At 38.4% G+C, this 72,089-nt stretch overlaps 1 protein-coding gene across 2 annotated transcripts; it reads right to left on the bottom strand.

Annotated features, from left to right (window-relative positions):
• Positions 1 to 21,960: 21,960 nt before the first annotated feature.
• LOC149802810 (Fanconi anemia core complex-associated protein 24-like) lies at positions 21,961 to 44,690 on the bottom strand. 2 transcript variants are annotated; one of them, XM_089952248.1, is made up of 6 exons: positions 44,557 to 44,690; positions 42,188 to 42,327; positions 38,901 to 39,053; positions 35,012 to 35,156; positions 30,885 to 30,916; positions 21,961 to 22,807 (listed from the first exon to the last, which is right to left on the bottom strand). In XM_089952248.1, the coding sequence occupies exons 1-6, from the start codon at positions 44,681 to 44,683 to the stop codon at positions 22,733 to 22,735; spliced, it is 672 nt and encodes a 223-aa protein (XP_089808374.1). In that variant the 5' UTR covers positions 44,684 to 44,690; the 3' UTR covers positions 21,961 to 22,732. The 2 variants fall into 2 exon arrangements, with proteins under 2 accessions (XP_089808374.1, XP_089808376.1); XM_089952250.1 differs by lacking the exon at positions 44,557 to 44,690 and adding an exon at positions 42,711 to 42,859.
• Positions 44,691 to 72,089: the final 27,399 nt, after the last annotated feature.

Below are 72,089 nucleotides of genomic sequence, written 5' to 3'. Positions count from 1 at the left end.
CCTAATTCTCAGGAACTACAAGGATTTTACGCATAATTCTCTTATTAAAATAAAGTGCTCGGTTTCAACATGTGCTGTTGGATTTGGAAGTGCTGAAATAAAGATGCATGAAAATGGGCATAACAAGAGTTTTTACAACAGTTACCTTACCAACTACTGAAAAATGTATTTGACTCCTTCTTGCCAGCATTATTTGTGCATTCGTTAAATTCTTCCTATAACTACTTTCCACCATTTGCTGTAAAGCAAAGGAAAATTGAAACTAAGGGGTAAAAAGTTAGACAAATATACCAAGTTATCGGAATGATTTTTTCATAGTAAAATGTCTTGTTTCCAGTTGCAATAGCCTTTATTTTTGTTATGTTATATTCAAGTCCTGATAGCAGAAAAAAGGGACAAAAATAAAATATTCATAGTTGCTTTGAGAGAGCGTTGTGATCCATCAAGAAGAACGATGACATGTGTCTATTATTTATATCACAACGTTTAGTCCTTGCACAAAAACTTTTTAAACCACCAACGAACAGATTTACTAATGTTAAAAGATTGTAAAGCTTTTCCAACAATGCTACAGTTAAATAAATCAACAGAATTTACAAAGTCATTTAGCAATAATAAATCAGATCTATTCCAATTTTAGTGTTGGTCTATCATATTGTATATTAGCCTGGTATTTCTCTAATGAATTTATGATTCAAAAATACTTTTTGAGTATCTCTGATTAGTGATGGAAGTACATTCTTATATGTCATTGGAATAGCTTCGGAAATTACCCTGTTGACAAGATTTAAAAGAGATGCAGGTCTTCAGTTTGTAATGCATCTGTCATTTGCTTCCTGTTATACATGCGATGTTCCTTAAGTCTACAAATCTGAATTTTACTGCCATAACATGTAAGCTCATAATTTATTGATCTGCATAGAAATCAACCAAGATTCTTACAAAATACTGTTTAGAATTTTCCAGTGAATCTATCTGAAAGTGGACTTATTCTAAATTCCATCCTTTTAAAAGACTTACTGTATTCATTAATTGTGAGCAGACATACACATAATTATCATTTCTTTTGATGAAGTTTACTTTTGTGACTGAAAAGTCTATTTTGATTTTCTTGAATATCCTTAACATCAAGAGGTGCAATTCAACTTAAAATTGTTTCAAGCCTATCTACTTAGTATGATATATTTCTTAAATCCTCAAAAATAATTTGTTCAAGATTAAAAAAGTATTTTGCATGTTTTTGTCTCCAAGTTCATACCATCTAACCTTGTATTGTAATATAACACCTATGGAATTCTCTATATTCCTCTAAATTTGCTTTCTTTTTTCTTCTAATTTATTCCAGGGTCTCCCCATCCATGTTGTCAGACAATCATTATGAAATTCTAAACTTTTCTATTAAATTTTCTTTAGTCTGTCCTGATTTTCTTTTGTTTTACAAATGTCCTCTATTTTCAGCATAAAGGTTAGATCAGAAAGTTTACTCACCTGTAGTTTCATATCTTATTTTCATTTTCAAACATTCAAAGAAAATGTTATAATTGCAGGAAAGAGGAACATGTACAGTGTCTTTTACATCTCCCCCTAAGTACTATTCTTCTATATCATCAGTTACAGGCTGCTTATTGAAATCAATACATTTAATGTGTGTCAATAGTTAGGCATTCAGTTCCAATACCCTTTTTCCCTGTGGACACTCTGAAATAGAAATACTCAAAACAACAGCTGAATGTTCAGTCATGTAACCTTGATATAATGCATGCCTCAGTTGTATTCATGTGAATACTATCCAATAAATGAAAAATTCTAATCTACTTTGTTCAAATGAGCCCTTGTCTGCAAGTTACATCTTTCAGTATTGATTATAATTCCTTATTTGAATACATTCCCCAAAGCACATTACCGTCAAGAATATAAGCCTACCACTTCCAGAATCCAGCAGTACTAAAAGTAGAAAATTCATCTTTCCTGATTTTCATATAAACAATGGGCTATAACTCTTATCCATTACCTCCCTTGAGGCAACTAGGTGTGTCCTGTTTTTAAGCTTCACTTATGTACACCACATAATACATAATAAGCTTCTAGTTAATTCAAAGTCGTTTTGTCCACAATTCATTCCATCCATCTGGATTTATTTTGGATTACTGCTGGGGTATATTACTTGCAAATTTGGCAGATATTATTTTTGATGCATGTTGACTTTCAAGCGGTGTTACGAAACACCCAAATTCACACCATTCTGTCTGCCCTCTCATCTCCAAACTGAAAACCCATGAACGTTTTATAATGGGTGTAATATAGTGAATTATTTAGAGAATTATTAACATACTGACAAGTTATCTATGGTTTTTATTATGTTATCGTTTTAGAAAAATGCAGTAAATGCAAGAAGTACAAAACAAGAGAAGACACGAGAGGGTTCCACCCAATGTGTGCCAAATGTTCCTCTTCTTACCTTACAGTGAGTCCAATTTGTGGTCCAAGGACAAATGTCAGCTGTTCTGCAAAATGCAGCCTAAGACAACAAAAACAGGAGAAAATCATGCAAGACAGCATGGATGTACAAAGTATTCATCGGAATACATAATGCAGATATGCTGCAGTCACTTTTGGGTACACCAGCCAATCACCATTGACCACTGACCAGCACAGGAGATGGCAAATTAATTGCTTGCTTCAGGCCAAAGCTGACCTCTCTTTGCATTCAAACACGTTTCAATCCGAGATGTAGAAGCTGTTGTCTGGCATGCAGAGTCAACGTTCTTGAGTTTCTTAGGGATTTAGCTTCACCTGGAGATTTCAGGTACACAAGTTCTTTTGTTTACTATATTGTTGGTTAAGTTGTAATGGCTGTGATAAAGCAAGCAGCAACATTTTTAGTAGTTTCTTTTCTAACATCTCACATAGGTGGTAACATACTAAACCCTCCCATTATTACACATTTGTGCACGTTGCCCACAAAGATACATGCATAATTTTTACTAGTAATGATGCTAGTATACTTCTACAGATGCTTGCGACTTCATTGTATTCTGTAATTAGAAAGAAAACTGTCACATCCCTTGCAGTGGGAATATCTGGAAATGTTGGTGGTAACCTTTGACAATAATTTTCATGTTCATTGCAAGCACATTTTTTAAACAAATAAACTGGTTTAAAATGGAGTGAAGACTTCGAATAAATTTTACAGTTATCACCTATCAAGGAATCCGCTAAATAGTCTATTGTATGCACCCTTTTTTTGAATGACAGAACTTGCAGCTAGACTTATCATTTTTTTAATGACAGACTGTTATTTTTTCAAGTGTCTCAGCGATTCTGTGTTCCCACTGTGACAGTGACACAGAGCCAGACTGTTTTGATTATCGGCCAATCTCCACACACCCAGTGTATAAAATTCTCCATAAGCACCTAGCCTTCTGAATCACAGAAAAAAGATAGGTAACACTACTGGAAATTTTGATGTGTACTTAGGACTTATGTGATTTTTTAAATCTATTTGTATGAAAAGTTTTTAACTTTTTCCCCGCAATCATGCATGTCTGTATAGAGTCTGTGCATTTTTTAATTTGTTTCATGTATTATTTGTTGGCGAAGAGCAGTGGACTATTTACATTTGTATGTGCATCAAACTCTAGTATTGAACCAGAGATCACATAGGTTCAAAGTGAGTGCTCTACAGCTGCTATAAATATTAGGTGATGAGTCTCAGAAATAGAACTCGTGGGGATAGTTACAACCCCCACATCGAAAAAAAAAAAAGAAAAAAAAAAAAGAAAAGAAAAACTGCATCAAAACAAAAGGACACCAGAATCCATAAATTCTTTGCAAAAACAATTTTAGTTAGACCTGTAAATGTGATTTACCAGAGTTCAGATAACCTTGACTTCAATAAATATACTGAGTTGTTAAGATGGTGTCTGGATCAAGCTAATTATGAATTTTATTTGAATGCTAAATTATGACATTTTTGATGCGTTGTTTTTCGTGGGTATAGTAATGGTCCAGTTTGTTCATGTGTGAAGTGTTCTCTTCACCAGTTTGTGTACACGCTGTGTATTTCTTTTACATTAAGGCACTTGTTTGTCAGTTTCATTTCGATCTTTTTTTAGTTCTCCATGTGGTCACAGTGCAAGTGAGACAATATTTAACATTTGTATAAGCAAAATGATACATGTAAACACTCCTGACATATTCCAGATACTAAAAGAGTCTATGTGTATTTGTACAGGCCTTACTCCTGACATATTCCAGATACTAAAAGAGTCTATGTGTATTTTGTATAGGCCTTACTCCTGACATATTCCAGATACTACAAGTCTATGTGTATTTGTATAGGCCTTACTCCTGACTTATTCCAGATACTAAAAGTCTATGTGTATTTGTATAGGCCTTACAGATTTTCAATGAAGAGCTTCTAGGTGGATGTCAGCTCAGAATCATTTTCATTCAAGACCAACTAGACAGCTCTGGTGGCCTAGTGGTTAGAGCATCCGCCTCGGATACGGCAGTTCGTGGGTTCGATCCCTTGGTGCTCAGCATTAAGAGGTTAGTGTTAGGACTGGTCGGCCAGGTGTCAGGATAATGTGACTGGGTGGGACATGGATTTTTAACGTAGCTTTAACAATTTTTCAGTCAAACCACTAAGATGTCTGCAGTGTGAGTTTATAATGATGTCTAGCACTGGGGCATCATGCCGCAGACATGTAGCGTGATGTCCCACCCAATCACATTATCCTGACACTAGGCCGACCAGTACTAACACTAACCTTTTAATACTGAGCGCCTAACGAGGCAGTTGTTAATATCATTTTGATAAGTCTTTGGCATGACTTGGCTTGGGTTCATACTGGCAATCTCTGCATCCGATGTGGAAGCTCTAACCACTAAACCAAAGAGTGGTCGTCCTGAAACTGGCAAAACTGAAAAGTGGAACTGACATTGCAGTGAAGGAGAATTAAAGGGGCATTAAGTGTCATTTTAAGGAGAGAGAGAGAGAGAGAGAGTATTGTAATAGTAAATAAGATCGTGCTCTCAAATCCTTTTGTCTGATGTTATTCTGCACACATGCATGTGCCATCAGTTGAGCTTTTACAACTGATCATGAAATATCCAGTTGATAAATGCATATGGGTTTTCATTCACTGAGAGAGAGAGAGAATTGTAATTAACATGATGGGGCAAAATCCTTTGAATGTGTAATTAGATTAATATTGCAATTTTTAGGAATCTGTTATAAAACTGAAAATAAAGTAAAGATTAGTATTCCAAATATTCTTCATTAAGGCTTGGACTCTAATATAAATGCCTGAATGCCTTGTTGTTGTACCTAGCCTTTTGTCCATTTTGTTATACCCAGCCTTTTGTACATTTTTTTATACCTAGCCTTTTGTACATTTTGTTATACCCAGCCTTTTGTCCATTTTGTTGTACCTAGCCTTTTGTCCATACTGTTGTACCTAGCATTTTGTCCATACTGTTGTACCTAGCCTTTTGTACATTTTGTTATACCAAGCCTTTTGTCCATTTTCTTGTACCTAGCCTTTTGTCCATTTTGTTATACCTAGCCTTTTGTCCATTTTCTTGTACCTAGCCTTTTGTCCATTTTGTTATACCTAGCCTTTTATACATTTTGTTATACCTAGCCTTTTGTCCATTTTCTTGTACCTAGCCTTTTGTCCATTTTGTTATACCTAGCCTTTTGTACATTTTGTTATACCTAGCCTTTTGTCCATTTTCTTGTACCTAGCCTTTTGTCCATTTTGTTATACCTAGCCTTTTGTTCATTTTCTTGTACCTAGCCTTGTGTCCATTTTTTTGTACCTAGCCTTTTGTCCATTTTCTTGTACCTAGCCTTTTGTCCATTTTCTTGTACCTAGCCATTTGTCCATTTTGTTATACCTAGCCTTTTGTCCATTTTCTTGTACCTAGCCTTTTGTACATTTTGTTATACCTAGCCTTTTGTCCATTTTGTTGTACCTAGTCTTTTGTCCATTTTGTTATACCTAGCCTTTTGTCCATTTGCTTGTACCTAGCCTTTTGTCCATTTTGTTATACCTAGCCTTTTGTCCATTTTGTTATACCTAGCCTTTTGTCCATTTTCTTGTACCTAGTCTTTTGTACATTTTGTTGTACCCAGCCTTTTGTCCATTTTCTTGTACCTAGCCTTTTGTCCATTTTCTTGTACCTAGCCTTTTGTCCATTTTCTTGTACCTAGCCTTTTGTCCATTTTGTTGTACCTAGCCTTTTGTACATTTTGTTATACCTAGCCTTTTGTACATTTTGTTGTACCTGCCTTTTGTCCATTTTCTTGTACCTAGCCTTTTGTCCATTTTGTTGTACCTAGCCTTTTGTCCATTTTCTTGTACCTAGCCTTTTGTCCATTTTGTTGTACCTAGCCTTAGCCTTCTGTCCATTTTGTTGTACCTAGTCTTTTGTCCATTTTGTTGTACCTAGCCTTTTGTCCATTTTGTTGTACCTAGTCTTTTGTCCATTTTGTTGTACCTAGTCTTTTGTACATTTTGTTATACCTAGCCTTTTGTCCATTTTCTTGTACCTAGCCTTTTGTCCATTTTGTTATACCTAGCCTTTTGTCCATTTTCATGTACCTAGCCTTTTGTCCATTTTCTTATACCTAGCCTTTTGTCCATTTTCTTGTACCTAGCCTTTTGTCCATTTTCTTGTACCTAACCTTTTGTCCATTTTGTTGTACCTAGCCTTTTGTCAATTTTCTTGTACCTAGCCTTTTGTCCATTTTCTTGTATCTAGTCTTTTGTCCATTTTGTTGTACCTAGCCTTTTGTACATTTTGTTGTACCTAGCCTTTTGTCCATTTTCTTGTACCTAGCCTTTTGTCCATTTTGTTATACCTAGCCTTTTGTCCATTTTGTTGTACCTAGTCTTTTGTCCATTTTCTTGTACCTAGCCTTTTGTCCATTTCGTTATACCTAGCCTTTTGTCCATTTTCTTGTACCTAGCCTTTTGTCCATTTTCTTGTACCTAGTCTTTTGTACATTTTGTTGTACCTAGCCTTTTGTCCATTTTCTTGTACCTAGCCTTTTGTCCATTTTGTTATACATAGCCTTTTGTCCATTTTCTTGTACCTAGCCTTTTGTCCATTTTGTTATACCTAGCCTTTTGTCCATTTTGTTGTACCTAGTCTTTTGTACATTTTATTGTACCTAGCCTTTTGTACATTTTGTTGTACCTAGCCTTTTGTCCATTTTGTTATACCTAGCCTTTTGTCCATTGTTGTACCTAGTCTTTTGTACATTTTGTTATACCCAGCCTTTTGTCCATTTTCTTGTACCTAGCCTTTTGACCATTTTGTTGTACCTAGCCTTTTGTACATTTTGTTATACCCAGCCTTTTGTCCATTTTGTTGTACCTAGCCTTTTGTCCATTTTGTTGTACCTAGCCTTTTGTACATTTTGTTATACCTAGCCTTTTGTAAATTTTGTTGTACCTAGCCTTTTGTCCATTTTGTTGTACCTAGCCTTTTGTACATTTTGTTATACCCAGCCTTTTGTCCATTTTGTTGTACCTAGCCTTTTGTCCATTTTGTTGTACCTAGCCTTTTGTACATTTTGTTATACCTAGCCTTTTATCCATTTTGTTGTACCTAGCCTTTTGTACATTTTGTTATACCCAGCCTTTTGTTCATTTTGTTGTACCTAGCCTTTTGTACATTTTGGTATATCTAGCCTTTTGTCCATTTTCTTGTACCTAGCCTTTTGTCCATTTTGTTATACCTGGCCTTTTGTCAATTTTGTTGTACCTAGTCTTTTGTCCATTTTGTTGTACCTAGCCTTTTGTCCATTTTGTTGTACCTAGCCTTTTGTACATTTTGTTGTACCTAGCCTTTTGTCCATTTTCTTGTACCTAGCCTTTTGTACATTTTGTTGTACCTAGCCTTTTGTCCATTTTCTTGTACCTAGCCTTTTGTACATTTTGTTGTACCTAGTCTTTTGTCCATTTTCTTGCACCTAGCTGTTTGTTCATTTTCTTGTACCTAGCCTTTTGTCCATTTTGTTGTACCTAGCCTTTTGTCCATTTTGTTGTACCTAGCCTTTTGTCCATTTTGTTGTACCTAGCCTTTTGTCCATTTTCTTGTACCTAGCTGTTTGTACATTTTGTTGTACCTAGGATATTTGACCTTATTTTAATATAAAGCTGGGACACTTAGCCTTTCTGTTATATAAACCTGGGACACTTAGCCTTTCTGTTATATAAACCTGTGATACATTATGTGTATGATGCTCTGAAGTTAAACCAGCAAAGCTTTTACAACTCAAACTACCAGTAATAAATTAAAGGCACAATTACAAAACTGTTATCGTTTCAAAATAATTACTATTGCATTTTTGTCTTACAAGCTTTGAGAACATTATATGGTTGTCACATAAAGTTGGTTTCTTTCATCTGCTGCCTATTTAAATACCATATATACCTGCTTATTAGTTAAATCCAACTTCAAACTTCATAGACCCATATTTGCAATCACATGATATGCTGAACAGTCTGAGTCTATGCATTTTGCTAGCAGTAATTAGCAGAAAAACAAACAAAACAGGCACCAATCAGCTGATGCATTATGTGATGGCAGGTCAGGGTCTATGTTGTGTGCAGTTAGACCCAACTTATATGTGAATATATTACAGCATGTTTTTGTTATTCACTACAATCTGTTAGCATTCAACTAGTGTAATTAATGTGATAAAGGACTTGTCAGGTTATAATTTATACTCAAAACATCATATTTGCTTTAATACCATAGTTGAAAAAGTTATAAACTTATTATATGCTCATTTTTGTCTCCATTAACTTTACAGTCAGAATTGTGTATTATTTTATGATACTGAACACTTTTATATTGCACTCATGTGTGCCTAAATATAGTATAGTATATTAAGAGCTACAGTGTGATCGCAATTTATGTCTGGGTTAGGTTTTTGAAGCACGAGCATAATTTGAGATTCGCGTAAATTGAGATAATTTTCTCTGTATAAATTCAGTATGATAAAGTAAAGTAGATTAAAATAAAATAAAAAATAATAAAAGCTTTCATAAAAAGCATAGGAAAACAAACTTGAAACAGGAAAGATAAAATAAAAACATGGAATTATGAATTTTAACCAATAAAACATATGTACATGTAATTAAAAAATGAAAACTGCATTGAACAGAAGTGTTGTTAACATCTTTGAAACTGTCTGTAGAGAAAACAATGTTTACATATCCTGTTCGGAGCTGTCAGTAGAGAAAACAACAGGAGATAGGCTTGGGCGTGCAGGCATGCCACTTGAAGTGGAAGGCTCATCTGGAGATGACACTCTGAAGAAAGAGTCCAGTGTAGTCTGAGTCTTTTGTTCTCTTTTTTCTTGTAAAAAGCTCTTCATAACAAGAAAGTGTATCGATAACTTTGTGTTGAATAAGTGAACTTTGATTCGTATCGGGATCATTATCCTCCATTGAAGTGCAAGCAGCACTGACATTACGATGTCAGACACAACTTTCAATTTCAATGTCCAAGCATGTTGCTGCTCACAAGCCTCTTGTTGGCTGGCAAATGCTTTTTATTCTTCATCCAAATGCTCTTGTTCCAAATCCAACAGGTCTTCATTTGTCAACTGTTCAGCGTCAGATTCCTAAAGCTGCTCGATGTCAATCGCTTGTAATGTCTCTTCTGCCAGTCTGACTTTGTTTGCAGCCTTTACACTGGTCTTAGTTGCTAATGCAATGGCCTATTTGATATCTAAGCCATCAGAAGAATGATACAAACTGAGGACAAAGTTTTTTCCAAATGCTATTCAAGCAATATGGTGAAAACTCCTGCCATGACATTTTTACAAATTGCAAGGCATCTTTGATATTAAATGTATCCCGTAATCTTTCACTGTGATGTTCCATTCGTTCATTTGTTTGCTTCACCAAATCATTTAAAACTGCAGATAATAGGATTTGAAAGCCTTTATGACACCCTGATCCATTGGTTGCAAAGGGCATGTGATGTTTAGTGGCAAATATACGACTTTAATGTTTTCAGAATAGTCTTCAATAGTTCTAGGATGGCTGGGGGCATTGTCTAAAAGTAATAAGATTTTAAATGGAATGTCTTCTCTCTGGCAATAGGTTTTCAACTCACAATGTAGGTCCTTCTCAAAGTATTGCTTGAACACTGCATTGGTCATTCATCCTTTCTTATCAGCATACCAGTAGATGGGCAACTCCGATCATTCATACCATCAAGGCCATGGGATTTTCAGAACAATAAATCAAGACAGGCTTCAACTTGCAGTCACCTTCTGCGTTGCCTCCCAGGAGAAGTGTTAAGTGGTCTTTAGCACCTTTAAAACCAGGCGCAATCTTCTCTTCCACCAAATTGTATGTGCAGTCAGGCATTTTCTTCTAGTATAGGCTGGTTTTGTCGACATTAAAAATCTGCTTTGCTGAGTAATCACTGCATTCAATAATTTTCTGCAGTCTGGTGGGAAAACCTCTTGTTGCTTCTTCACACTTTAAATATTTGCAACCACCCAGTACTGGCATGAAAATCTTTTTTATCACCGTCTTCAGATACCTTGAGAACTTCGTATGATCTAGAGACTTTAGCAGACACAATCGCTTGGCTAAGAGGAATTTTCTTCTTATGCTGATCATCAAGCCACGTTGCCAACATCCTTTCCATCCTGTCCATTATGCTGGGGCGGGTACAGCAACTTTACTGGTTCGAAAGTGAGTTTCCTGTTTTCACACTTGGTTTTATTTTCTTCCACACTGTCACGTATTGTTCTACATGTACTTTCACTAAGGTTCAATGCATGCTTTATCATGGCAGTACTCTGACCAGCTTCATACCTTTTCACTACTTCAAGTTTAACCTCTAAGGAAATAGCCTTCTTTGATCTCTTTGGATTATCACTTGCTCATCTTTCAGATGCCATCACTAATAACATTCCAAAATTGTACTGTAACAAACAATTTGTACATGTACATACATATGCAAAACGGAGGCACAATAAACAGAATGGTGGGGGCATAAGTTTTGGGCATTGTGGGTAATGTTTGTGTGCGACGGTGGCACAGTCTATATGAGAGAGTTATCTCAATAGTAGCTATCTTTTTAGCATCTGTCACTATCTCACATTATTTGGAATTCACTTGAATTGCGATCGTGTAAATTGCAATCACAATGTACTTTGTAAACAAACCATGTACACTCATGTAGTAGATGCTTTAGGTTTTGGCTGATAAAATTCGTGAATGAACTAAAGATGCTGTTTTGTTCATTTGAAAGTATAGAAGACAAAGTTAACAATGTGGACGAGTCAGAAAGAACTTTCAAACAAGCAAAAGAATGAATGTGATATTCGCAATGTCAACAACAAATGTGAGACACAGTAATTGAAAATACCGTTCTGATCCTTAAAACAGTTATTCAGGAGAATATTCATAACTTTGCAAACAGAATGGTTAAGACTGGTGAGTACTCTCTCTAACAAAATATAGCATACAAAAGCATACTGAGGCAAACAGAATGGTTAAGACTGGTGAGTACTCTCTCTAACAAAATATAGCATACAAAAGCATACTGAGGCGAACAGAATGGTTAAGACTGGTGAGTGCTCTCTCTAACAAAATATAGCATACAAAAGCATACTAAGGCAAACAGAATGGTTAAGACTGGTGAGTGCTCTCTCTAACAAAATATAGCATACAAAAGCATACTGAGGCGAACAGAATGGTTAAGACTGGTGAGTGCTCTCTCTAACAAAATATAGCATACAAAAGCATACTGAGGCGAACAGAATGGTTAAGACTGGTGAGTGCTCTCTCTAACAAAATATAGCATACAAAAGCATACTGAGGCAAACAGAATGGTTAAGACTGGTGAGTGCTCTCTCTAACAAAATATAGCATACAAAAGCATACTGAGGCAAACAGAATGGTTAAGACTGGTGAGTGCTCTCTCTAACAAAATATAGCATACAAAAGCATACTGAGGCAACATCTACTGCATACATATCAGAGACGTACCTAAATACATGTTTGTCAAAATACTATATTCAAGAAAACAATGCAACTGAAGGTTTTGGTAGGAGGCTAAAAGCCTCAGAGCCAATAATCCAAAAAAGTATTATTCCCACTGGATAAATGGAGTGTCACACAACAGTTGCTTTTCAACTTTCCCCATGTAACTATTTGATACAATGTTAGGCTAGTGATAGAAGACCCACTGTATGATAAAGGTCACAGCTGGGATCCCTTCAACAGCGAGATTCAAGATACAGGGGCATAAACATGTTTTCTTTAGCTGGTAATAAGAATGACAATAAATATACTTAAGTTTATGCAAATATTTATCAATAAAGAAACAAAATCCACGTGCATTCATTCACAATATGACTCTAAATTTAAATTTTAAGTAGACCAAAACGACAATTCTTTTTTAAACTGATGCAAAGTATGACTAAGTTAAAAGGGCAAAGCAATGTGTGCATGAATACTGTTGTGTAATGATGATTCTACAGTTGTGAAATTATTCTGGAATAAAGCATAAATTCATTTACATTGTTTCTTGTAATGTCTTTTATTGTTAACACATTAACCCCTGGAAGTTTTTGTCGTTTTCACCTGAAATTCGAGTAGGAAACACATTTTGAAAGCTATTTCTAAATACATCCGAAAACACCAAATCCCAGGTGATCTTTCAATAACATACTGCCTAGTTGTGTTAGAAACATCGTTTTTCATTGGCTCTTTGGCTCGCACATGAGCAGAAGGGTAAAAGTTGGAGTTCTTTTTCTCTTTTTTTTCTTTTTTTGTTTTTGCTAAACGGAGCCATTATTTTTGTTTATTTATTCCAAATGCCCATCTTAACCTACTTTTTGCAAAGGCTCATCTATCTGTTTGCAGTTCATCCCAATTTGCCTTAAATCTGAGACCAAAAAGTCTAAAATCCAGACACAAAATCGAATCCCGACCACGGGCCAATTTTGGGTAGAAAAAAATTGGGTCCAAAAAATGAGGTTTTTCCCTCTGTATTTTGTAGTGCAACTAGAAATTCCAGATTATTTGGTATCATTGTAAAGCTACATCTGTCTACCTTTCTATAATACCACTCACTTAAGTGTATCATGCATGACCATGATGCTACAAAGCTTGGCAGTAGGCTACTACCTCCTGCCACGTTAACTCGTCGCTAGCGGTTAATGTGTTAAGCCTTAGGTAAACAAAATCAGCATATAATAAAAAGGTTACTGCATTTGTAAGGCAAAATATGAACTTGATTTTTTTCTTCTGCAAAATACTGCACTCCACAAGGTCATGCAGTAAATTCCTAAAAACTCGATATTTTCCCATACCAATGCAGTAACCTATAAATACTGCAACTGCATACTACATACTGCCCTTGTATGTATGAATACAACATACTACACCCACATATTATACTAATAATACATACTGCACTCACATATTTATATCAATACTACATACTGCACTCACATATTTATATTAATACATACTGCACTCATATATTAATACTATATACTGCACTCACATATTTATATTAATACTATATACTGTACTCACATATTTATAGCAATACTATACACTGCACTTGCATGTTATAATACTACATACTGCACTCACATATTTATATTAATATTATATACTGCTCATTTTTCCTCCCGTTAACTTTACATTGTCAGAATTGTGCAGTATTACCCAATATTGAACCAGCGCGACAATACACATATAGCATTCACGTGCATAAAGGAACTACTTTCTATTGTAAACAAACAATGGACGCAGAAGCCAGCACTTTTGATTTGTACACAAATCATGTACACTCGTGAAAGAGGCGCTTTACGTTGTGGTTGTTTAAATTTGTTTCTGAATGAACTAAAACTGATATTTTGTGGACTGCCACATACCAGCTGCTTTGGAACATTCCGGGTTGATACAATGTTTCTGATTTAGGCTAGCTACAGTATATAACAGATGCAAGATAAGGTCCTTACAAATAACGTACAAGTGACAAATCATATACTCTCTTCTTTAGCTGGTGATAAAACAAGCTGGCTGACTCTCTCTTTTTGGAGCAGTTTCCGAATCTCCTAGACTATGGAAATTTGATAGGTGGCAACCTGATTATTCTTGGAGATTTCAACTTTCACTTTGACTGTCTCGGAAACTCAAATACATCAAAACACATAGTTTCCATTAATGTTTTCAACATCAAACAGTCAGTTAACCAACCCATCCATAAACATGGTCACATTTTAGACTGGATTCTTCATAGACCTGATGATAACATTCTACGGTCCTCCCTGGTATCCCATGACCTTGCATCAGATCACCTCTGCATTATATGCCATCTTGACGTATCAGTCCCTAACCCTCCACCTTTATCTGCTACTAAGAGAAACCTCCGTATGATAAATAGAACCAAACTAATGCACGACATCCAAGCTAACCTAACAACTTGCTTACCTGCTACCGCAGAACAACTCGATAACTGTCTGCGTTCATTACTTGACAAACATGCCCCAGCTACCAAGTGCAGAGTATCAATTCAAAAGTGTTCTCCATGGTATTGCAGTGTTAGGGACCAGCTTCGCACTCCTAAAAGAGACCGCCGTAAAGCTGAGGCTCTGGCTTTCCACCAGACTCACTATTCATAAGCAAATCTATGAAGTCGCTAAGAAGAATGTCACAAATATAGTCCATGCAGCGAAATCAGCCCACTACACTACTAAGGTCATGGAAAGTTCCAGCTGCAAAGAGCTCTTCGAGATTACTAACAAGCTAATGTCAAGAAACAAATGTACACCACTTCCGACTACCTTCTCTCCAGTCGACCTTCCGGACATGTTTGCAAATTTCTTCCGTGACAAAGTACAAACCATTAGAGATAAGCTTGACACCACAATTTCAATTGACTCGTCGTCACCATACAGTTGGGATACAGAATTTTGAGTGGCAACCATTAGCAGCATTTAAACCTGTCTCTATGAATTTCATACGTACAATCGTGATGAAGAGTGCACCAAAGTCATGTGAACTTGATCCAATTCCAACATCACTGCTGCTTGAGTGCTTAGATCCAGTATTGCCTTCACTAACTGTTATTAATATCTCTCTCTCATCTGGGGAATTCCCATCATTTTTCAACACTGCCATTGTAAAGCCTCTGCTGAAGAAACCAACACTAGACCATAACGATTTAAAGAACTACCGCCCAGTTTCTAATCTCCCATTCATTTCAAAAATCTTAAAAAAGGTTGTTCTATCCCAACTTGTATCTCATCTAAATTCAAACAGTCTTTTTAGCAATGTACAATCTGCATATCGCCCTTGCCACAGTACTGAAACTACTCTTCTAAAAGTAGTTAATGACATTCTCTCTGCGTTGGATAGCGGAAAGATTACAGTCCTCACCCTCCTTGATTTGTCTGCAGCATTTGACACAATATACCATGATATATTACTTCACCGTCTCCAGCACGTATTTGGCATTCATGATACAGCCTTACTGTAGTTCAAGTCCTACTTGGTCAACAGGACACAAACTGTATCTGCAAATGGAATACACTCCAGCCCAGTTGATCTATGTTGTGGTGTTCCACAGGGGTCTGTTCTTGGACCTGTTCTCTTCATTCTGTACACTCAGTTGCTCTCAAGTGTCATAGATCATCATCCAGTGTCTCACCAATTGTATGCTGATGACACCCAAATATACAAATCTAGCCACCCAACTGAAGTTGATGCTACCATCCAAGGTGTAGAGTGGTGCATTTCTGATGTGAAATCATGGATGACTTGTAACAAGCTGCAGATGAATGATGATAAAACTGAGGCCATTCTGATCACAACACAAAAGACTTTCTCATTCACATCCTTTACCTCAAACAATAAATATCAGCAATGCCAACATTAAATTCACACAATCAGTACGAAACCTAAGTGTTACTCTGGACAGTACTCTCACATTGCACCAACATGTCATGAACATATGCAAGGCTGCATATCTTGAGCTGAGACGCATCAGCTCAATTCGCAAATATCTTTCAGTTGATGCCACTAAAACACTTGTATGTTCATTAGTACTTTCAAGACTGGACTATTGTAACTTAATTCTGTCTGGTTCATGTCAATATCTACTCCAGAAACTTCAAAAAGTTCAAAACACAGCTGCTCGGATCATACTTAGAGTACCACGATCAGAGCACACCTCCCCACTGCTCTGTACCCTACACTGGCTATCCATTCGATCCAGAATCAAACACAAATTTTGTTCTCTGTGCTACGTTTCACTGTTGGACTCTAATCCAACATACCTATCCGACCTCACCCATGTGTACACACCAGCAAGCTACTTACGCTCCTCTTCTGACAATCGTATACTCATTATTCCCGGGGGCCCCGAGTGGCCGAGTGGTCTAAAGCGCTGTCCGTTACGGATCACTGCCATCTCACCTCTGTCTGCGTGGGTTCGAGTCTAGGATTCGGCCAATGTGGGTATGTGAGAAAGCTTGCCAGTAGCTTCTCGTGGGTCGGTGGTTCTTCCCGGTGTTTTCCCGGGTTCTTCCTCCACCATTAATACTGGCCGCCATGTATAGCCTATCTGTGCTGAAAAATGGCGTTAAACCCCACAACATCATCACTCATTATTCCCACTATGAAAACAAAGTCATATGGACAGCGTTCTTTTGCATAACCGGGCCCAGCAACGTGGAATGAATTGCCCACTGAACTTAGACACAAAGACACAGTGATCACATTCAAGAGGGCTCTCAAAACTCACTTATTTCGACTGCAAGAACAAACTTAAAGACCTAATAATATTTCCTACCTTAAATATTCTCAGCATGTTTTTTAATGTTTTCTAATTTCATGGTGTTTGTTTTTGTAATCATATCATTATGTTTTTTATCTTATAGGTGTTGTCTAACGTTGTAAAGCGCTTAGAGCTTCTAATGATTAGGCACTATACAAAGTCCTCATTATTATTATTATAAATATGGCAACAAAATATATACTAAGTTTTCCATCCTGAATTTCCTCAAAATGTACTTTCTTAGTTCTGCAAATCCGAATTATCAGCCATGTCATAGGTTCTCAATCTGGATTACACATTTCGAAATTGTAATGTAATTTCAATGATAAGTGCAATTACATCCTCCCTACTGCAGTCAAAATGAAATAAGCATGAAATTCCATAGCGTCTTTTTGATAATTGCAATTGAAAGACTTCATATTTTTCCCACATTTTGATTTCAAACATTCAATGACAGAAACAGAAACACATTTGCAGATGTCAACATGCTTCTCTCTAGCTTCTTCAATCTCATGTATTTCATGTGGAATTGTCACATATAAATTCAGTCAAAAATCATGAAATTTCCTAGAATCAAGAAAAATACCAAAATCTATTCATTCCAGATCAAATTGAAAAGTTGTTGCAATGCACATTCATTCACAATATGACTCCAAATTTCAATTTTAACTAGACATGCCATTTTCTTTTGAAAGTTATGTCGAGCACGCGACTAAATTCAAATGTATCTGGGCGGAGTTATGGGTGCAGTAATAATGTTGTTTTGTGTAATGATGAATATGCGCTTGTGTATTTAGTCTGGAATACGGCATACATTCATTTACGTTGTTTCTTGTAATGTATTGTGTTTATATAATTAAGCATTAGGTAGAATAAAAAAATGAGCATATAATAAAAAGGTTACTGCATTTGCATGGGAAAATATGAACTCATTTTGTCGGAAGGATATACTGCACTCCCAAGGTCATGCAGTATTCCATCCAAAAAACTCATTCATATTTTCCCATACAAATGCAGTAACCTATAAATACTGCACTCACATATTTATACTAATACAACATATTGCACTCACATATTTATAATAATACTATATACTGCAGTCACATATTTATATTAATACTACATACTGCACTCACATATTTATATTAATACTACATACTGCACTCACATATTTATATTAATACTACATACTGCACTCACATATTTATATTAATACTATATACTGCAATCACATATATAAATACTATATAATGCACTCACATATTTACATTAATACTACATACTGCACTTGCTTATATGAATACTACATACTGCACTCACATATTTATATTAATACTTCACACTACACTCACATTTTATATTAAAATGAAAATATGCAATCACAAACTTTAACTAATACTACAATGTTAAAAAAGTATTTGTTCTTCTTTGTTAGGTCATTTTACAACAGCTCAGTTAATAAAGTAGACAAAGAATCAAACAATAACACAGACAATGATTTGACAAAGTTTTATCAAAGTCTATCCTAACTTTAAAGTTTCAGTTACTATCAGGTACCAAAATTATTACATGTACTACAATTCCACTGAGAAGCAGATGATAAATAGAAAAACCTCTTTTTCTGTTCATCCTTTTTCTGGCCTGGTTGAAAGAACTTCATTTCAATAAACTTTGTGAGATAAAATCTGTTCTGTCAATGCATCTTCAAGTAATGGTACTTGCACCAAAACCAGATTGTTGGCTTATTATTGGGACTTGTTCAACAATCAAAATAGTGTTTTGGCTCTAATTCCAGTACCTTCTTCCTCTAACCTGCAGTATGGGTGAATTGTGCACAAACAGGGTCACTGTGACCCACCTATAATTATTTATTTAATACTGTGTACATCTGCAGAGAATAATCTCATGGTTGCATTTTGAAATGATGATAATTCATACATAAAAGCTGGGTTGCTGTAATCTACTTTGCAGAATTTTTTCAAAATGTGAAAATAATGTGCAAGCTCCAATACAAATACCTTTCCAACTATTACCATGAAAGCTACAATTTGGATGCATCTTGAGTGAATATCTTCTCATTTTCTTTTTCCAGATATCCTTGTGAGGGTAACACATAACTGCAGCCGAGATATGATGATACATGGCATTATGTGGAGGATTTGGGTCGTCCTTATAAAGTTTGTCTTAAGACTTGTAATACCAGTGGCTGCACATATATGCATCAAACAGAATCTCTGTAAATTTATTCCTTGGAACTTTTTCAGTATTCTTAATGTATATATTATTGAAAACTTGTAATGTTTGCTCCTGTATAAAAAGTGATATTTTCAAGAAAAAAATGCAAATATTGAATGTTTTAGTTTCATAAGCAGTACAGTGATGATATATATTTGAAAACCAAGTGTTGTCCCTAATCACAAATAAGCCTTTGAGTATAAAGACAAAAGTGACAAATGGAAATGCAGATATTATTTCCTCCACTTTTCACTGGAAAGGCAGAGAGAAATAAGTTTTTAAATTTTGTCTGTTTCACATCAGGCTTAGCAGTTATGGCTTAACAACTATTTTGCTCTGCCATTGCTCTTCCATACTCTAACAACATCAAGGTGATCTTAATATCACTAGTATAATTTTTTAACACAGATCAATATCCAACTTTTCACGATATGGAGCTTTAAGATTTTTTTAATAGGAATAATTAACAGAGGTCCAAGTGGACCTGATAGTGCTCACCTGGCAATATAGCTTAGGAGTTGAACATTTCACTAAGCTGGTGTACATACTAATGTAAGAACACAAGAAATATAAACTATATCCCAAACTTAGTATTATGTTGACTTCACCCATTTTACTATAGTCCAATACAGGTATATTATTATCATAGTAATGTATATATGCCAACCCCTGACGAGGAAAAAGTATAATCCAAGTGGACAAAAAGAGGAATCCACATATAACATGCTTAAAATTCAATAAACAATGATTTATTTGCCCCTCTTGTCTTTTAATATCCTTTACTGCTTCAAGTTTTCATATCTAGCACTTTTAGCTTTAGAAAGCAACAGATTTTCATGTTGCATTTTAAAACAGCTGAGACCATGAATGTTTTGCACATCAGAAGAGCACAAAGTACTGGGTTACTGAGCTTGGATCTGAATTCACTTTTATTTTTGTTAACAATACTGAACAATCTCACAGTCAGCATTAGAATGGTAAAGAACCAATATTCCTTTCATAACCTGACAAAGAAGTGGAAATTTATATCTTCCAGTGATTGTGTCTTTTACCTGGGAAATAAGGTGCCACTGCACATCAACTCTATCTGTATTAAGTATATTGTCAGGTAGAATCCCACCTTTATACTTCAGGAATTCTTCTTCCAGATGATCAAAGGTAAACAAGGATGGCAATAGTAAGGGATATCTCTTGACAAAGAATCTAACACTTTTGAAGCTTTTTGACTGTCTCTCATTTACATCAGCAACTGAAGCATTTAAAAGCACATCATCTCCATATGGGAATTTCTGGAGCATGTAATCACAACCTGTATCATAAGAATCTCTAACATTATCATAAAACACCTTCACAGCAAGAACAGAATTGTGTTCTATGAATTCTCTTGCTTCTGTAACCAATAGCAAGATCTTCATTATCTTTCTATTACGAATTCCGTAAATAACACCTCTGCATTTATAACATTCATGTCCGCACTTTAGTTCTGCTGTAGATAAGAAGTTACCTTAGTATTGGAGTTCGTAAGACGAGCTAATTCGATGTGTTTCTTTGTTTTCAAGTGTTTCTCCACATCAAATTTACCACCATGCCCAATATTAAAATCGTTTCTGCACAGACTGCAATGAGCATGATGCTGCCCTAGAAAACAGGGACTTGTATCATTGCTTAAAACTGATCTGTCATACATGTACTATATAGTATATGTATGACAGATCAGTTTTAAGCAACAATATGAGCCCCTGTGCCCGATAATGGAACGATGTATTATGCCATTCAGGTGATCATCTTTGAAGGATTCGTTTTTTGTTGTTGTCTTTTTCTGACCACCTGTGAAATTCTTTGAAAACATGTGCTCTAACACAAACATCGACTAGAATACATCTGAAGACTTTTAGCACCAAATAGTAAAATTCTTTCCACACGGCCTGCAATAGACATCATGTGATGCTGCCCTCATGTCCTCATCTTTGGAGGATTCTGTTATTGTTTGTTTTATTTTTTGCCTTTTTCTAATCCATCTGTGAAATTATTTGAAAGGAGATATTTTTGCTCTCATACACACATTAACTAAAATAAATTATACATTTTAGCGCCAAATACCTATAGACTGGTTCTGTACTAAATATAAATAAAGGCATAATAAATTTTCTTGCTCATAACTGCAGTCATTCAAGAGCTTTAAAAGTGAATCTACAGATCAATCTTTAGTCCATAAAGTCAACTGACTTCACCACATATTCAAATTATAATTCAAACTGGTATTTTTTGTTCATGTCACTGGTTTCTTTACTCTTAGTAAATCCAGAAGTGTTTCATGAGAATAACCTATTGGGCTATTCTATTTAAGAACTAAAATTACAAAATAAAAATTTGGAAATTTTTTGTGTAATGGCACTGAATATTCCAAATGCAATTGAATAATACACAATACAGATGATAGCCAAGAAATGGCAAATGTTTCACCCATTTTATAATGGCAATATTTGCCAGTCAAATTCTATTTCACCAAATACTCAACTTGATTATAAATTATTAAAAATTTCAAATGTGGCCAAAAAAAATCTAAACAAGATTGCTCTTGCTAATTAGTAACCCCATGCAACATCTTTATCATAAAAGCTTAAATGCCAAATTTGATTAAAGTCTGATTAGAAATATGGCCTCATAAGAATAAAGACCAACCAATCAGATGCAAGATCACCTCCGAGTCAGTAATATGTGTACTTTTCACTCATTAATGAACTTTCCGAGATGTTTTTGGCTGATGAACATCTGGCTAGATGTTGAAAGAACGTATCCTTGAAATAAAAAGTAGAGAATAACACCTGAAAGCATTTGAAATATCCATTAATAATATGCACTTTCAATTTTCCCTGCAACTTTTTAATGAACAAAACTATTTATTTAATTTCTTGTCAATAGTATCAAACTATTCTATAAATTGCTATTAGGAATGTGTTGCCAGTGAAATTGTTATTATGTAACAATGTTAACCGTGTGCTTGAAAGCAGTTCAAATGGCCAGAATTTACATCCGATGACATTTTAGCATCCAAAAGAAAAGACAGTTGTTGTTGTTGTGGGGTTTAACGCCATTTTTCAGCACGATAGGCTATACATGGCGGCCAGTATTAATGGTGGAGGAAGAACCCGGAAAACCCCGGAAAGAACCACCGACCCACGAGAAGCTACTGGCAAGCTTTCTCACATGCCCACATTGGCTGAATCTTAGACTCGAACCGCCGCAGACAGAGGTGAGATGGCAGTGATCCGTAACGAAGAGCGCTTTAGACCACTCGGCCACTCGGGGCCCCCAAAGAAAAGAAAAAGACAGAGCTGTTCTAATAGAACTGATACTACTGTAATCTTCCAGTACTTAATGTGAGCACAGATGTTTGTCTAGGCTCTTGCACTTCGTTGCACATTACATGGAATTAAGTGCTACATCATAAGCATTCTTGGCAGTGGGAGTACCATCTTCCAGGACTTCAAATCTCTGGCTAAACTCTTGAATCTTTAAAGTCTAGTCTTCTGTTTTCTAGACACTGGACTTTCAGTTATTTTCATAATTATGGCCCTGTGCTTCAGTTTTAAAAATCCCACAGAACTTTCCTGCCTACAAAAGATCACATAAGGATGGGCTTCACACACTGTTAGGACTTGAGAGGTGAGTGAAAGAATGACCTGATATGGGTGGCAGTTGCATGGCCAACAACTGCACTTAGCTCCTGGAAAGAGAAACAATAAATATGAAATAGTTTGCAAATCTGTATAAAATCATGCCCCTATCACAACGGTTACTGCATGGGCAACATGTGTACAAAATTTAGTAAATTTCAACTCAGCAGTTTAGAATATAGAGATACAGACAGACAGACAGACAATATCACAATATCCCTATTAAAGTGTGCAGAGTTACAGTAAAGTTTGTATAACTCTTTTATTAATAACTCAGATACTTTCTTAACCCAGAAAAATATAACAACTCTGACAAATTAGTTAAGGAATTAATTTTTGAGGATAGTGAGAGGTTAAAAGATCAAAAGAAAATACTGAACAGGAAAAAAAAAGGAATTTTATGAAAAACTTTATAAAAGCAAAACTAACAGTAATCTATATAGGTATAACGGTACCAATTGCGCAAGTCCAGGTGGGCGGAGCTTAAGGTGTATGGAACATTGTATTCAGAATTAAAGAACAAAACTAGCTGTGATTGGTGCATTATGTAAGACTTGTACTTTCTGTTTGGCTTAAAAAAAAGTTGAGCCTCTTGGCAACATGTGAGTTTGTGTTAATTTCTATCTAGATCATATTTTGTATTTTTTATGATTTTTTTAAAATATGGTACACATGCCTGAAAATGTGCTTGTTGTGACTAGATAACTCTTACCCCTGTCTAGTTCCAGTAGAGTTATCTCTCTTAAATGCAATGGAGTACCTGGTTATGTCATTGTCAAATTGACAATCTAGCATTGTTCTATATGACAGCGTGTGACATGCATGCCCAAGTAGGACAGAAAGTATATTTATTTCACAAAACATTAGCATTGAGGTATATGGAAAAACAATTGGTACCGTGATACCTAAAGGAAAGAATAGCCTCACAGTGTTTCCATAGAAACGCATACATGTGGGCGGCATTTATGAACTATACTAGTTTGATGTAGGAAAACAAATGTATGCTGAACACTTTTGGTCAAATATTGAAAGTTCTTTAAGAATAAAATGTATGAAATCTTTAGAAAATAGCACAAGATGGCTTTGGATGGGGACTTTTGATAACTATAGCTATGATAGATATAGACTTGTGTTACCTGATGCCTTTATGTATGTGCTGTTACCTCCTAGATTGGAATGCATGCAACAAAATAAGTTATGTAAACATAATATAGTTGATTTTGGCCAAATATTGGCTATTGTACCTGCAAAAGATGAAAAATCATGTGTACAAAAACAACTATCTTGTTCTTGTAAGGCATGCCATAAACCAGGATAGAGAACATTCTAAGTACACTTGTAGATAGATCACTTGTACCATGTGGGATGTTCTGGCATGAGTAATTTTTAGGTAATTTATTAAGGATTTGGTATTCCTTCCCATTTTGATTTGAATTGTCCTGCTCTAATTGTCCCTTTTTTTTTTTTACACTCTCCTGCTTTGAAATTGTTCATGTAGTTAGTTCAGTTCTCTTGCATTCCCTTTTGTTGAAGTAGCAGTGAATACCAACAAACAAGAACAGTTTCCTTAAGTCAGCATTTCCCATTGGCACTTGTATAAGCCCAATTATAATCTACTATTGACTTTCAATTAATCCTATTTCTTTCTGTCAAGCTGCTCCTGTGGAATTTCCATGTTTGGTCCAACATTACAGAATGATAACCATTTTAGTCACACAGTGCGTATTCATTCCATTCAAATCCACACTGTTCTTGAAACTTTGCATCCCATCGCAAGAATCCAAATTGGCATGAGATGATATCTGCATGGTTATGGAAGGCTGCACTCTACATGCCGGCATTGTAGAAAATATGAACTATGTGATATGAAAGAGCTGCGTCATCTTAGAAATTAAAATTACATGACTCTTGAGGTCTCCACTAAACATAGGAGTCTAAATGTTAGGTTCTCACTTTGTCAGTAATGTATTTTGAGATAATTTAATTGCAATGAAGTTAATACAGGTTGTTGATGAACTCATCTATATTACATGGATAATGTATTCAAGGTTACCACACCTTATGTGTATCATTCAGTTATCTCCCTTACACCAGTCATAACATTTCAAGGAAATAAAATCTCACATTTTCAGTGACTGATTATGAAAATAAAGAGAAGATTTGTGAAGTATTATATTAGCCCTCAATCTTGATGCAAATGTAAGTAGAAGCAATTTGATAATTTCTCACAGTAAAGTTTACAAGTTTAAAAACTGATAAGGTATGTTCTGCTTGGCTCTGAGATAAGTTTCTCTCTATCTTATGCCAATTATTATTAAATTCTTATGTAGAAGAAATATACTTTATATGTATCTATATTATCTAAATTATTCACCCTTTTATATTAGATGGAAATGAACACAACTTCACTTGAAATTTGGGTCCTGTAAGGGATGTTATAGCACAGTTGCCTTTGGGCTGTCCTTGGACCTGTTGGGCCCTGCCCCATATATTTGTCCAAGGTAAGGTCATCAAACTTTCACTTCTCATTTTTCGCATTGCTGATTTTGCCACCTTTAATTCCTTTATCATAAGCTACCTCTCCCTTTTAGATAAACACTTTCCTCCTGTTTTTAACTCCATTTGATGTGCTATACTTAGTGTTTATATTTGGCATTTTTCTGTATTTTATTCCCCTAATTTCACCTCCCAATCCAAACATAACCACTTAGAAGCTGCGATTTACTATATTTGGTGACTGACTGGCTTATTGAAACAATTTTATTCACATTACAAAGGAGGAAAGCTTACTATTTGTGTTACAAAGAGGATGGGTAGGTGGACCTTTGTGTGAGGACTGGTGGTTAGTAACCTCTTGTATTTGTAGATAGTGTAAAGTGGTCAAAGCTTATACTTTATAATAAGATTGGGTCATGTCCACCTGTCTCTGATGTTAAGTTCTGCACCTACCAAACAAATATAAATTCCTTTCTTTTAGGTGAATTGTACATTTTGAAGTAGGACAGGTGCATACTATTTGGTACATTGACCTTTGACCTAGTTATTACATAATATGATATAATGTGATTTATCCCATATCACCTATGTGAAGTTCAATAATTGCTGATATGAATAAGATACAACTCATAGTTGAAAGAATTCATTTTATTTCAAAAGATGATTTTGATGGTGAAGCAAAAGTATGAAAACAATAGTTCAAACAGCTCAATGACATTTCTATACACATTCATATAAGACATAGGTTAGTACCTCATCAAATTGTTTTTCACAAATGAGACTAAGTATATTTGTTACTTATACAGTCCCGAACTATTTCACAGATTATTGGAAAAATTAAGGTTTGCTATAGGTATAACGGTACCAATTGCGCAAGTCCAGGTGGGCGGAGCTTAAGGTGTATGGAACATTGTATTCAGAATTAAAGAACAAAACTAGCTGTGATTGGTGCATTATGTAAGACTTGTACTTTCTGTTTGGCTTAAAAAAAAGTTGAGCCTCTTGGCAACATGTGAGTTTGTGTTAATTTCTATCTAGATCATATTTTGTATTTTTTATGATTTTTTTAAAATATGGTACACATGCCTGAAAATGTGCTTGTTGTGACTAGATAACTCTTACCCCTGTCTAGTTCCAGTAGAGTTATCTCTCTTAAATGCAATGGAGTACCTGGTTATGTCATTGTCAAATTGACAATCTAGCATTGTTCTATATGACAGCGTGTGACATGCATGCCCAAGTAGGACAGAAAGTATATTTATTTCACAAAACATTAGCATTGAGGTATATGGAAAAACAATTGGTACCGTGATACCATAAAGGAATACTTCTTCATGTGTGATGAAAAAAATTGAAGCTGCTAATAAAAACTTTTGTGATGGTAAGCTGACCTATTCTGAGTATGGTTTAGCATTAAAAAAACATGAACAATGAAACCAGTCCTATTTCGAATGAACTCAGTCAAATTTTTCAAAGTTTTTTTGCAAAGATTAGGGTGGGATTTTATATAGCTCTCTGAATTTTGGATAAGAAAACAAAACTCTGTACGAATTGCAGTCCCTGGGAATTATCACATGCATTAAGAAAGAAGATTTTGAAGTATTTGGAAGCCTTAATGTGGACTATAAAACAGCATCAGGTTCAACATCAAATAGAATTAAGAAGGTACTTCCTTCTATAATAAACGATAATTAGAAAGGTTTTATGAAAGGGAGACTTATTGGTCAAAACAGTAGAATTTTATAAGATTTTATGAACTACCTTAATGAAACAGATCAGTTTAGTCTTCTCTTATTTACTTATTTTGAAAAAGCATTTGACTGTTGAAATACTCTAAAATCCTTTAACTTTGGTGATTCTATTTGTCATCAATTCAGAGTATTTTGCAATAAGTCAAAATGCAGTGTCATTAACAATGATCATCTGTCTCGTTTCTTTCATTTAGAGAAAGGGTGCCACTGATGAAACCCACTAGCTCCATACTTATTTATTATAGGAATAGAACTTCTCTCCATTAATCTCAGTAATAAAAGAACTGTTACTGGTATCTTTTTAATGACAGAGAATTTAAACTGGGTCAAGATGCAGATGACGCCTTTTTACTACTGTATGGCTATCCAGTCTAATATGTATAATATCAAAACACTTAAGGATTCTGCATCAGTCTCTGGTTTATACTGTAATGTATTAAACTCAAAAACCATACTATGGATAGAAAGAAACAAATTTTCCGAAAAAGAAATATGCCCAACATTGAAATCATTTGGTTTATTTTTGTCCTTTTGACTTTTAGGAAAAGAGTTCTCTTTAAATCTTGACAATAAGTTAAATTAGGCAAAGAAATTAAAAGATGCTTAAACAAGTTTAATGCTGGTTGTTGGATGAGAAATCTGTACCCTTATTGGAAAAATAACCTTGATCAAATCATTGATTTTGTCCAAAAAAATTCACTTATTCTCTGCATTGTCCGATCCTCCATTATATATAGAAAATGAAATTGAATAAAATAGTTTTTAGGAGCAGAAAAATCGCAAGGGTTCAAAGAGATATACTTTAAGCCTAATCTACACAGGGTGGTTTAAGCATGGATTATGTTCTCTCTTTTATTCAATACATGAAGATCATTTGGATCAAATGCCTTATTGCAAATGAAAAAGGATTTTGGTCAAATATGGTTAGGAAAAACTGGAGGCATCAAGATATGAGAATAGGAGGGAAACAAAGTTAACAGAAACTTTTTATGTATTAGTAAAACATTTTAGCAAGACGTTACCCTTGCATTTGCAAGACAGAAAAATGAACCCTCTTCAGTGGAAGAATATTTGTCTCAGGATATTCTAAATTGTGTTTAGGATATTATTAACTTTCATTCCTAGACAAAATTGTGATCAAAGAGAACAACATGTGCCAAGAATCTTCCTTATAATCAAAGATTATTTTTAAATTTTGAAGCATAATGTCATAAGGCTGACACGTTTAATTTCATTGAATATTTCTCATTCCAAAAATAAATAAATATTTTATTAACACTCTGATGAATGTAAATCAAGAAAAAATGTGTCCTTAACAAAGAAGAATTTAAAATCTGTATATAAAAATTTGGTAAAGAGTTGAATAAATAATCCTAAAGCAAAAACATGAGGCATGATTAGCGACCAAATCTGAAGAAAAAAAATCTCTATGTTTAGCAAGCAATGTACACCAAAGATACAAACTTGATTGCCTATTATTTTCATGGTTCCCACACTTTTCTAAAGACAAATTTCCAGGTCATTTCCAGGGTTTTTAAAGGATGAAATTAATTTTTTCAAGGTTCACATACGACCTTTACAGAATGGAATTAAAGCACATTTTAGTTTATAAAACATGCATTTTCTAAATCTAAATATGTTTCTCTTTCAAGACTCTCCAAAACATCCAAGTTAGAAAAGATGATCATGTGCAAAACCATAAAATGTATCACACGAAACAAGTTTGATTATATTCCTAAAAATTGGCATGTAAAGTCATTTCAATGTACAAAATAAAAAATCTAACTTTATTTTGCTGACCTGCATCATGTTGCTAAATGGAAACAACATAATGAACATAAATTATGTTTTGTTTCCTTTCAAACCTTTAATTCTAAAGAATTCTATAGCAATAAATACATGCATCTTATAGAAAGTAAACATTTCCTATTACAATATTTTAAAAAAAACAACAAACGCAAATAATTAGAATCTTGTCTTGTAACAAAGAGAGTTTAACCCTGAATTTATCTGTGCCAATAAAATCCCAAACAAGATTTTTCAAGCGACCTAATCTCCTTAAGATGATCTGGTTAAAAATCCATCAGTTAAAAAACATTTTCAAAAGGGTTGTTTTACATTTTAACAAAAGACCTTCAAAATTATAAACTGTTGTATAAACAAAGACTGAATTTTCAGTAAAATCAACTTGTCTCCTTGTAATTCCTTAAACCAGTCCCCAAACCTGTACTGATACAGTGGCTCGAATCGTTTTTTAATATATAATACAAGGGATGACGATTTCTCATTTTAGTTCTGAGATTTAACAATTTGGACTACAAATTTCATTTAAAACGAATAGCAGTCCGTTTTCTAATCCGGGTTTCCTCCAAATATTCCCACCCCATTTTTCATATTTGGACATTTAGGATGGGGTGTGGAGTTGTTGCAATTGCATATATAAAAAAATTGAATTTGCCATCACCATGCAGTAGTGACATATGGCAGTCACTTACCAGTGGGTCTAGAAAATTTAAACTTATGTTATATCGACTTATACCTGCATGCGATCAATAGGAAAATGATTTAATTTCTTAGAAATGGCAGGTATTATAATCGTTATGTCTTTAATCCGCTGACAGACTAGACAAAACTAAGGCATTGATGAAACCTGACCCGGTACTCACCATTTACATTACTAGTCACTTCACAAATCTCAATTAGACACATGATATCAACAACAATCTCCATTTTTATGTTGTTGTAGAGAAATTCATTATACTGTATTAAAGTCAGATACTTTTTGTAAAAAGCAGCAATCTGGCCAGTCTGATTTATCAAGCAGAGAGCATACATCAATGTGGTAGTCACGTGATACAGCAAAACTCCAGAAGTCGTTTTCGGAATATATAAATATGGAAAATTGTATGTTGTTTCATCTAATATTTTTTGTGTGTTGAAAATGTGGGTTTTTAGATTTGTGTACTCATGCGGCTAGCAATGCAAGTCGCGAGTACCAGGTCACATTTCATCAACGCCATAGATTTATCTTGTCTTTCAGCAGATTAAAGACACAACAATTTTAATACCTACAATTTCTGAGAAAATAAGTTATTTTCATATCCATTTCATGTATCTTGATCTAACAATGTTTACAGTTTGCTAGGTCATCCGGTAAGCGGCTACGCTTTGCAACCACGATGTTTGCCTCTTGTGATGCTAGAGTGGTTTTCATGCCTTCCACGTAAGGAAAGATAAGGATATTGAGCTGTCTTTGAAAATAAAAGTCTACTACACAAATCTAATCCACTGAGTGTTTGGGTTGACCCAGCCTATATGTTTATTGCAAGCACCCAAGTGATATATAATGCACCCTCTGAATATTCTGGTTAGAATTTGATAAATTTATTTCACGATCAGTTTGCTTACGACTCTATTATGTGACTGTTTCGGGTGTCAAGTGGCGGCAGAAAATTACCGGGTGTTTTACAGCTTTCATCAATATTTGCGAAATTCAAGGAATTTTCATGGTCAGGAAAAAAAATGATAATTTCTCCCGACTTTTTCTGGATTTCCCGGTAGCGTGGGAACTGTATTTTAAATTGATGCAAAAAATTATTGTAACTAGTCAATTTTTTAAAAAAGTTAATGTCATTGATGACTACACATGTAATTTATAAACAAAAATTTGTAAATATCCAATACCTATGATATGATTGGCCAGTTACTGAAGAGTTTTGGAAATCCTTTCCTGCATGGATTAAGAAATATATACCAAATATTATGATTCAAAAAGAGACGTTTTCTTTAGAAATGACAAATGTGATGATTTTTTTAATTAAAAAGATGTTTTTATATTCCTAAATATAGACACATTTAATACAATAAAATCAATACCAACCTCCAAAGATGCATCACATATTGCCCGGATACCTGCAAGATATAATGATTATATTACAATAGTCAAGCTAGTTGTCCATAAATGAAACTAATGTGATAAAACTATTAATGTGCGTGTGTGATTTGGATTTTTAATGTAGCTTAAAAAAAAAAATCAGTCATATCTCATCGATGTCTGCAGTGTGGCAGTTTATAGTGATGTCTAGCAATGGGTCATCATGCCGCAGACATGTAGCATGATGTCACACAGTCACATTATCCTGACACCAGGCTGACCAGTCCTAACACTAACCTCCTAATGCTGAGCGCCAAGCAAGGGAACTGTTAGTACCATTTTTCTAAGTCTTTGGTATGACTCGGCCAGGGATGAAACCCACATCCGGAGCGGATGCTTTAACCACTAGGCGACCAGAGTGGTCGATAAAACTATTAATTATAGCTTCTATAAATCTAAACAGGGGCAGTGTGTATAATCCTTTGTGTTATTTAATGTATCGCAGCAAAGACCCATATATACCATTGGCAGACTAGTGTTTATGTTGTTCACTTTTCTCAAGATTACAGCAAACTAGGTTAAAGCATAACTGAGTCTACACTGTTTACAACTTTGTGACATTAACACTGGTGGATACGATAAGAGCATTTAGACTGTATCTGAGATAGTAAATTGCCAGTTATCTATACACTTATCATTCACTAATCCAAATTAATAAACCAGTCTACATATTCCCCAAGCCGTTATGTCTCTTCAATGGGTCACGGGTCACCAGGGGCAAAAATGATCAAATTTTAGAAGTAATTTTTGTGAGTAAATTTAATTTATCACAGATTATCCAGAAAATGTGTCTTATTGTATTTCATCCTGAATGATCTTCTTTTGACCCAAATTGCATCCATATTGGTAATCAAATTATAGGACCAGAGGGCCAGATTAATAAATTTGTAAACAAATAGGGTGAACAAATTATCAAAGATATTGTTTGCAACTGTTAGCACCATTTTTAAAAGTCTTTGATATGACTTGGTCGGTGTTCAAACCTGTGACCTTCCACATCCAAGGCAGACACTCTAACCACTAGGCCATTGGGGCGGTCTTTTTGCATCGTAAAATCGTGTTTTATTCATCAAGATGTATCCACATACCAAGTAAGCAACTACACTGAGAAACTAACCACTTTTTTGAAGAATAAAAACCATTTAACACCGAGTTTAATCGTGGGTGTGGTTCTATGTATATGCACACATGCATATGGATGCCAAAATGATTCATGCACATGGATGCCACAATGATTCCTATGTCAAGCTTCCACCATGGTGGGCTTGACAAACATTTGGGGTGGGGTGGTCTTATCTAATATGGGATTATCATCAGGGATGGGTTTTAGGATGGGCTTATCATCAGACATGGACTTATCACCTGTTATGGGCTTATCATGGACTTACCATCTGGCATGGGTTTATCACCAGGCATGGTCTTAGCATTAGATACAGACTTATCATTTATAATGGGGTTTTCATCTGGCATAGGCTTATCATTAGACATGAACCTATCATGTAGCATGGGCTTAACATCAGACACGGACTTATCATCAAGCATGGGTTTATTGCTAGACAGAGTCTTAACATCTGGTATGAGCTCATCATCAAAGACTTAACATAAAGTGTGGTCTTATCATCTGGCATGGGCTTATCATCAGACATGACTTATCTAGCATGGGTTTTCCTCCAGGCACAGCCTTATAATCTAGCACAGACTTATCATCTACCATGGACTTATCTGCCAGGCATGGTTTGATCACCAGACATGGACTTACAATCAGGCATGGTCTTGTTATCTAGCACGAGCTTATCACCAGGCATGATACTATCATCAGACAGGGACTGTTCATCAGGGTTTACTGGTGATAAACCAAGCATATATCATCAAGTATGGTCAAGATTGTTATTGCTGACCTATGAATAAATGTGACAGAAACATCTGTTGTTAACTACCTAATTTAAGGCTGGAATAAAACATCTCATAAAGGAAACGTTTAAATACTGTCATGAACATATTTAGCTTTTAGAGGATAAACTCTGGTGAACCAGCAGCAGTGTGGAAGAAACCTATATAAAGAAAGACTGCATCTAAAATTAGAAATAAATATTATTATTATTATTATCATTATTATATGAATTAGGTTTAGGTCCATCCTCTCTCCAATTAATTTTGAGACTTGTCCCTGTCGGTCTATAAAAGAAAAGTGCCTTCTCCCTATTAAGTCTGACCTCTGCTATGCTGTTTGGTTTAAATCCTTACGTTCATGGTCTAGAATAGGTCTAAAATGGAAAAGGGGAGGAGGACTGCTTTATACTACAGTAAACCTGACTTGAAAGGAAAGCTTTTTTGGAAGACTACCTGCTATTTAAGAACTGAACCTCAATGCACAGATCAGCATTTATAATGAGAATACTTGTCTTGCACAACCATATTCAGTAGGCTAAAGGGTCGGGGCAGTGGTGGTGCCTGTATTGTATGGCCATATTCAGTAGGCTAAAAGGGTAGGGGCAGTGGTGGTACCTGTCTTGTATGGCCATATTCAGTAGGCTAAAAGGGTGGGGGCAGTGGTGGTACCTGTCTTGTATGGCCATATTCTGTAGGCTAAAAGGGTGGGGGCAGTGGAGGTGCCTGTCTTGTATGGCCATATTCAGTTGGCTAAAAGGGTGGGGGCAGTGGTGGTGCCTGTCTTGTATGGCCATATTCTGTAGGCTAAAAGGGTGGGGGCAGTGGTGGTACCTGTCTTGTATGGCCATATTCAGTAGGCTAAAAGGGTGGGGGCAGTGGTGGTGCCTTGTCTTGTATGGCCATATTCAGTAGGCTAAAAGGGTGGGGGCAGTGGTGGTGCCTGTCTTGTATGGCCATATTCTGTAGGCTAAAAGGGTGGGGGCAGTGGAGGTGCCTGTCTTGTATGGCCATATTCAGTTGGCTAAAAGGGTGGGGATATCTCAAAAGCTTATCCAAACTGGATAAAGGAATGGGGGAATCTCAATATCATATCAAGTTGGCCAAAGGGGTAGGGTATTTTAATACCAAATGCCTATATGTTTGGGGGTATCTCAATATAATAGTCAGTTGGCTAAAGGGGTGGGGGTATCTCAAAATCATATTCAGTTGGCTAAAGGTGTAAGGGTGCCTCAATATCACATCTAGTTCTCTAAATAGGTGAGGGTATCTCAATATCATTTCCAACTGGCTAATTTATTTTGGTTATCTTAGTACAATATACAGTTGGCTAAGGAGTAAAAATATCTCAGTATTAAATCCTGCTGGCCAAAAGGGGTGGGAATATCTCAACATCATATCCAATTGGCTTAAAGGGTGGGGTATCTAAATACATACACAGTTGGCTAAATGGGTTTGGGTATCTCAATTAGAGCTGGTTACCATGAACAATTTTGTACCATGGCATGTCTGAACATAGCGCGATATACATCAGGTTATACCACAATTGTATTAGAGACCAACAATTTAATTTTCTGAGGCAGGGGCCTGTGACTTTAAAAACCATTTCCATCGAACAAACAGCTGGAAAAGATACCTTGCTGATTCATAGCAAAAGAACACCACATTATATCCATTAAAATAACTGAAATCAATTAATTATCTTGAGATAATAGGAAATAAAATGTCTTGGATTGAAAGAAAATATGTCCCCCCTCCTAAAATGGCCAGTACCTCACAGGAGATGAATTTCCCATGTGTATGTTTATATAACTGTGCAAACAAATATTTTATTGATGAAACTGCTTTCTAAATTTGCTGATTCTTATACAACAGCGTATCATATATTTACAATAATGTTTTGGTACTAATAAAAAGGACTGTCATATGAGCTGCAATGTGAGAAAAAAAACCTATAGACATAAAATGGACATTGTGAAACTTAGCTTATTCTAACAATGATGTTTCCTGAATACAATACAGTTCATTTCAAACAAATATCATGAATACACTGTTAGCAGATACATAATGATTTAAATGTGTAATGATGCAATGCAATAAAATAAAAAATTCCTTTGTCCTTTGTTTTCTTGCATTGTGGCCCATATGTATCAAATATTCAAACTCTGACTAAGCAATAAACCCACTTTTAAACTTTTCTAAAAGTTGCTTGGCTTTAACCTCTCCCAGCTTGGGTATAGACTGGATGGTGGTCAGCAAACACTCGTCAAGGTTGGATGCTTTTCTCTTTTTACAGAATGGGTTTACATCTTGATGGCTATCTGTATGGACCTTGAAATGGATAAGACACCAATAGTGTTGTACAATGCTTAGACATTTTATTTTTAGTAATACTGCTTCTTGGCGATTATGATTTTAAACATCTCAAATTTTAGAAGGTACCTACAGTTTTAAGCAGGCAAAATTTCTTTGTTCCTGCACTAGATGCATACTATAGATCTATGACTAGAAGCCTTTGTCATATTATGATACTTGCAACTAAAAAACTGGATAGTTTGGAAACTATTTTTATTATAAATAGTCATTAAAATGATAGTTGTAGTAAAAATGTTTAACAGTTATTACACAAAACATAAAAATATTACTTACATTTTTAAAAACCTTTTTCAAACAAATCTCATACCTTCTTGTACATCAAACTTTATACAAAAATTAATTAGCATACCATACCTACAATTAAAGAAATAAGGTCATATACCGTAAATACTCACTTATAAGTCAAGTCTAACTGCAAACAACAAAGACCCTGATTTGCCATAGCATAATGCACCTGCAGTTCAGGGTCTATGTTGTTTGTTCCACTAATTACTCCTAACAAACTGCAGAGACCCATTATGCGATGGCAGATCTGGGTCTTTTCAGTTGGACTCATGTTATAAGTGAGTATATACAGCAAATAGTCAACTTCTCAAGCACAACCTACTTTCTTAGCTGGCATATGGTACTGTTGTGCCAAATATTAGTTTAGAGGGATGGAATATATCCTAAAATCGACTCCTTGTCCACAAGTATAATTAAATACAGTTTCACAAAATTCCAGATTTTTTCTCCATACTTTGCATAATATTCTAGGCAATTAAGAGACAGTTTTACTTCGCCATCAAATTCTAAACTTGAACCAGGCAGCCAGGCAATGGATTTTTTCTCCAATGTAAATAGCCTAGGCAATGGATTTTTTCTCCAATGTAAATAGTGAACATTTATTGTTGTTGTTTGGCCAGAATTGATAGTGATCAACATGACTGTGTAAGCATTTTTGACAGCTAATAATAGTCCTCATATGCCGTGTCAGGGCTGCCTCGGAATTTCTCAGTGGGATTACAAAACATCATTATGGCAACACTTTCAGCAGCTAATGATGCTTCTCATATGCTGTGTAAGAACTGCCTGGGAACTACTTGGAGGGGATTAAGAAACATAACAGAAATACTTTGGCCTTCTACTCATACTTCTCTTATCAGTGTTTTCTCTAGAAAAGCAAAAGGGGATGGGTGCTGGCCATGTGGAGTTTGGTGCTGGCCATGAGGATTGTTGCTGTTTATGTGGGGCTGGGTTCTGGTCATGAGGGGATGGGTGCTGGCCATGTGGGGCTAGGTGCTGGCCATTAGTGGTAGGCTCTTAGTCAAAGAAGGCAGGGTTTTCTACAAACTGAATGCCTGCTTTTTACTACACATGAAATATTGATGATTAAAAAAATTAATTTCTTATGCAATGATGAATGCTCCATTTGAACATCTCAAGAAGAATTGAGACAAAGGAATGATTGAGTTTTAATCAAGAAAATCATTTTCATTGTTAAAGAGAGAAAGGGTGAAAGTATGTGATGAGAAAGAACAAAATACATTTGAAATACTTGTGACTCTAGGTTAAATAAGCAAACACCAGACATACAGAAAACTAAATATTTCTGGGTATCTCTGATCTTAAACCAACAGTAACTTAATTTCAAGCGATCAATTACAATTAATTTACTGCATCAGCCTTGTTAGTACAATATATCTCTTGGAAAGAAAAAATGCTCCACTTTTCTTCTGAGATATTCCAAGCATAGCAATGGCCTCATGGAATTTTGAATTCTGATGATCAGTTATAACGTAGTAATTAAAAATGCAAGAAAAGATTATCAAATGAGAATTAACTTTGATACTGAAAAAGTATGTTGCTGAACACAGAAAGCACAATAAAGCAAAAATTTATGTGACCATTTAGGGACTGTTCCAATAAAAATTACTGGAGACCCATGTTCAGTAGTTGCCCATAGATGCATTTTAAATGTTGGCCTTTGAACTGGTTACCCTGGCATATATTAAAGCAAAATAACATGCCTTCTCTGGGTAACATGTACGTTTAAATTCAGGAATTCAAGACAACCATTGTGCCAGCCATATTGGATAAATGATTGACACCATTTCATTTAAAATCATTTAGATACCATAAAAGGTTTATTGATATTTTACAGATGGTCTACATGATGATCTTACTGATGTCAATTTGCATCAATTTCATTCAAGAAGAACTAGACACCTTAAGAACTCTTCTAATGAAAACCCATGGCCAAATTATTTTCCCATTATGATTTTCCAGATGGCCACTGTGGCAGTGAAGAATAGCCATAACAATAATTTTAATATTGCCTAATTGGCACCATTTTAATTTAGGACCAACAAGGCATTATACAAAGTCTTCTGATGAAAACCCCTTTGATGACATAACTTTCCAGTCTGAAGGAGTAAGCCATGGTGGCCAAACTGGATATAAGATTAACACCACTTTTTGAACCAGACATGATAAGAAGTCTTCTGGTTAAAACCACATGTCAAAGATATTTTGTTCAGGAGGCATAGCAAATGACATGATTTTAAAGAGGACTGCTGTGGTGGCCATATTGGATAAAAGATTGATGTAAATGAAGCTTGATGTAGATCTGCCATGTTGCTTCAGTACATCATTTGGCCGTAGAGAAAATACTATATATGCTTTGTCAGGGCTGCCTGGGAGTACATCATTCTGCTATAGAGAAAACACTATATATGCTGCGTCAGGGCTGCCTGGGAGTACATCATTCTGCTATAGAGAAAACACTATATATGCTGCGTCAGGGCTGCCTGGGAGTACATCATTCTGCTATAGAGTAAACACTATATATGCTGTGTCAGGGCTGCCTGGGAGTACATCATTCTGCTATAGAGAAAACACTATATATGCTGTGTCAGGGCTGCCTGGGTGTACATCATTCTGCTACAGAGAAAATACTATATATGCTGTGTCAGGGACTTGTGAGCACATCATTATGCTACAGAAAAAACATGATATGTGCATTGTCAGGGCAGCCTGGGAGCATGCAAATGGGATTAATTAACTGGGTTTACAGTTAGTAAGTTGATAAGTAAATGTAGTGGGACTGCTATAGATTACAGACCCAAGCAAAGCACAGCTTGGTGACAAAACTAAATTATTAATTTTTCTTTAGACCAGTAGTAATTGTAATTTTGAATTATAAAGTTTCTTGGTGCTACAAGTCCGCTGGAATAAATATTTTGGAGATGTTCAATAATAAGACAACAGTAACCGATGAAATATTGACTCTATGTTGTATTGTATTTGCTTTCATTCTCTCTAAGATCAAGAAGGAGGCATAAAATTGCACAAATAGTCCAGTAAATTTTCATATTGTCATAGGCTACTAGAAAAGAGATTTTTCCATCACAAACTTTTTAATGATGTGTAGTTACGTATTCCGATATTTGCTGCTACAGTATGCATGTCCAAAGATGAAGACCCCTTGTGTTCCTCATCTTTCACCTGTGAAACCAAGAAACCATGAAACCAACCCTGGTTACATTTTGGACGGATCGACAACATCAATCAGAGCCAAGCTCTCCAAAATGGTCAATCATACATAAAAGTGAAAATTGTTCCAGATGAGAAAACCACCAAAACAAAGACCAGGTTTTTATCTACAATCTACACAGTTGGGCCTGTGTTATAAGCCAAGATAGTGCATAGTGTACTTACAATCTGTGCCAGAAGTCCAGCAGCCTCTTGCTGACCAGGTACAGCCAATAGCACAAAGCCCAGCTCCAGCATGACAAACTTCTGCAGTGACTGAAAATATTGAGTACTGGATGGTGTCTTCTCTGCCAATACAATTATCTGCACCTTGTTGACCTGAAAAAGATAGTGGACAGTTTGATGCAGTTTATGAAGACTGAGCAGATTAACTGGTACATGAATGTTTATGAAGATTCTGCAGAGTAACTGGTACATGAACATTTATGAAGACTGAGCAGAGTAACCGGTACATGAAAGTTTATGAAGACTGAGCAGAGTAACTGGTATACGAATGTTTATGAAGACTCGGCAGAGTAACTGGTACATGAATGTTTATGAAGACTCAGCAGAGTAACTGGTAAATGAATGTTTACGAAGACTCAGCAGAGTAACTGGTACATGAACGTTTATGAAGACTCAGCAGAGTAACTGGTAAATGAACGTTTATGAAGACTTGGCAGAGTAACTGGTACATGAACATTTAACATTCATACATAGACTCTATATGGGTCCTTGAAGCCAAGATTTGCATCCATATACACACAATTTGTATTATTGAAAAGGCCAGTAAGAAAACACATATTTTAAAAGCTTTAGGTTGACATGTGTCAAAACAGGAAAAAAAGCTGCACAAAGCAAGACATTTAATGGTTGAATAAGTAGACATATGTCAACAATGAAAGCCTCTCAGCCATCCCTGTTTTGTATAAATGTAATGTTTCCCTATATATCCAAAGATCTTGTATCCTAATCTGCAAATACTCTTGTAACAGAGGACATGCCAGCTTTTGTTTACAAGTCTTTTTTCATAAAGTTTTTAAAAGAATGATTCATCATAATGGATGTATTCAATAAAAGTGCATTGCAAGTTCCCGATAATATATAACTTTATTTTTTTAATGCATTATTATAAATATTGGCTAAGGTGTGTTAAGCTTAAAAAATTGGTATTTCAATACATAATACTAGTAAAGAATACAAAGGTTTCAGCACTTTCACTGTGGCTCATTCCAAATGAAATTAAAACTATAGGTATATCAACATAGGGATTAGGATGGGGTGGGTCAAAGACTAATATTATAACAATTTGACCCAAAGTCCTAAAATGTAAGATGCTGAGCCTGATAGTTATGCGGTGGAGGTGGGTGGGAGACATCCTCCTCTTCCCCACTGTAACTGTCTGTGTCAATGTCTTACTTGGCTTCACTATTGTACCCCCATCACTACAACCATTTACTGATATTTTTAATTTCATTTGTAAGTAGCCCTTGTAGATAGCCTAACCTGCTAATAAAAACAAATTCTCTTCGAGAATACTTATCCAATCAAAATACTTTAGGAGAATTACTACTACCTAACAAATCCAGCCCTCCCAGATACTATATTAAGCGAAAGAGAGCTAAAAGTTGTCTGCCATCCTATGTGGCAGTCAGGCAGAGTTATCTCCCCTTATGTATAATACTTTGTGGCAAAGCCTAAGAACCTCTCAATTACTAATTTTGCTCATGCCAAGAAGCACATACTCGTCATGAGAGACATTGCAAAAGCCTGAATCTACGTGGAAGATATACCACTACAAGATGGAGTAGTTTTTTATTTCAAAAAGAAAGTATACTCCATCTATATAATTTTTTCTCTTTCTGACATGACAAAGTTCTGCCTTTACAAGTTGCTAACACTTTGTCATCATCACACATTTAGGTACTTGCATGTGGAAATTAAGCGACTTTACATTCAGTTCAGGCTATAATTATTATATATATGCAAGTCTCTTGTGCTTATGTAACTCCTACATATGTATAATTCCATTATGAATGGGTACATATCGGCAAGTTTCTATTCCAAGGCATTCATAGTGTCTGGGCACCAACGTCAATGTTTTTGCTTGTAGGGATGGTCAATGGGCTTTTTTCCCTGCAAGTATTGCCTCATAATATATATTGTAGCACCTACTGTGTAGGTCTCTATAATGGTGCCTCTGATCTCTTTTCTTTGGAGGTCTTTTGTGTGCAATATACTCTTGTATATTTCTGTATTTCTTCTGCTCTGGTCATACAAGTACAGGTCAGTGCTCCATACATGTTTTATTCAGTTGCATCTTGACTTGCATGTTTTTACAGGTGACATTTGAATCATGTTTATCTGCATAAATATTCCATCATATTTAATGAGCACTTAGTTGTTCACAACAGTAGCCTATCTGATTTCACAACTTAGGTTTGGGCTACATTATTTATATGTGTGCATGTTTTTATGCTCTAAAGAAACTCTTATATACGTATAATTCCATCTTTTCTCATACATACAGGTGAGTTTCATTTACCATGGTATTCTTAGCCTTGGAACATCATGCTTCAATGATTTTATCTGTGCAGGCCACCCTTGACCTTCCCAATAGGTAGCCTTGTATTGAGATCATCTGCATTCACTTTTTTTTCTGGTAACCTTCATTTGGTATAGCTCTATGCCTACACAGTATTCAAACATCATATGCAGGCCCACAAGGTTATAACTTCTCCCCTATGCAGATAGTATTGTCATTGTATTTTACCAGTATGCTTCATTGCTTTATTATACTGTTATCAATTTCTGGGTCAATCTTGTCATGCTTAGCTCTGCGCGGACATTGTGTTCTAAAGACAGGTGCAGGGTTACAGTTTAGAACTATGGGCAAAGCGCGATCAACACACACCTCAGAACAAGGACATCACCACTCTGTCAGTTAAACAAGCACTAATTCCCAAAAGGGTTCAACAATACTGAAAGATAGTTCAGGAGTTTTGTTATGACTTTATGGTCTTAAGCTAAGTAACAGAAAAGACTGAAAACCAATAAGTTTAGAAAATTCAACAAATAATTGTGAATTTAATCCCAAATAGTCGTAAAAATTCTATCACAAGTTCAAGAGTATACAGTGTTCCAAATGAATTCCAGTGGCGTTCCAAATGAAGTTCAATCTTGAATGTGCTGATGTACCAACATCCTGGAAGGTGGTGATGTGCTAACAGTCTTCATGTACTTATTTCTTTTTAGTATAGAACATGACAAACATCAAGCAGACCAGGAATTTCAAGGGTAGAACCAATGTCCTCAACTCAGGTTCAAGTAAACATGTTTTAAAATATGACATTAGTTTGGCAGGCCCAAACTCCAACCCTCAGTGATGGACAAAGGTCCATCACACAAAACAAATTCAATATACATAACAGTTTCCATTATATATTTTTTGCAGAAACAAATTTCTGGTGCACCTTTCTAAGTTTAGCTAGTTTCCTCCTGAGGGCTCCCTGGGAAACAAGGTCTGCCTCACTGGCATACAGCACCCCAATATGACTGGCTGGGTGGAAGTCGACCAGGCCAAGGCTGTCTTCATACAGGATATTCACACTACCTATACAAATCAGAAAATCAATCAATAAGTCTGCCAGTAGGTATTATTTATTTCATTGCAAATTAATATTTTCTGATGATCTGATTCAGTAGTCAGTCAAAAGCTTTTTACAATGGTAATATCTGACTAAAATTTTCTATATACATGCAAATAAGAACACAAGACTCTTAGTCAAAACTCTTTAAAACGTTTTGTGTACATAGCTGAGAAAATCTTAAAGCCTGTTGTCCAGAAAAGCTCAAATTATTGGTCAGGGTAGTGAAATATTTTAAGACGCATGTCTGTGAGAAGTTAGTTTTTGTTAATTAGAAGCTGAACAAATGCAGATTTCTAACTCTGATTTACAGCATGCACCGTGGCCCCGAGCGGTCTAAAGCACTCACCTTTACCGATCACTGCCATCTCACCTCTGTCTGCGTGAGTTCGAGTCTCAGGCTCGGCTAATGTTGGTACGTGAGAAAGCCTACCAGTAGCTTCTCGTGGGTCGGCGGTTCTTCCCAGGATTTTCTAGGGTTCTTCCTCCTCCAGTTATATTGGCCACCAAGTATAGCCTATCTTGTGCTCAAAAATGAGAGTTAAACCCTACAACAACAACAACAACACCTATAGGTGCAGCTATGTGAAAGAACATTAGGATAACATGGACATATTCTGACTAGAACAGTAATTCCAACCGTGGATGTACGAACTGCTGTTTACAACAAAGATATGCAAATTACTTGCAGTGTTCTTTGTTTTTATTTGTGCACATGTGTATGCAAATTAGTAAAGATGTTTCCAGGTGAGGGCATCATGTGACAAAATGACATAATCACCTCAGTATTCTCTCTTCCGTGCAAGTTCAGAAGCATCATTCATAAAAAATGTATTCAGGACCCTAATCTGGCATCAATCATCCAAGTATTATATAGCTTTCAATAACATAACAAGTATGTTATTGTAGCTTTAAAAAAATGCTTTGTCTCGCTATAAAAGTAAAAATTCACCAGTTTTATGACAAGTAACATAAGTATGCAATGTTCTATGTAGTGGTTGGATTTACCCCAGGTTATTTATCATAAGAGGGCAATTCTGACCATGAATAAAAATCTTAAAGAAAATGTAGAATTATGTTTAGTTTGTATTGAACTTTGAAGAAGAAAATAAACAGGAATAAATATGTAAAGAAAAACAAGTAATTAAAAAACTAAAGGCATAAATCTAAATAAAATAAAATGTTATTCCTCTCCACAATTATCTTTATAACAATATCGCTTTCTATCTGCTATCTCTCTATCTGAAACAAAATAAAAACAATTTAAAGCTTTTAAATCTGTCAAAATAAACAAAATCTTTGTATTTTACAGATGAAACGTGTATATGTACGGTCCATATATGGTGGTCGGAATTACACATATCAGAGGTCGGAATAAGCCAAACACGGTCGGATTTACCACACATGTATATAGTCATAATAAAGTCATTTTTTTAGTAAGATGAACTCAAATTATATGCTTTTTGAATAATGAAACGTGTTGCATGAAGCCGATTTACTGCTTCCCGTGTTATAGTTAGGTACACGGTAATCGGCTTCAATAATGAAGTTGTCGATCTTATGTCAACGACCAGATTACCCTACTGACATTTGTCACATTTTGTTTTCGTCTGTGTAAATTCTTTCGTTCTAGGTCAACATTATTTTTACAAATGAGCAGCTCTATTCATACATGGTCAAGCCAAAACGATCATAAATTCAGTTTTTTCTATATGTTTCACGAGTTTAAAGTAAAATGAAGTACGGTACAATTCGGCCTCCTGACATTGTGCCTATTGCGGCATACCTTTCTCCTTTTCGTCACACAGCTGCTGTGCATCAATATAGGGCAGATTCTATTAACATTGTTTTATCTGTTAAATTAATTTGATAAAACGTCAGACTCCTGTGGTAGTACACACACAGTACACACACACACACACAGACATTTTATTAGGGCAAGGCACTATGCCATCTAGCCTAACATAGACCTTGACAATGACATAAAGCAATCCGAAAATGGTGCTTGCGGAAACCACAGGGGCTCGTTACAAAGAAAATCAAGGGATGGAGGTTCTAACCTGTAATAACAATATTACAGGTTAGAACCCCCATCCCTTGATTTTCTTTGTAACGAGCCCTTGTGGCGGAAACAAGTGTCCCGGACCGAAGCAGTTGGTGTTTTGTTTCTTTACGTTTGAACTAGTATCTATCACCTTGCAGACCAGAAGATAAATCTGTATTTCTCCATCTTCCACTTAAAATTATGTGCCCAACTGGAACCCTCAAAGTCGATTTGACAGGTGTTTGCGTCAACTGAAAGTCATTTGAACAGCCCGCCATTCATGAAACCGGATTTTCTTTAGTAAGAATATCATGATCATGAAGACGCTTGTTTGGGCTTTTCTTACAGAAGAACACTATTGCATCGTACACACACACACACACAGTAGTGTACTGAACGGGAGGGTGGAGCAGCGATCTCGTTTGGCGCTCAGCATTGTGAGATTACTGTTTGGACTGATCGGCCTAGTTTCAGGTAGACCAACAATATAGGTCTTCTTGTTTTTTTCTTTCTGACAGCGGTCAGAAAAGAAGAAGAAGAAAAAAAAAAAAAAGCGGAGACCTACTGGTTGGTCTAAGTTTCAGGATAATGTGACTTCGTGGGACATTATGCTACATGTCTGCGGCATGATGCCCACGTGGTAGACATTACTATAAATTGTCACACTGCAGACATCATAGCGATATATGACTGAAAAAAATTGTTAAAGCTATGTTAAAACTCCAACATTCGCATACTGGCGCCAAAACAGCTGATAAATGGTATTTTTCGAAATTGACAAAAATTGTGTTTGTAAATTTGTTACTCTTGAATCCCAGCTTTTCAGCAAATTACATAGCACATCCATATAACAAGAATTTGCAAACTCATTTCTGTTGCCAGTGTGTGCTTCAAGAATAAATTGCTACCATTGGTGGATCAAAGCCTTCCAGAGCACTAAGCACCGAAAAGATTATGGCGCCCCTCCCCCTCCTCCAACAAAATGTGAAACTAAAAATTATATATATATATATATATATATATATATATATATATATATATATATATATATATATATATATATATATATAATCCAACAAAATTTAAAAAAAGAACTACAACAACAACATTAAAAGCTAAAAAGGTGGGAAAATACCAGTGTTACAATCTTTTCGAATCAAAATGCAGATCGAAATGGTCATATATAATTAATTCAACTTTATCATCAACAATTAATTTGAATTAGTTTCTGGTGCCCCTGTTGGGCTTGTATCCTAAGCACGTGTTTAAAGTGCTTAATGGGTAATCCGGCACTTACTGCTACTCTAGCCATAAGCGCATCTCCCCCACCTCAGTAGTGAATAGGGTCACCCTAGCGACAATGGAAATTAGCATTACAGAGACCCCTGGGTCACTCTAGCGACAATGGAAATTTAACATGGAGAAAAATCGTGGGTCACTCTGGCGACAAGGGAAATTTAACATAGAGAAAAATCGTGGGTCACTCTGGCGACAAGGGGAATTGAACATGGAGAAAAATCGTGGGTCACTCTAGGGACAAGGGGAATTGAACATGGGGAATAGAGTTTGGGTCTGTCTAGGGACAAGGGGAATTGAATATGGGATTTTTTTTTTTTAATTTTTTTAAATTTAAATTTAAATTTAAATTTAAAAAAAGGGGTAGGCAATTGAAAGGCTATCTCTTTTCGAGAAATATGGCTGGCCCTGAAAAGGGCCTTTGGCTTTCTTCTGCTTCTTCTTCTATTTCCTCCATTTTCTCATCCACCCCCTAATCTTTCCCAAAATTCCTTTGTTCTTCCTTTTTTCTTTTTCTGGTAACCAGTCTGGGTGACCCGTAGCCCTGAACTTCTCTTGTATCTTGATCCAATTGTTGTTGAGTTTGTCAAAGGCCTCTTTTTTCTTTAAGTTTTCTTTCTCCTTTCGTTCTTTATTCCACTTGTCTTTGATCTTTTTCACTTCTTCGTCCATTACTTTTCTCATAAGTTGTTCCGATTTCTTAAGCTGGTCTAGGCCTTTTTTGACAAAGGACCACTCTGTCCATTCCATTACGTCTTCCAAAAAGCACCTGACTTCTATCACATTATCCATGGCTTCCTTTAAGTGACCAATCTTTACATACTCTGGATCTGTAAAGCCTCTTAGTCTTTTTACTTCTTCTTCTATCATCTCTGCCACCAGATCCATGGCTAATTTTAGGTTTGTCACTTGCCTTCTTACAAAATCCCTGGTTACTTCATACTTCCATTCTCGTTCAATCCTTTCCACTGCATAAGCTCCATCCACCATCCAGTACCAAATGTCTTTCAACTGGTTAAACAATTCTGTTACAGCTACCATCTTCCTTGTATCTTATTCCGTAGAATGGTTTGAACGACGAATACTGTGGGTTCTTATACGAAAAGCGCGGACGTGAAGGAAACATCCCCCTAAAACATAAAATTGATATTACCTAGATCATGACCTAACATCGTGCATACGTGAAAGAAAACATCCCTACTTTTCTCATTTCATATAATATACTATCCACATAAGTGAAGCAACAATAAACAAACCCCAAATCTACTATTTACACACGCAAATCATTAAAACAAAATCCATAATCTACTATCCACACAATCGTACGTGAGCGCTTACAAAACCCCAACTATACTCTCCACATACGCTAAGAAACAATAAACAAAATCCATAATCTACTATCCACACAATCTTACGTGAGCGCTTACAAAACCCTAACTATACTCTCCACATACGCTAAGAAACAATAAACAAAATCCATAATCTACTATCCACACAATCGTACGTGAGCGCTTACAAAACCCCAACTATACTCTCCACATACGCTAAGAAACAATAAACAAAATCCATAATCTACTATCCACACAATCGTACGTGAGCGCTTACAGAACCCTAACTATACTCTTCACCTACGCTAAGAAACAATAAAGAAACCCATAATCTACTATTCACACAAACATACCTTAGCTCTTACAAGCACCAACACACAAACACATACCCTCACACTATCTTAAAAAAGAGTTAGTGTTTATATTCACACTACTCTACCTACACATTGGCAAATCGATGGTTATTTCTTTTCTAGAGTATTGGGTAGCCCTGAAAAGGGCTGTTTTTTTGTTTGGAACTTCATGGACACCTGGTTAATGGTGGCACCTTCCAGGCCTGGCGCCGCATACACATCTTATCCCCCAGTTACTTTTTACCTTTTGGGGGGAGAGAGCAGAGGCAGGATATGTCGCTTCAGAATCCCAATTTTCGCTCTCTGGGATTCTGAAATTTCTTCTTCTTCTCTCCTTTTCCTCCTCCTCCTCCTCTTCTTTGTATCTTCTCTCCTCCTCTTTGTATCTTCTTTCCTCTTCTTCTTTATATCTTCTCTCCTCCTCTTCTTTGTTTCTTCTTTCCTCCTCCTCTCTTATCCTTCCCTCCTCCACAATGGCTTCCGCGGCCAGTTCATTTAACGTGCGTCTGGCATATTCCAGATGCACATGAAGTTCCAACAGTTTCTCCAGTCTCGTGTTCATTTTTGGTGTTGATCAATCAACAAGGGTAGCTGGACTGCCGAACGAGTTTCAATTTATAGTGAAAGCGCGGACGTGAACGAAAACATCTCCTAAAAACATAAAATTGATCTTACCTAGATCATGACCATAAAACAACGCGCCGACCTAAAAGAAACACTCACTCACTTTTTTATGCTACCCATCACTATTTTAAAATTTTTTATAAATCACTTCAATACACTATCCACATACGCAAAGCAATCCAATCTAACTCCAAATATACACCTCAAACACCAAAAAAGACATCATTTTAATCTACTATCCATACCAACTTACTTAACCACTTACAAACACAAACACACACACACATACCCTCACATTTTTTTAAAAAAGAGTTAGTGTTTATTTTCACACTACTCTACCTACACACATTGACAAATCGATTGTTATTTCTTTTCTAGAGTATTGGGTAGCCCTGAAAAGGGCTGTTTTTTTGTTTGCTATGGCATTCTTTTTAGTTTCTAAGAATGCGATGTCCTCTGAGGATAGACTTTCTGGCGATAGGTCTGCTTCTTCGGAAAGAGAAGAAGAACTCTTTGGTGTCGATACGACAATCGACAAAGCCTCTGTCAGCTTCAGGTTGCTGCTGCTGCTCTTGTTGTTGTTGTTGCTGCTGTCTCTGAAGTCTGTACTTCTCTGTCCATTCTTCTTTTTCCCTGTTCATTTCTTCTCTGAAGAGCTCTTCTATCAGGTCTTCAGTGATTTTTAACATTCTCACATTCTCTATTTCTTCTGGCTTCGGTATCAGACTGTGTCTGACCCTATGCAAATTCACGTAGGCTTCGTTGAGTTTAGCTAGTTTGGAGCACATCTTCTTAGGAGGATGAGTCGACAATGGATGGTTAGACTGGAAACAACCCGGTTCTTAAAGTCAAAGCGCGGACGTGAAGGAAAACATCCCCCACACGGTTTTTGAGTCGCAACGTTTAGTGAGTGTCATGAGAGGGATAGTAAGAAATGAAAGAGCATCAATCCAACATTCTTATAGCTAAACAAAAGACAAAGGCATTTTTTTCAAAACACAACATTTTTTATCCAAAAATCACTTAACACTAAACAACAACTCTAACATTTTTAACAATAATCCAACAATATAACATCAAACAATTTTTTTCAAAACACAACATTTTTTATTCAAAAATCACTTAACACTAAACAACAACAACTCTAACATTTTTAACAATAATCCAACACTAAAAGTTTCTCCACTAGGTAAAGAGGGATAACAGTCTTCCATGGTTTCTAGTAAACTAGGATGACTTCTCTCAAACTGTTGATTTCTATGGTATTATCGAATTCTGCATACAGGATGACGTTCACCGTTTCATCAGGGTCTCGGTCTTTAAACTGAATTTCCACACGAATCTGGCCGGATTTTATAGGGTGGAAATGTCCCTCGTCGCTGCCTTGGTCTGGAGTGAAATCGAAAGCCCACAAAGCGTAGCCTCCTGCATAATCCTCGTACGTAATACCGTGACTGGTATTGGTTCCTAACTGTCCGGTGGCTTCGTACAGGGACAAGTACGATCTCAAGTAATTCTTCTTGGTAAAGTCAGGTTCGAAAGGTCGGGTACACAAGGTCTTGCCATCGCGACTGACTTCGATTTTGGACACGCCAAAGTGTTGAAAGTAGAAAGGATTTTTTTCGGCAGCTCCGCTGAAGGCTGTATTCTCGACGATACCAACGATCAAACGTTTGGGTAACTGTCCTTGGAACAGATGATCTTCGATCATGGATCGCTGTCCCTTGGGAATGGTGAAGGTTTTCACTTCCACGCGTCGTATGGGATACTTGGCAGTCGTTCTGCTCAACGTCTGACTGATGTCGTTTCCCACTTTAGGTAACACTTCCACACGGCGTACGTAGAGTCTGGCTTCTAGGATTTTGGTTTTGTAACCGTCACTATCAGCCATCAAATGGAAAGCGGCACTGCTACGATTCAGTCTCAGGCGGACATCCACCCCGTTTAGCAAATGCTTTTCTTGCAACCACATGTCCAAATGCAAACGATCCATCAGTTCTAAACTTGTGTCGGCTCCCGTGATTCTCTTTCTTCGTTCTAGAAATCCATCATTGTTGTCTTTCTTTTCATCAGTTTCCAATATTTCAAACTTGGTAGGTTCGTCAGCTTCCCATACCACACAGGCATTGAGATGAGTGTTCTTGGCATCTATTCCGTACGTCAAGAGATTTTCCAGGTAGGCACGATAAGGGTAAGTATCCATGCTGCTACTGACCAGTTTGTTATTCAAGTACAAGTCCACTCCACTGAACAAGGAATGCATGAAATTGTTGACGGGAGCTACTGCTTCATCGTCTATAGCACCTCCAGTCTTATCTAGAATTTTGACTTTCAGGTACAAGTAACTGCTATTCAGATCGATGTAATCTTCGGGCTGTCCTTTGATTTCAAACTCGATGGGAGCGGAATCGGTCAGTGAGGAGACGGGGTGAAATTCCACCCACTGGGATTCTTGCATCGTCATCATCGTGGGGGGCATGGCAAACAGATCCAGTTCCGTCTTGGAACAAGCGCAAGATTCTCGGTGCATCATTTTTTTGTCTCTTTTCTCAATAATCGAAAACGTCTAAGTCTCGAACGGTTCTTCTTTTCTTGGCCTTTCTAGCTTGAAGTCTGGTGAAAGGGTGTTTTCTTCGTCGTCTCTTTCTGCCTTGTCCTTGCAGAATGCCTGACTCGGTAGCGTGCAGGGCATTTATAGGTGTTTCTCGTTGGCCTAAAATGTCTTTGCCCGTTTGCAGCAAGACATTTTTGCCTGCCCTCATGAAGGCTTCTTTAGGGTTTTGTTTGTCGATGATGACATTTTGGAGAAATTCTTTGCCTTGCGTCAGTGCCGCATCTTTCAAGGCGTGCAATCCGCGTGTCACCATCGGTTTCAACACCGGGGCCACCGAACGAAAGGCCGATTTTAACATGTCTCCTAAACCGTGTCCTCGCTGTCGAGCAACCCTCGGTACACTGGATACATGACTTACTTACGAGTCGTGAGAGAACCGTTTTCGAAAATGGAGTTTCACCGTGACTTTTCCTTTGGTGAATGGAATATTTTGTCCCAGATCTCCTTTTATAGCAATGTTGACCGTGTCCAAATACGACTTACTGACAGGCAAATAGTGAGGATGGACAAATTCGCGGTGGACGTGGTAAGTGTTTCCACCTTCCTCGTCAGCGTTCGTGGCAGAATCCACTTTGAAAGGAATGACACGCAGTAACGGTACGGAGGTGTGTCCCACCACGTTATACTCCACCACATCGGAGTACACAAACATCAAATTCAGTCCTTGGTTCAGTTCTACCGGGGCACGAAATAACTTGCTAAAAGACTCGTTGTCGTAAACGATGGGTAATTCGTTTTTCTTCATCATGGTCTTTCTCATGTCCATGTCTCCGCCCAATATGTCAAACAATTCAGGACAAAATAAAATGGACAGGATTTTACTTCGTTCAAATTTCATCAAGAAGCGACGAGCTGCTTTGTGGTACTCCATGGTGACACTTTTGTTGACATGCTCCAAAGCTTTCAGAAACACGACATTAAACCTAGAGCTTATGGTGCTGACCAAATGTTGACCACTAAAATAATAGCCTGGGGGAATGAACAAGTGATAGGTGGTGTACTTTTGTGTACGGGTTTTCTTGTCATATTTGACATTGCTATCCATCCACTGTTGCATTTGCTTGTCATGAACTTCCACATCAAAAAAATTTTGATTGGGAAGGACATTGAGGACTTGGGTCGGGGGAATCATTTCTATTAAAGCCACTTCCCAATGGGCTTCGTGATCTAACTGGATGGCTTGAGGTAATTTGGCCGTGTAACAGCACAACGTGTTCTTGGGAAACACCTCCATGGAACTGTCACTGGGTAAAGTTAAGTAAAATTGGTTTTGGTGACTCATAATTCCAGAGTTCTGTGGCTGTCCGAGGGGTTAGTGGACGTCAGAGGCGTGTCTCCGCCCAAAATGGGGTTCTGGTTGTGGTTGGAGTGGTGACTGGCACTGACACTGGACACAAGGTTCCCGTGGTTCCCGTTCGAGGTGAATTTCAGGGAGGGATTAGGAAGCAGGTAACCGATGCAACTGCTCAATAAAATGGTGCACAATTGTTTGTCTCCTTGTTGCAAACTCAAATTGGCGATGGCTGCCCCGATGACACAATACACCACGAAGATTTGGCAGAAAAAGACGATTTGCGTTTTAGGCACACGTTCTCCACACCACACCCACAAGGGTTGTTTTTGTAAATCTTGCACAGAAGAACTGGGTGAAGGAGGAATGGTCGACGTAGCTGCGTCTGTGTGAAAAGGCATGATGGTCACTTCTTTTTATAGTCGATGACTTGCGAAGCGTCGATCCAAGAATCAAAACTGGGCGGATATCCTTTCCAACGTACTTTGACTTCTTTGACACGTCGTTTGCCCACTTTACGGGTTCTGCGTTCGAGAATGCTTTCGATGTCGTACACGTCGTCTTCTTTTTTGGTGACACGTTGTAACTCGGGCATATAAAACGTTCCTTTGAGCACTTCTCCGTTCATGTCTTCCAATTTATAGACGGCAGGATGACGGCCATGCACTCGTCCACTGACGCGAAACAGTTCGATCGTCCAGTTAGGTAAGTAACCTTTGTCGAAAGTGCGTTTGGTTTTGCCAATGCGCACCCAATCTCCTACGGCCAACTCTCCACTTTTCTTGGGGACAGCCCTCGTCGGGGACGTACCAAACAGACGCTCAAACACCAGCACTTCGTTGTCGGGAGTCACGTCTTGCGGGGCACGTCCGATGCTTCGATGGTAAGATTGGTTGTACGTTTGCACCAGGTGCGGTAAGATGTCGATGTACTTCAGAGTGTGGTGATGCGTAAAATATTTCCACATGCGTTCTTTCAAAGTGCGTTGAAAACGTTCCACGATGCTGGCTTTGGTTTCGGGATTCTCGGTGGTAAAAAAATGAATGTCACGTTTCTTTAATTCTTTTTGGAAAGCTTGGTTCAGAAATTCGGTGCCTTTGTCCGTTTGCCATCGAAGAGGGTGACGACCGCTTTGTTTCAACACCCGTTGCAGGGCTCGCACTAACTCGCTGCTCGATTTGGAAGTCAAGGGCACGACCCAGGCAAATTTGGAAAAGACGTCGATGACACAAAACAAATATTTGTAGCCACGATTGTAGCTGGCCAAATGAGAGACATCGGCTAAATCGGCTTGCCATTGATGATCGATGCCTTCCACTCGGGTGCGACTTCTGGCAAACTTGCGTCGAATGGGTTTGTGTAAAGTGTAGGTAGCTTGTTCTTGTAACCATCGTTGCACTTGAGGTAAACGGAGACTTTTCAGTCGAGTTTTGGCAGCACGATACAATTTTTGAACTCCTGCGTAACCTGCAGGATGGGAGGGATCGTAGTAAATGCTGGCTAAGACTTTTTCCATTTTTTGTGTTGGTTGGTGTGTTAATAAGACACCCACTCTTGGAGGATGCTACTCTTTTTCTTTTGGGGTACTTTCTTGGATTGCAATGCTTTGCGTGTGCGGCCGGCAATAGGTGTCGAAGAGAAGGATGTATGAGCGGGGGATATCGGTTCTTGTTTCACTTCTGTCTTCACTTCTGTCTTCACTTTCTTTTTCTCTTGTGATGAAGAAGGGGTGGCCATCATCTTTTTAATCCATCCAATTCTGGAGGTACGTGGTGTTGTTAACTTGCGTACTTTTTCTGGTGGAGTTTGAAACCCTTCCTCTTCTTCTTCTCCTTTTTCTGTCTTGGTCACTGGTACTGGTGGTACTGGTACTGGTACTGGTGATGGTGCTGGACTTTTCATCAAGGTCTTAAAATCTTTCAGAGTGGGTAGAGCTGTTTCGTCTAAAGCTTTCTGGTGAAAGAGTTGCAGTCGTTGCAAGAGTTGACCGTACTTTTGCGATTTTTCTGTTTCGGACAAATCTTGGCGATCCATCAAGGACTGCAATTCGTGTTGTAACTGGGACATCTCGCTCAAATTGGGATTGGGAGGTAAATGCGGGGTGCGTTGTTCTTGCCACCGATGGTATTCCATCCATCGTTTGTAAGGCACTAAAGCTAGTTTTCGTCCTTCCATGGGGTTGTCAGGGGTCGATTCTGAGATCTTGGGACTTCCGAGGGCCTTTTTATCTTGCTCCCACCAGTCCTCCCAACATGGTTCCCAAGACTCCTTTCAGTAAGGGACCTAACAAGAGGGGTAAAATGCCTCCACGTTGGACCAACATCTTCTTTTTTTGACGAATGGGAATTTTCTTTTGAACCATTTGGCGAAGAACGTGACGATGTTTGCCTAAGCATTGTTTCTGGTGTTTGGACAAAGGTATCGTGCCTTTCAAAACGTTCAAACAACATTCGCACACGGTATCGATGACCTCTTTGGAGGCTGTTTGAATGAGTTTTTTTCGTAGGGGTGGAGAAGCTTTGGACAGGACAGATAACATGTCCCCATGTTTGGCTAAACGTGGTGGCAGTCCTTTCCTTTTCTTTCCTTGGGGTTTTCTGGAGGGTGACATCTTTGAGTCTTCAGGAGCACCAAAAAGACACTGATACCCCGACTTGGTCACAGGCCTTTTTTTATACTGGAACGCGTCGCCACTGATTGTCTTTACGTCGTATCAGTTTGAGGACAGGCATGACACGTCGTGCAGGGGTACGTAACGGACTAAATCGAGCCAGTTCTTGCTTGGACAAATCCAGTAAACTTTGTAACATGCCCGATCTTTCTTGGACTTTGATTTTGGGAGAAGGTACTTTGTGAGCAGCAGCCACTGCCACTAAATTGGAGGGTCCTGCCACTGGGGAAGTTCTTTTGGGGGTCATCAACGGAGATGTTCTTGGTGTAATCAACGTCTCCAAGTACTCTTCAGTTCTGGGTGTCATTAACGGAGAAGTGGATGAACGTGAGGATGCCGGAGACGCAGTCACTGCCGTAGCAGATCGTGGTTTGCGAGTGTAAGGTTGCGTCCTGGCCGAAGTGCCTCTCTTGCGACTAGTTTTCTGTGGACTTTTCTTTTTCTGGGGACTTTTTCTCTGTTTCTTTTTCTGGGGGCTTCTTTTCTTTTTCCGGGGTGGTGGTGGTGTCTGGTCAGAGGAGGGTCCTGCCACTGGAGAAGTTCTCCGTGGGGACCTGGTCTTTTTCTTCTTGGGGCTTCGTTGGACTTTTGTCTTGGGTATAACTTTGGGGGCATTAGGATCCCATCTTAAGAGTGAGCGAATGATGACCCCTCCTAGAGTACCGCTCCCTCCAGGTTTCAAAATGATTTGTTTTTTGGTTTGAGTGTCGATGCGGGGATCGGCCAGTTGGACCAAAGCGACTTTGTTTCGATCGAAAAAACGTTTGGTTTGATGAGGAATCTGAATGATTCCTTGGAGTAATTGACGTGCCGTCACCGTGAACCATCGTAAGACTTCTTTGAGACTAGCTTCTAAGACACGAGCTCGTGTTTGTGGATCTTTTTCTCGACTGATGCCATACAAGGCACGAATCAATTTGACGGGAAGATGCGACTGAAGGGACGTCATGTTCGCACTGATCGTGAGACAGACGAAAAAGGGTCTGAGGTTTTTATAGATTTTTTTATGGGGAGTGAAATGAAGTCGAGGACGGAGACGTGTACAGGACAGGCCCTCCGTCTTGGCACCAGTGGTGAAACAAGTGGGTACGAAATCGCAAATCCTCGGGAGTCGTAGGTTTCAAATCGACGAGTAAATAGGCGTGTGGCGTTTGAGTGGCATCGTCGTACACCTGAGTCAGCCAAGGCGTTCCTAACTGTTTGGCTAAGACTTGCACTTGCGATTTATCTCGAGGGCTTTTAAATAAGACCACGTAATGCGCATTGAGACTGATGGTGCGATGGGCTTTACTTTGTTGAAACAAATTTTGGGTGATGTAAACGACACTGGCATTACGGTGATGCCCTTTGCGCGTGAACCACAGTTTAATTTCTTCTTCGTCTTCTCCTAACATGTCGTCGAAAATGACCAAATGGGTTAGACGGGAGTCAGAGACGATGCCGTCGTCTTCTTTAGGAATGCCTTCCACAAACACGATGGAATCGCCTTGACTTTCTCGCAAGAGGTTGTACGCCGATTGCCACTCTTTGTAACACCACACGATCCGTTGAGGGGGCCGATCGATCAAATGATGTTTATGTTCGATCAAACGTTTGACGAATTCGGTTTTGCCTGAACCGCTAGGTCCAGCAATGAACATGTTAAAGGGATGGCGAAGATATAAAGCCTCCCAACTGGCACGATCTAAGTGTTCGTCGATGACTTTGACAGTAGAGGAAGAGGGAGCAGAGACAGCAGAGGTAGCCATGGTGTGAGGAATGTCACTTGTGACACGAAAAAACAAACAAGACAAGAGTTTATATACTTTTTCAGAACACGTTTATTGAATGTTTTTTTTTCAAACATGAATACGAAAGACAAAAATACATAAAAGCCAAAGGCTTAAGTACAAGAATAAAAGGCACATGATAACCATGAACGTGGAATAAACACAAGTGTCTGTACAACAACCACATGTTTTGGGTAAAGTTCTAACCAGTTCTATAGTAGGGGGTAAGGTCACACAAGTGTCCTCCCGAAAGGGTCTTTCAGGCCTGTCCACGACAGTCCCGTCCTGGGTGACGGGTTCTTCTGGCACCGTCACTAACACGGGTTGAAAAGTAACTTTTTTCCTTGAATAACTCTCGTGCATACTGGGCCACCTCTTGTGTCCAAGCCTCAAAACCCTGGTCTCGGTGATGTCCAACATTTGACTCCTAACCAATCTGGTTTCTTCTTCGTCAACGACATGGTAAGTTACTTCAATGAACAATGAACTATCGATCTTGCCTAGGGTTCCTTTTCTTATACAGACCAATACCGACGTGACCGTACGGCAACGTAAAGTGATTGGGAAGTCGCACTCGCTTCTGGTATACAATTTGATAGACTTTTTCCAAGGGTCGACTGACGATGTGGTGAGTGGGTAAACGTACAATCTTGTTCGGTTGATAGGTGGTCACTTTAAAGTTTCCATCCTCTCCCGATTGCAAGGCTTCTTTCAATACCCCAAAGTTGACCACTCGACTGGTACGATGATTCAGAGTCAGTCCTTTCACTTTGCACGTCGTGTGCACTTCTCCTTGTTTGTCCCGGTATTCGTAGCCGTAATTCTTGGGGCCGCCACTGACGAAACTTAGAATCTTGTCGTCGGGATGCTCGTCTGTCCAGGCTCCTAAACGGTCTCCTTCGATGTGAGGGTGATGTTGGCTCGGGTGATGGATGTAAATGCAACTGTCCGTGTCAAAGTACAGGACGCGTTCTTCTAACAGTTCTAAAGCTTCGTACAATTTTAAGCGAGCATGAGCTGTCACGTAAGCCGCAATGATGACATTTCCAAAAGGGTCGTCTTGTACAAAGTCCAGATCTTCTTCGTAATTGACCAAGATCAAATCCTCTCGAACGACGTCCACGTGTTTCATGTATTTGGTTTTGTCGTGAATCATCTGGAAGTAGCGGGAAGGTTCTGTCAAATATTCCGTCTTGGGTAAACACGGGCGTTGTGCCATTTTACCCCACAAGCAATTTAACATCACTTTGGCAAACGATCGCCTGCCTTCGTTTTTTTCGATGTGGTCTAAAGAGATGCCTTCTTGTTCGTAGTATTTCTCTTTGAATTGTATTTGGTCTTGGGGAGTGTGACACCAGGAAGGATAGCCGCTGGCTTCTTGTTTCAGTTTCAAAAAGGCATCCACGTAGTCGGCGAAAATGCCTTTCTGAGTAGGGTCACCCTTGTGGTACTGTTGTGTCTTGGGAAAGTGGCAAATTTCGTACACTTCTAACAGTTGGTATCCCATGTCCAGAGCTTTGAACAATTCCACGCTGACCCAGGTTCCCGTCAAGGCACGTTCTTCCTGGGTGTGCTGGCAAGGTTGGTCCTGGTTGCACGTTTCGGCACAAGTACGGCACAATGGAAACATCAGTTTGCCTTGACAATGGTGAGGTAAGACGGGATGGTATATGTTCGTTGGAGGCAAAACTTTGCACTTGATCAAGCCTTCGTATTGTCGAATGTTTTTCAGGTCGATGTGTTCCGTAGCAATTGCGGGTGCCCTACGGGAAAGCGACAATATTTGCACACGTAGGGATACAGCGAACACACGTCCAAGTATTTGATTTCTTCTCCTTTCTCTTCGTCGGCTTGGTACAGTAAACAGGTGGCATTGGTCCTTCCTCCGTACAAACTATCCCTCGGGTTGAACGGGTCCATGAACTGGTAACTTTCCACGAGGCGTTTAAACTCGGGATCGGTTTTCATACGGTGATCGTACTCGTGTTCCCACATTTCCACCACTTGGTATCCTTGCTGTTCTAACTTTAGGCGCCGCTGACAAGTGTCCTGGTACAAGTCTTCCATGGTCCGTTGTAAAAACTGATTTTTAGTGTCACGGTCAGGGTAGCAGACGGGACATCCGTGAAATAAGCAACCGTTAAACTCGTACACGATCTTGGGGTTTTCTAAGTCCCAGCCATCGACCGAATACGTTCCGATGGTCTTTTCGCCTCCTCCGTTGCGGGCATGCTGAATCCACTTGTCTTCCTTGTCGCACAAGTAATGTAACCAACGTAGGGCTTTGACCGAGTATTGACGCTTGACATAGTGGGTCGTTTGAGGACTGATGACAGCTACGGTGTTTTCAGGCATAAATCGTTGGCGGTACACTAAGGAACACGCTTTGGCAATGGTGCAAGCTTCTTTCAAAGGATCGACCCCTCCGTGTTCCATGAACAGTTCTCGAAATTTTCCACAGCAACGTCGTAAAATGTCCACGTCGGAACGACAATACTTTAACATTTCTTCCTGAAAGTCGAAGGGGTCAGAGGCATGAGCCTGGTACCAAGCGTAGAAAGCTTCTCGTTGTTCGGTACGCATGTTGTCGGGGTCGTAATAGTGAGCCTCAGGCAAATGGGGTAGAACGGCGTGTTGATTGGCTTCTGTATTGAAAAAGTGAGGAAAGTACCCTTTAGCCATTTCTGTCATTCCAAACGTTTTAGGCATTCGACTCAAAGGCATGGCCAAGTAACTCATCGAATCTTTAAACTGCACTTGTCCCACTTGCATGAAAATGATTTTGGCTCCGTTCAAAATCACTTTAGGACGTTCGGTGCCATGTTCCGTATAGTACCTCAAAAGAAACTGTCCATCGTATCCGGAGAAATTGTGAACCATCACCGTGGCATGACGATGACAATCTCCGTAACGTTCGATGTCCTCTTGGCTCCACGTCTTGTCGATGGGGTCTAAGACCCATTTGGCAAAATCAGCTAACGTGTTCGGTCCCCGAAAGATTTTTTCACGCCCTCCAGGAATCTTACTGCAGTGAGGGCAATGACTGAAGATAGGTTCTTGAATGCACTTCTCGCACGCTCGATGAGCCACGCAGAAATTAGGAATGTGAATGCCAGTCTCTTGCATGCATTCGAAATCGAAAAAGATGAAATTGCCTTTCTTCTTGTGACCGTCCTCTTTCTCTGGTGGGGGTTGGTATTTTTGCACGTAGCATTCGTGTTCCAAGTCCACGATGTGGTGACAAATGTGACATTTTTTCTTTCCTCGACATACGTGTGCCTTGGTACTATTGGTACGTATGCCTTGTCCACAGGTAGGGCACATTCTCAGCAGTTGACAAGCACATTTCTTCTGTGAACCTTGTGTTTTCAAATGTTGTTGGTAACAGGTAGGACTGACAAACGTGCGCAGACAAGTTGAACAAGGCACTGGTTCTTCGCTCAGACAGGGTGGAGAGGCTAAACATCCTGGGCATTTCCATCCACAATGCTTGTGTTGCTCTCGATTGTTATAACCATAGTCACATTTCTCACAATAATAAACATATCCCAGGAATCCGGTGATACTGGTAATGATATCGAAATGTTCATCGTGATGAATGTATGAATGTATTTTCCGTCCTTAAAATCTTGGCCTCGAAACAACAGAGACCCACGCATTTCTTGAGGGTGCACTTTCAAGGTGTAGCGTGGAGCTATGGCATCTTGCAATTTTTGCATCTCAGGAATGCCACAGGGTGTGTCTTTGGACAGTCCGGCTTGTTGTAACAGGAGTTCTGCTTCGTTTCGTTGTTTGGCTCGGTCCGATCGTTGAATAGTTTTCCAGGTTCTTTTCCATTCTACCGTGTCGTTCTTGTTGGCATAGGTTCGTCCCACCACGATGGCACGGGCTAAACACATCTGGTCTTGAGGGTTGTGAATTCGGACGAGACTTGTTTTGGTGTTGCGAAGGTCGTCCACCAATAACATCTTTTTGCGTCCTGTCCCTTGAGGAAGAGAGACGTGGGCCATTTTCAGTGTGGCTTTACCATCGGTGATGTCAAACTGGTCATTAGATTGTTGTACGTGTTGAATCTTGTCCATGATTTTGGAAGGGGTTAGTTCTGCGGGTCTGCTAAACTCGATCCAAACAGGGGATTTCAAACCGTCGTGATCTATGGATAGTGTCAAGCGATCGTCTTCTTTGGATTGACATTGTCGCTTGAGTGCGGTGAGCAAAGAATCCCACATCTCGGTGATAAACCCTTCTGCTTTCTCCAAGGGTACGTCGGCCTTGAAATCTTTAAACTTGACTGTGTAGGTGTAAGCCGTGGTTCTAAATTTTCTAGAGGAGCGCTTTTCCGTCTCTCGAATGGAATAGTACTTTTCAGGGTTGACTAAGGGTGGTGAACTTGGTTTAGAGGGTTCTGATTCTGGTTCACTCATGTCCTCTTCAAAATCACTGGCATGAATTTGTGCCAAGATTTCAGCCCTGGTACGAGGCGATAGATCACGTTTCTGCCTCTTACTTTCTTCTTCTTTCTTCTGGAATGAATAGGATCGTTTCATCTTGAGTGCAAAACGTCAAATGACTCAAGTTCAAACACCATAGACTAATTTATAGTCATGGCAAACCAGCGTATATAAAAGGGTGTGTGTCTTGTCCTTTCACTATTCATTTCACTCTCAAACCGAGGAGAACGATGGAAGAGACTACCCAGATGGAACGTTTCGTCAGAGCTTTGCGAGGGGTCATTAGAAAATTCTCTTCAGACCAGCCGACGGACTACTCTCCTTCCTTTCGAGATAAAAGTCAAGATACTTGCTATATCTGTCAGAAGAAAGGGCATTGGTCTTCAGAGTGTCCAGACCGTCAAAAAAAAAAAAAAACAGGGGCTAAAAAAGACAAAAGTCAAGATACCTGTTATTATTGTAAAGAAAAAGGACATTGGTCTCCAGATTGCCCAAAAAAGAAACAAGAGGAGTCAGAAGAAAAGAAGGATTCTTCAGAAGAAGAGAGGGATTCTTCGAAAGAAGAGAGGGATTCTTCAGAGGAAGAAGAGGAAGAAAGAAGACAATTATATTTACAAGAGGCAAAGAAACAGGAGAAGAAAAGAAGAAGGGAAGAAAATGAGGAGAAAGAAGATGAAAAGACGGTGAAGAAATTCAGAAAACAGAGAGACTAAATAAGGAGAAAGAAGAAGTCAATGAACTTTTTATTAAAGTGTTGTGTTGTGAATTGTGAATTGGATTGTAAAAAATGGAGAAAAGAATACATGAATGATATAAGGTAAGTGTCTTTGAGTTTTGATTTTAAAATAAGAAGCTACACTCACGCACTCAGACACGTACTATAAGGGTAAAATGGGTGGTGTTTATTTTTGAGTTATTGGCAAATTGAAATTGTATTTCTTTTCGAGAAATGTGGGTGGCCCTGAAAAGGGCCTTTTTTGGTGTAGGGGTGAGTTTAACCAATCAACTTTAACTGCCTTAAGCCTTTGCCACGGCCAAGGCCTACTTCTGATGATTGGGTTGAAATCACTAAGGGTGGTACGATAGGCTTAGTCACAGGGTTGGCGTGTTTAGCTCGGGAAGGTCGTATTCTCTTCGGTCGTGATAAAGAAGTCTGATACATTTGTTTCAGACTTCTTAACTCCGCTAAAATGTCCAACAGTACCGTAGCCGTTTGATTTTCACCCTCTTGTTTCTTTGCTGCTACTTCTTCTTGCTGTTGTTGCTGTTGTTTTTTTCTTACCTCTTCTTGTTGCTGTTGCTGTTGCTGTAGGAGAAAAGCTTGTTCCGCTTCCTTTTGTCGTTGCATAAATTTCTCCAATTCTTCTTTCTGTCTCTGTCTAAAATTCTCCACTTGCGGTAATGAAGAAGGTAACGAAGGTTCCGGAACAAATTCTTGCGAGGTAAGAAAATCCACAAAATCCCAATGTACCTCTTCTGAAAGTAAGTCCGGGTTCCCTTGGGCAGTCTCCCCTGCTGGTGCACCCCAATGGATCGTTTTCTGAGTTTCCGTCATGTTGAATCACTGTCGCATAGATTGACTGCACACAAGCGCTAACGAATCTATATAGACCACGTGACGTCACAGACTGCTCTCTTCGGATTGGATGCGAGCTGACTGAATTTTGTAACGCGTGTTCGGATTGGTGAATGAATTCAATCCGTTTCAATCCTTCCTGTACCTATAAATAAGCGCAGTTCACTGCATTGATTCACCTATTCTCGTCGTTTCAAGATGTGGATCACAGGTGAGTCATCCACCCTTGTGTCTTCCATGATGTTTAGGACGGACATGCTCATGTATGTCAGGTCCAAGTGGACTGTTGTTGATAGGACAGATACTAGTCAATGGATGAGGAGAGTTTACATAGAAAGACAAGGATCTCTCAAGAGGGTACTTGTGTATGGACCGGCAGTTAGAAGGAGTTTAAGAAGAAGAAGAAGAAGATGTGACAGATGCCATCTATGTTAATATTAACATAAACCCAAAGGCCCTTTTCAGGGCCAGCCATATTTCTCGAAAAGGGATAGCCTTTCAATTGCCTACCCCTTTTTTTAAAATTTAAATTTAAATTTAAATTTAAAAAAATTATAAAAAAAAATCCCATATTCAATTCCCCTTGTCCCTAGACAAACCCAAACTCTATTCCCCATGTTCAATTCCCCTTGTCCCTAGAGTGACCCACGATTTTTCTCCATGTTCAATTCCCCTTGTCGCCAGAGTGACCCACGATTTTTCTCTATGTTAAATTTCCCTTGTCGCCAGAGTGACCCACGATTTTTCTCCATGTTAAATTTCCATTGTCGCTAGAGTGACCCAGGGGTCTCTGTAATGCTAATTCCCATTGTCGCTAGGGTGACCCCATTCACTACTCACCTCAAACACCATGCTAATCCTCTTTAGCATCACAGCCAGTGCCAGATTAAACCCTGTGTAGGCCCTTAGGCAGTCGAAATCTAGCAGCAGGGGGGGCGAATCCGACATTTTGTCCAATCGTTATTTTGCTTAATTATTACTTTCTGCACTCAGCGGATCCGGTGTAGTCAGCGCTGGTAAAAAAAAAAACGACGACGGTCCATCCTACACGACGGTGACGTCATTTGGTTTAATACACTTTTCTGCGAGCCGATCCCAGCGTCGTCAGCGTCCGGTAAACACAGCGACGACCGCGTCGATGTCATTTCCCCCCCTGCTGCTAAGAAGTTATTTACAATGAAAATTAGTTACAACTAACCGAATATTTGGTCAAGTCCGATACGATATCGTGTCCGAGGATCATGTAAATTTATCGTTACAAATCCATGTGGGGTCGACTGAGCATGACTAAAAAAGTTTCGAAAAACATTAAAGTCCATGTCACCGCCGCACCATGTCTGCCAAATATTTCGTAGCGTGTGTGTATCAACGCCGTTGAATACAGCAAGAATATTACAGTTGTCTCTGATTACTTTTGGAATCTGAGTGTATCGTTGAGTGACATATATCACGTCGGTGTTTTTATGCCTGCCTCTGGAAAATATCCTAGCTGGGTTTTTTTGATTGTCTAACATAACATCATCGTACACGACTAGATTGTTAACGTCGCCATCAATATCATCAATACCTGGTGCATCATTGATATCTGTAATAAACTCAATAACATTTTTTTCAGCGATCGCTGATGCATTCTCGTTAAAATCTTTCAACACCTCGTAGCATCGTTGATCGTCTACGCTAGGGGCGATTAAATACAACTTATCCCACTTCATCCATCTCATTATTAAATTAAGTAATAATTGCGTCTTGCCGGATCCAGATGGTCCGATGATAATCATCCGGATCGAGTTTGGTAACGCTGCAACATGCTTAACTGGTTCTCTCGTTTTAGTCGCCGAAAAATCAATTATATTCATATCTCTATACATAAATTATGGATCTATATTGTGTGAAGTGTAGAGTGCGTACTGGCACAAATGATATGACAACCGTTACAACAAGAAATAACAGATCGGCGCTTACTGGTAAGTGCGTACAATGCGGTACAAAGAAATTTAGATTTATTTCTGCTAGACCCGGGGATGCTTTAAAAAAAAGCGAGGAGGTGATATTGCAGCCAAGTTATCAAAACTCCCCGGAACACCGTGGGCAAAGTATCCAGGAGAAAAGCACCTCCCAGGATATAACTACTGTGGCCCCGGAACACGATTAGATATCAGACTCGATGATCAAAATCGGCCCAAACCCGGTGAGTATCCAATAAACGCTATCGACGAAGCATGTCGGATACATGATATAGCTTATCGTAGCGGTGATCTGCAACAGCGTCATATCACGGATGTAAAATTAATTCACGCGTTAAATGCTATTCCTGATAAATCATTCAAAGAAAAATTGGCTTCATGGTTGGTAAAATCGGCTATGAAAGGTAAATTAATGATTGGAAGCGGAGCTTCTCGCGCTGGTAATTGAAAACGCTAGCGTTTATAATAACAACATGGAATCCATCTATTATTCTCCGAGAGGATACTGGAAGGGGAAGGCCGCAATTGGTAAACTCGCAAGCGCTGCAAAGGTAACAAAGGCCACTGCGGCTAATTGGTTATCCAAACAGGCTATATGGCAAATCTATCTACACCACCTAAACAAATCAACTTCTCGCACTTTGATGTTACCGTACCCAATGAAGTTCATCAAGCTGACATATTATTTCTGCCGCATGACAACGGTTACAAATACGCGCTAACTGTAGTTGATGTTGCGAGTCGATACAAACAAGCGGAGCCCTTGAAAACAAAGTCAGCAACTGAAGTAGCCGATGCGTTTGAGCGGATTTATCGAAGAGGTCCTCTGCGCTGGCCAAATCTATTACAAGTTGATCCTGGTAGTGAATTTCGCGGCGCTGTTTTATCAATGCTGAAACATCATAGCGTCGCGATACGACGAGGTCATACTGCGCTACATCGTGATCAGGCAATTGTTGAACGATTCAATCGGACTCTTGCTGAACGGTTATTTGGGTATCAATACGCGAAAGAATTCATCCAGGAAAAACGATCTCGTGAATGGGTTAAAAGGTTGCCAGGCGTAATTGCAGCGTTAAATAACGAGATTACCCGAGCAATCAACATGAAGCCCAGCGACGCGATTAAATACGGGTACATACCCGGAAGATCAAAAATAGATAGCGTTTCCAAGCCGATTCTCGGCGATGTCACTGTTACATATCTGTATGAACCAGGAGAGCTTGAAGGCGGTAAAAAAAGAGCTACTGATCCTATTTGGAGTGTTACCACACATAACATATCAACGATAACACGATCAACTGGTAGACCACCGATCTATAGACTGGATTCAACTGCTCCTCAGCGCGGATTTACTCACGAGCAACTACAAGTGATACCTAACGATACTCAATTGCCCCCACGTGGCCTTAACTAGCGCCGTTGCGTCTATTGCACTCAAGACAAGTTAACCTCACATTACCACGGATATGACCGAGACTGTTATCGATCCTGTCCACGGTAAATTGGCGAGCGTCTTTATCCGAATAACGCCAGCGCATTACACAATTGCAACTCGCGCAGTGATTATTCTGTTGTTGTCGTAACGCAATTATTAATTCGGCATCAATATCAAAACGCCGCTGTTTTTTTTTTTTATCTTGTTGGCGGTAACCCGAGAGTTTTCTATCAATGACGCTAGCATCAATAATGTCATCGTTGTCACTGGCTTCGTCAATAACAATTCTTCGAAGCTGATTTATCCTCCGTACTCGGGACACTGCAAGATAGACTAGATTCGACCATTCGATGCGATTATCAACCATCCAAACAATTGTATCCGTGATAGTCAATCCCTGCGAAGAATGTATTGTCGTTGCGTATCCTAGCGTCCACGGGGATTTATCAGCACGTAGCGCGTCCTCGACGACGCTGATATCAACGAGCACGATATCATTCAGCACAAGAATTTGTTTTTTTGTCCCTGACGCTGTCGGGCCCGGGATTTCAATTTCAATGTTCTGTCGCCGTGTGTTCGCGGGTCTATAACATAACGGCACTGGACGCGTTGGAAACTTTTCCTTATGTAACGCAAACAACTTCCGCTGAAGTGTGTCTCTGACTATCTTTCTACTCGCTACAATCAAATCGTTTGGTTTCCATGTTTCCCAGAATTCATTTAACGGCGTTTCCGGAATTACCTCGCGGATTATTTCACATTGAACTCTATCCGGCTGTAATCTGATTAATTTTTTAACCTCGCGCAGTTGTTCATCAAGTGCTCGGTAATCAGTATCGGTTTCTTCATAATAGTCCACAAAACCCTTTAACCAATCATGTGGACCCTCGCCGACAAATGGTGGTGGTTGGCCATGGTCGCCACACATGATTACCGCTGTATTCGCGCGCAGCAACCACTCAAGAAACATTTGTAAAGTATCTAACGAAACAGTACATATCTCATCCCAGATGATAACCTCAGGAATAAATTTTTCCCCCATTCGATCAGGAGTCCACTCACCGCCGCTGTATCGAAAAAAGCTATGATAAGTAACGGCGTCAACATTTCGTTGTTTTATCTCTCGCGCTAGTCTATGGGTCGGTGTAAGCACGATTATACTTGCCCGCGTTCGAAATAATTCAATTGCCCGAGTCGTCCTTCCTGACCCGCCACAGCCGCTTAAATAAACTGTTTTGTGTCTACAAATTGGATCAGAACACGGTGGTGCATTAGACCATTCTGATAAATTATCACCGCGTAAGTAATTATTTTCAACGGTGACATTTGCTGACGGGGAATAATCGCGTCGTATTTCATTTTTAATTCTCCATATACCCCAACTCTCGTCCGGACTAGTAAACTCGGCTAAGTTTCCCTTGTACTTTACGTCTATATAAAATGAATCAACGGCTACTCTAACCGCGGTGTCGGGAAATCTATTTATCATCGAGAATAAATTGATAGCGGCGTAACCCAGCATAGACGCCCTCAAATGTGGATATGCCGGGCTGTCTCCATCGCTGTAGGTAACAACTGTACCCAACTTTGTTCCATTGGACAAGAAAGCTGTTTTGCAGTTCACGTATCTATTTTTTGCCACTGCGTCCTTGATTACGAAATCATATTCTGCGTCATCTATAATCAGCCGTGAGCAATATCGTTTGTAGTCATAGTTTTTTCCACCTTGTGTGAACTTACCAATTATTCTTCTACCGAGATCTTTTGCCTCGCGGTTTCGTTGGTTGAATATCTTTTTGGACCATTCGATGATATATTCCTCGTCGGCATCAATGTGTTTTCTGGATTCGTCAACTATGCTATCTAGACGCTCTGCTTCTGGTAACCAGACTTCAGTCTGCGCCCGGTATGATATAATCGCGTCACTGACAATCAACGATACAAGCATGCTACAATCAATCATATACCATAGCAGCGCTATTGGCAGCCACTTCTTTTCAGCCATGTGTCTACCGATCCAAATATAACAACAGCGATGAAGTCCTGCCGAGAATTCAAATGATACTATGCGAGCGAATCCGGTTAAATCAAAATCAGGCAGTGGTCCATTAATAGCAACACGAGTCATTTCATGTCTGGGGTGTCCAAATCGTTTGAAATACTCAGCGGCGGATCCATACCCGAGAAAACTCGCTGGATAACAGGCAACCATATCAACCGAGATCATAGCGTCGCGGTTGTATTCAGTGTTCCATAGTCCACCGTGATTATATTCCAAACAACTGGATTGTACATCCGGTAGAAATTCCTTGCGCGTTGGTCTCCACGCATTTTTCCTTGCTGCAACATGAGCCGCAACCGATGGAATCGTAAAACAATTTGTTAGCAGTTGTTCATCATGCTCTTCAAATTCCATGGCGGTTTTTTTCATCTTGTTGTGAAACGCTTCAGTGCGATATAATTCACCGTTTGGTCTTACAAACTGATCAAAGGTATCCATGTCGTTTTCAGTGCTGCGAAGTAACCACACTGATACAGGGTCGTTTTTACACAAGCAGGCAATAGCATCAAATAGTTTCCTCTCCGCGAGAAAACCATCCCCTCCCAGGAATTCCCCGGGGATATACTTTACTGTTCTATCCCGTGGAAATATTGTGACCGCGGGCGTCCACGCGTGTTCGTTATGATCAATAATTTTGATTGGGGCTCCATTTGATTTATACTTTGATTCGTATAATACTTCACCGGTTATCGTTGTAACGGTTATTGGAAATCTCAGCGACGTTTCTAATTTCGCTATGTCGCTGATGGTTGCTCCTCGCTCGCGCACTGTCTCCTCCCATTGGTTTATTTTGCTACGTCGTAAATCAGTCAATTTGTTTCCTCGACACGCATTTGTAAAATGCTCTATTACTCGTTCTGCTACACAATTTATCCCCGTTGACTGTTTCATCGGCGCTAGTTTTCCGATATCAGGTTTCTTATTTAACGGGTATATTCCATAGACAACTGCTGTTTCAGGATACGCTCGTTCATAGTATGGTCTGTCAACTCCGGTTAACAGCCCTGGCTTGGAGTCGCGGCTAACAATGACTGTTTTCTTATCGCTGAGAACCGGTTCAAATTTATCACGTATGATCCAATTACCTGATTCCACCCGGACAATGAATTTTACTCTGAAGAAATACCTTTTACCGTCAAGTTGTGATATTATCGTTGCTGCGCGGTTGTCGTTCATGGTAGCATCAACAACACCATCAATTCGAAATGTTGACCAACTATGAGATGCACCATCACGCTTGAATTCATTGATACAATCGCGTATTTTATTTAACAGGGTTCTATCGTTTATTAACGCTTTTGGTGCGTCCTTGAGAACTCTATCGAGATTGAACTTAATATTTTTCCAGGGCTTAATTGCTGCTAATCTCTCGAACTCCTCCATATAATTAAAACAAGTATTTAAATGAAAGAATATAGTATAATGAATCACTGCAAATGGTTGATGATTGGGTCGATAACCCCGTGCAATAAATCATGTAGAGGTGAATTCTGTGGGTATCATTTACAAAGCGTTCGTAATGGTTCTCTTGGCCCCCTACCGTGTTTGGTTTGTCACGTTGGTGTAAGAGGAAAATCACAGTTGTGTATCAATTGTGGCGGAAAGCGATACAGAGAGTTAAAACGCTATTATGATAAACGAATAAAAAATGCCGTCATTGACCCCACCGCAGACTTCGTCATCAAAACTCCTCAGGACTACATTGCAAGGTTTATAATTAAACCAAATAATGAATTAGACAAGTAGTATTATTATACAAATGAACCAAGAATTTCAGCCGCATCCTGTGCTCGTTAATTACGAGGCATCTCGCGATGGCGTTGTTAGAAATTGTAGACTGAAGAAACCAGTTGGCACCGTAAATAATCACGGGTATTTGGTGTTTGGTGCCGGAAAGACGAAGCATTATGTTCACAGGATTGTATTTGAAGCATTCAACGGATTAATCGAAAATGGGTTTGTGATTGATCATATTAATAATAATAAGACTGATAATTCTCTTATAAACTTGCAAGCTATCTCGCAAAGTCAGAATATCAAAAAAGGCGGAACCGGTAAATACTCAAAGAAAGCAAAACCCGTAAAGTCATTTGATACAACAACTCACGAGGAAAAAATATTTCAGTCGATGAATGAAGCCAGTAGATATTTCGATATTTGTATCGCCTCAATACGATTTGTTGCAGAGCGAGTATATCAAACAGCGATCTCAAAAAAGACGGGTCACAGAATTCGATTTTCATATGTAACAGAAATCAGCGAGTGACAAGGTCACCGTGACGAAGTCACCATGACAGTGCGAACGCTAAAATAAATTGTCTCTTCCGGAAGAAAACGAATTATCCTACGGTTTCATCGAATGTTAACACACCTCGGGATTGATACGCGGGGTTCATTTTGTAAAATAATTTTTTTTTTATTTAAAAATAAGATGTTTTATAAGAATATGAATATCGAAGACATCAATAATATATTAACCGAGATTTTAAAATTAAAAAATCAAGGAATTGAATTATCTGATAAGCTTGATAACCAAAAAATATTGTCCGATTATGAAATTATTAACGAGCAATCAAAGAAAGGTCGATATACCTTGCCACGCGAGTATTCTTTTATAAAGCGATTACAATATACGATCAATGAAAACTTGTATGGCAATGACGTAAATGCATTTATTGGACTATTTACTGCCGTTGAGACAGTACGAAAAAACTCGGACAGGCTTTTGAACGACGTCGAGAAATCTCTAATAAAATTAAAAACATTAGAAGGATTATAGACGAAAACTCCCTGGAGCCCCTGGGATATATCCCCGCCACACTCGGCGGGAAATTAGAAATTACAGAGCAATTGCAATAATGGTAGGCGAATCACTTACTACTCGGCTAGCCAGAGAGCGGCTAGCAGCGCTTAAAAAGTTCATACCGTTACGAGACAGGGTCCGAAAACAACTTCAAACGCGGCAACAACTACAAACTGATTTTGCTGTTGGAAGCGAACAACTGTTTGCCCCGGTAACTAAAGCGACCAAAGATGTTACGGCGGCAACTGTGCCCGTCCTCGGTGCGCTTGAAAAGATAGCGGCTCAGACCGAGCAAACAAAAAAGTCTCTGGAAACACTCCCTGCGAAAATAGCATTCGCTACAACACGGAGGCCGCCACCACTCGCTATAACGGACCCACAAGAACCATATGTTACAATGGCCGACGAGGAAGAACTAGGCGCCACCGCAAGAGAACCAGAAGAAGAAATACCGGAGGAAATACCGGAAGAAATACCGGAAGAAATACGGAAAGAGGGGAATATACCCCGTAATGTTCTTAAAAAGAGCACAATAGACACAATTAGAAATCTCGGCTACGAAGAATTAGTTGATTTTACTGTTACAAATTTTGATAAGGACACACGAGATGAGCATATCAATAGCGGCTACGAGAAAAATATAAGGTCGTTAAAGGACTGGACAAGAATAGTGTATTTGGCAAGTAAATATAAAAATGAATTACCACCGCGTGATAATAATTATATAATATTCCACAATAAAGTAAAAAGTGAAAGACCAAAACACGGAAAAGGATACTCTGTTGGTAAAGACGTTACTTGTCCTGGTAGTGTTCTCAGTGATATATCACGGCTAGAAATACTAATCGGAGGAAAACGAGCCGGAAATAACTCTCCGGAAATAATCAATGAGGCCGCTGATATTTGCAGGCGGTTATTTGCCGGTGGTATCATGGACATTAATGCATATCGAACGCTCATAGACGAACTCGTGGACCACGGTCATTACAGCGATTGATCAATCACTGGTGACCAATCACTGGTGACCAACCACTAATTGGAAAACACTGGTGTTTTTTATAATAAAGATGATTATACACTACAACCATGATGAACCAGTCAGCGTCTACGTGGTAAACTCACGATTACCTGTATACCGCGCGTGGTACGGAGACGGTCTCGGTAGCACCATTGCGGGGTTATTTACAAGAATGGCTCCAAAAGTAGCGCCGTTAGCTAAACAATTAGGAATGAAGGCTATTGATGTTATTCGTGATAAGGGTATTAGTGCTATTGGAGATGTTGCCGGAAGGGTGGTTTCTGCAGCACGAGATAAACTAATGTCGTTGGTAAAATCCAAAGGATTTTCACGAAAAAGAAAACAGAAACCACCGGTGATGCCATCAACGACAGTGATGCCTGCGAATGTCAGTAAAGTAATAAATAACGCCGTGGAAGAAAAACT

Source organism: Sinohyriopsis cumingii, chromosome 3 (genome assembly GCF_028554795.1).
Source record: "Sinohyriopsis cumingii isolate HCF-2022 chromosome 3, ASM2855479v2, whole genome shotgun sequence".
Classification (NCBI taxonomy): Eukaryota; Metazoa; Mollusca; class Bivalvia; order Unionida; family Unionidae; genus Sinohyriopsis; species Sinohyriopsis cumingii.
This window is presented reverse-complemented; position numbering and strand designations above follow the sequence as displayed.

What these genes read in the sequence shown, in the direction of transcription:
- LOC149802810 (XM_089952248.1), bottom strand. Translation starts at nt 44,683, where the DNA reads ATGGCGGGCTGTTCAAATGACTTTCAGTTGACGCAAACACCTGTCAAA. An exon ending in TTTATCTTCTGGTCTGCAAG is followed by an intron (nt 42,328 to 44,556) that starts GTGATAGATACT and finishes TGATTTGTATAG; the next exon opens with GTAGTGTGAATATCCTGTAT. An exon ending in AACTAGCTAAACTTAGAAAG is followed by an intron (nt 39,054 to 42,187) that starts GTGCACCAGAAA and finishes TATCTTTTTCAG; the next exon opens with GTCAACAAGGTGCAGATAAT.